The sequence below is a fragment of the Budorcas taxicolor genome, chromosome 10 (assembly GCF_023091745.1).
Source record: "Budorcas taxicolor isolate Tak-1 chromosome 10, Takin1.1, whole genome shotgun sequence".
NCBI classification, from domain to species: domain Eukaryota; kingdom Metazoa; phylum Chordata; class Mammalia; order Artiodactyla; family Bovidae; genus Budorcas; species Budorcas taxicolor.
In genome coordinates this window covers 70,666,319-70,738,407 of record NC_068919.1, presented here as the reverse complement: position 1 = coordinate 70,738,407, position 72,089 = coordinate 70,666,319, and the positions used below count along the sequence as shown (strand labels likewise).

The following is a 72,089-nucleotide window of genomic DNA, read 5'->3' as shown; positions in this document are numbered from 1 at the left end:
AACGTCTGTGTTCTGCAACAAGAGAAGCCACCGCAGCGAGAAGCCCGCGGTCTGCAACCAAGAGCAGCCCCCACTTACCACAACTAGAGAAAGCTCAAGAAGCAACAAAGATGCAGCACAGCCAAAAATAAAACAAGTAAATAAATTTTTTTAAAAATTGCAGAACCATTTGTCTTGGTTAATGGCAAATTTTAAATGGGGAGTGTAAGTGCCATTATTAATGTAGGAATCAGGGTTGATCCTCACCAGTCAGGTAACAGGAGGGAGAAGAAACAGTCTGCAAATTTTCTGTGCCCATTGTCAGGTGAGGCAGGAAGAGAAAAGGAACACTCAATCTATCATTGGAAATAAAATTGGTAATCAGCAAATGGTACTGGGAAATCTGTATCCATATGCAAAATAAAGAAGTCACACCCTTACCTATACCATATATAAAAATTAACTCCAAAAAATGGAGCAGAGACCTACATTTAAGAACTATACAACTGTTAGAATAAAATATAGGTGAAAATCTTCATGACCTTGAATTAGGCAGTGATTTCTTAGGTATTGCACCAAAAGCACAGTTATCTTTGCTGTAATCTTAGATATTATAACCAGGTGTTTCCCTGGTGGCTCAGACAGTGAAGAATCCACCTGCAATGTGGGAGACCTGGGTTCGATCCCTGGGTTGGGAAGATCCCCTGGAGAAGAGCCTGGCAATCCACTTCAGTATTCTTGTCTGAAGAATCCCCATGGACGGAGGAGCCTGGTGGGCTTCAGTGCACAGGGTCGTAAAGAGTCAGACACGACTGAGCGACGAAGCACACATGTTACACACCAAAAGCAGAGGTAATAAGGAAAAACTGAGCTTCTCCAAAATTAAAACCTGGTGTGCATGAAAGACTATCAGCAGAGTAAGAGAGCCCACAGAGAGGGAGAAAATACTTGTAAATTACCTATCTAATAAATTTTCAAAATTCAAAAGAACTACAACTCAACACATGAAAAAACCACAACACCCAATTAAAATGGGCAAATAAATATAAAAGTCTCAGAAGAAAAGACATAAAGAACTTATAAGCAGCATGTGAAAAGATGGTCAACATCTTTAGTCATCAGGGAAATGGAAATCAAAACCACCATGAGGTACCACTGCACACCCATTGGGATGGCTATTATTCAAACAAACAGAAAATAAGTGTTGGTGAGGATGTGGAGAAATTGGAACCTTCATGCATTGCGGGTGGAAATAAAAAATGGTGCAGCCACTGTGGAAAACCAGTCTGATAGTTCCTCAGTAAGCTGAATAAATAATTACAATAAGATCTAGCAATTCCACTCCTAAATGCCTAAAAGAATTGAATACAGGGACTCAAAGTTGTATGCCCATTCATAGCACTATCCAGAAGATGGAAAAAACCCAAGTGTTCCTCAGTGGATAAACAAATTGTGGTATATACGTCCCTGGAATAATATTTAACCATAAAATGAAGAAAATTCCTATAAACACTACAATATGGATGGAACTTGAAAACATTACGCTAAGTGAAATAAGCCAGACACAGAAGGACAAATAGTGTATCATTTCACTTACATAAATTATCTAGAACAGGCGAATTCCTAGAGATAGAAAGTAGAACAGAGGTTGCCAAAAGCCAAAGGGAAGGGAGAATGGGGAGCTATTGCGTAATGGGTACAGAGTTCCTGTTTGGGATGGTGAAAATGCTCTGGAAATAAATAGCGGGGACAGCTAAACAACATTGTGGATGTACTCAATGCCACCGACTATGTTAAATGCTAACTTTTGTTATGTATATTTTACAGTAAGAAATTTGTCAAAAGATAATAAAGGTGGTGCAGTCTTCTTTGATAGGTTAATCCTGGTGGCTCAGATCAACCAAAGTTTGAAAAAACACTGGTTTCTTTTCCAGCTTAAGAATTTTTTTTAATAGGTTATTTTAAATTATGGCAGGAGGTAAATCTACTATATTTTAATTAATATTCTTTAACTTATACAATAATCCATATACCTGAGACCTTCTATTTGATTTGCCTTTTCCCTGCACCACAAGAAAATGACTGGAAAGACTGTCACCAAGTCTGGAGGCTTAGTACAGTCTAACTCAAAATACAGGCCTGTGGCAAACGTGAAAGTCTCTCTGGTGGTCCTGAAAACACCTCAGAGAGATGGGCCTCCATTTCATCTCTGGTAATGATTCCTGAAGTATCTGCTTATGCCCCGGAACATGCAGTCGAGACGGCAGATGGTTCCCACGCACACTGCCTCCCGAGTCACAGGTGTGGACCTCAGCGGAGGGGCCTTTGACAGGAGCGGTTTTAGGGTATTTCAGGGTTTTGTAGGCAGGGGTTCATTTAATGTTGGGGAATAATTCTCCCCAGCAACACTGGGCAGGACAGCTGAGCAGCAGGAAGATGAAGCATCCGGTAGGTGAGCAGAGCCCATGCTGTTAGCTTTTGCTTTTGTTTTTCTTGCTTACTACTTACCTTCAGAGAATTTCTACTAAACAAATCATGTTTAATAGGAAGAAAAATGTCACTGTTTACCTTATATCTGAGCTGCAAATGGTAGAGTGACAACTGCTTTAGAATGGAATCAAGCAGAGCACCATGGGTGAAGGGAAGCTTTCTGAGAGAATAAAGCAGTATTTACATGCAAATTGTCACATTCATCATGAATTGACTTGGGTAATAGCTTTAAAAGCAGCTCAAATATATGCACATAATTATACATCTGAAGATAGTCACATCAGAGATAAGTTGCTGACAAACTGGAGGTTGTTTTATAATGTTTTTTAAATTTTATACGTTGTCCATCTTAAAAACTTGGAGAATGATAAACTGTCAGATGGTTGACTGCTTTTAACTGACTCCACATTCTCGGTGTCAATGTTACTTTGTTTTGGCTTGGAGGGAGGTGGTGGCAAAGGGCAGCAGCAGCAAAGCGAGAGCAAACAGGAAACCTCAAACAGCATTTCATGTGGTCCCGCCTCCCTGCTCCCAGTAACTCGCCTCAGAGTGCACAGTTCAAACTAGACCACAGCTCCTGGCTCATGCTGGGCGGGTAGTAGCCCGGCTACCTAAGGTTGTGAGGAACGCCTTCTACATGAATCTGAAGGGCCGCCAGATCTACTGCCAAGGCTCTCCACAGCCCATCTCTCTTCCGGAGACTCCAAAATACTCCATTTGGGTGAAAGACATAACAAGATAGATTTTTCTGACTGGACAATCAGCCAAAATTATTTAAAGACTGAGGTTCAGGGCAACATTGCCCTGAGTGGTGTATGAGGGAAGGATAATTCCATGTGTTACTGAAATGCCACTGAGTAAAGCTGATTTGAGATGAGCAATGTCGTACTCATAAGATAAATTTCATGGAAGCTCTTTTCAAGAAGCAAAGGACCCAAGAATTGGCTTTCTTAGACATCTGTCCTTCTCTAACCTCTCTTATCCCCCTTTGTCCTCTCTGGTCACCTCCTCCAGTTCAGTTCAGTTGTTCAGTCGTGTCTGACTCTTTGCGACCCCATGAACTGCAGCACGCCAGGCCTCCCTGTCCATCACCAACTCCTGGGGTTCACCCAAACCTATGTCCATTGAGTCGGTGATGCCATCCAACCATCTTATCTTCTGTCGTCCCATTCTCCTCCTGCCCTCAATCTTTCCCAGCATCAGGGTCTTTTCCAGTGAGTCAGCTCTTCACATGAGGTGGCCAAAGTATTGGAGTTTCAGCTTCAATATCAGTCCTTCCAGTGAACACCCAGGACTGATCTCCTTTAGGATGGACTGGTTGGATCACCTTGCAGTCCAAGGGACTTTCAAGAGTCTTCTCCGACACCACAGTTCAAAAGCATCAATTCTTTGGCGTTCAGCTTTCTTTATAGTCCAACTCTCACATCCATACATAACCACTGGAAAAACCATAGCCTAGACCTTTGTTGACAAAGTAATGTCTCTGCTTTTTAATATGCTATCTAGGTTGGTCATAACTTTCCTTCCAAGGAGTAAGTGTCTTTTAATTTCATGGCTGCAATCACCATCTGCAGTGATTTTGGAGCCCCAAAATAAAGTCAGCCACTGTTTCCACTGTTTCCCCATCTATTTGCCATGAAGTGATGGGACCAGATGCCATGATCTTAGTTTTCTGAATGTTGAATTTTAAGCCAACTTTTGCACTCTCCTCTTCGACTTTCATCAAGAGGCTCTTTAGTTCTTCACTTTCTGCCATAAGGGTAGTGTCATCTGCGTGACTGAGGTTATTGATATTTCTCTCAGCAATCTTGATTCTAGCTTGTGCTTCTTCCAGCCCAGTGTTTCTCATGATGTACTCTGCAGTACATCGTGCTTATTAAGTTAAGTAAGCAGGGTGACAATATACAGCCTTGATGTACTCATTTTCCTATTTGGAACCAGTCTGTTATTCCATGTCCAGTTCTAACTGTTGTTTCCTGACCTGCATATAGTTTTCTCAAGAGGCAGGTCAGGTGGTCTGGTATTCCCATCTCTTTCAGAATTTTCCACAGTTTATTGTGATCCACACAGTCAAAGGCTTTGGCATAGTCAATAAAGCAGAAATAGATGTGTTTCTGGAACTCTCTTATTTTTTCAATGATCCAATGGATGTTGGCAATTTGATCTCTGGTTCCTCTTCCTTTTCTAAATCCTGCTTGAAAATCTGGAATTTCATGGTTCACATACTGTTGAAGCCTTGCTTGGAGAATTTTGAGCATTACTTTGCTAGCGTGTGAGATGAGTGCAATTGTGTGGTAGTTTGAGCATTCTTTGGCATTGCCTTTCTTTGGGATTGGAATGAAAACTGACCTTTTCCAGTCACGTGGCCACTGCTGAGTTTTCTAAATTTGCCGACATATTGAGTGCAGCACTTTCACAGCATCATCTTTGAGGATTTGAAATAGCTCAACTGGAATTCCATCACCTCTACTAGTCCTTGGACTGCAAGGAGATCCAACCAGTCCATTCTAAAGGAGATCAGTCCTGGATGTTCTTTGGAAGGAATGATACTAAAGCTGAAACTCCAGTACTTTGGCCACCTCATGCGAAGAGTTGACTCATTGGAAAAGACTCTGATGCTGGGAGGGATTGGGGGCAGGAGGAGAAGGGGACGACAGAGGATAAGATGGCTGGATGGCATCACTGACTTGATGGACATGAGTTTGAGTGAACTCCAGGAGTTGGTGATGGACAGGGAGGCCTGGCGTGCTGCAATTCATGAGATCGCAGAGTTGGACACGACTGAGCCAATGAACTGAACTGAACTGAACTACTACCTTTGTTTGTAGTGATGCTTCCTAAGGCCCACTCCACTTCACATTCCAAGATGTCTGGCTGTTTTGGGCTTCCCTGAAAGCTCAGTTGGTAAAGAATCTGTCTGCAATGCAGGAGACCCCGGTTCAATTCCTGGGTTGGGAAGATCCCTACCCACTCCAGTATTTTTGGGCTTCCCTTGTGGCTCACCAGGTAAAGAATCTGCCTGCAGTGTGGGTGATCAGGGTTCGATCCCTGGGTTGTGAAGATCCCCTGGAGAAGGGAAAGGCTACACACTCCAGTATTCTGGCCTGGAGAATTCCATGGACTGTATAGTCTATGGGGTCGCAAAGAGTCGGACATGACTGAGGAACTTTCCCTTTCACTCTTTTCCCCCTTAGGATATGCATGGAAAGTTCCCACTAAGACCAACATTCTCACTGGCTTCAGCTACCTTTCCTGATACTTCTTTTCCTTTGCTGTTTCCTTTGCTTGGAAGGTTCTTCCTACTTAGCTTTGTGTACAGATATCTTGGGCTTCCCAGGTGGCACTAGTGGTAAAGAACTTGCCTGCCATGGGAGACTTAAAAGACCTGAGTTCAATCCCTGGGTTGGGAAGATCCCCCGGAGAAAGAAATGGCAACCCACTCTATTATTCTTGCCTGGAGAATCCTATGGACAGAGGAGTCTGGTGCCCTTCTGTCCATGGCATTGCAAAGGGTCAGACCCGACTGAAGTGACTTAGCGTGCACAGACATCCGATCTCATCCTTAACATTATGTATTCCAACTTCATCCCCAAAGGTGCAATAGCATTGACTCTTAATAATTTTGAACACTTACAATATGACACTCTATGCTAATGTGCCCCCAGCCATTCTGCTACCAGTACTCCTCTCAAAGGGCACAGTTCAGAAGAGACCACATCTCCTAGAGTGTATGTAACACCAACCTCATCTTCTGCAGGCACACACACATGTACAGGCTTATTCATCCATATTATATTGTGCCCCATGTTAGTAAGTAGGGTTGTTCATAATATTCTGGTTTGGTCCTTTTAGGTCCGCTTGAAGTTAGATGTGACTCATTTTAGTCAATGAAACAAACCAGGTAGAGGGAACAGGTTAAAAAAAACACAAGTGTCTGTAAGACCCTAGGGTTTGGATGAGACAGGCATTATCTGGACCAGCCAGGGGACCAGTATGGAAGCCGAGGGAGGGAGAGGTATGTGAGAAGCCACAGGGACCAGGTTATTTAGAGGGCTTTGTAGGGAGATCATGTAAGGCCTTTGATTCTTACTGAGTGAAATTGGAGCCACTGACTGGGGATGGAGGGCGGGGGGTGGGTGGGTAATTTTAAGTGTGAACCTTTCAACCTAACCCCTCACTGCTGAAGGATTTTTTTAAGCTTCCCAAGTAATTCTATCTTGCTGGCAGACTGCGATCCACTGCTTCAGAAAGGCTAGGAACAGATAATACTGCAGAAGAGAAACCTGCAATCCTTATCATAAACTTCCTTTTGATTGCTTTCCCAATGGAACCTACAAGTGACAGTTAACACCTGAAGTTGGTTCATTCCCTTCTCTTAATACAGGGCCTTTGGAGGGACTTAATGGAGAGCACAAAGAGACTCGACTAATTCATCAACTGTAATGCATCATTGACTACTATAAAACAAAGATGATTTATAGGGACTAAATCGATTAATTCTATTTGGAATTTCAAAACAAAATTTTAACTTAAAAAAGATACTTTACTTTAAAACGACTTCCTCTTCTTGCCTTTTGTTATCTATCTCCTTTTCTGCCCCTCCTCCACATTCTCTTCCTCCTCCCATGCCAAAAAGAAAAATGCCAACGTCATTAAATGACTGCAAGTTAATGTTTAAGAAAAATCAGATTCTAAGATTAAAAATTATAATTCTTTTTACATGAAGTATTCCAATTTTTATACCTGAACGAATGATTTCTGAACAAAAGTGTTAACTTTCAGTCCAAGAAACTAAAGTGTCAAGACAGTTCCAACAGATTTAGAGTACCAAATATGTGATCCTCAAAAACTGCTACTTCATTCTTCCTTATCTCCAATTATGGAGACTTGCCCTCTAGGAAGTTTCCTTGGAGCCCTGATCCTTCTGAGATGAAGCATTTATTGACACTGTGGTCCTGTGAGATGTCAAATCCATTTGGTGGTGAAGCAGGCAAACCTCTCTGAAGGTCAGGTTGAACCAGTAACAGTACTGATGGGCACGGTGCAGTGGACCTTGAACCAGGATATTTATACATGCATATTTAACACATTTATAATCTCACTATCATTAAATAGTCCAGTCTGTATGTTTTAAAAATCAGAACACATGATAAACCTTTATGATATCCAAGAATACAGAATTCAAAGCTTTCAGATATTTCTAAAAAATATTTACAGAAGTCCTAAAGTAGAATGCACGCTAGGAACTTAGGATATTTAAGACAAAACCAAAGGAAAAAAACAAGGCAATCATTCTGGTTTCAGACAGAAAAGGAAATATTGAGGAAGGCCATCAAGCAAGCTTCCTTTCTGTGACCTAGGCACAGAAACAGTTTCATTACCCTTGAAAAGACCTCTTTCCATTAAGGATCATTGCTGCAGAGTTTGGCAAAATAACATCAAAAAAGGCAGATAGTTATAAAAACTGAATGTCCATTAGGGAGACTTTTATTTGTCTAATGCAAAGTTTAAAAAATTACTTCCCATGTGCTTCTACTTCAATCACTAGAAAATTTTAAGTTTTTGTTAGGAATGTTCTGGAGACTTTTAGTCTTAAAAAACCATACAGTTTTGTTAGTAGGCAGTTAAAAGACCAATGGCTAAAATAATTGAGAATAACTCTGCTCTCATAATGAAAGGAAAAGTGAAATGTATTAATTGTTCAATCGTGTCCGACTCTCTGCCACCCCATAGATTGTAGCCCACCAGGCTCCTCTGTCCATGGAATTCTCCAGGCAAGAATACTGGAGTGGGTAGCCATTCCCTTCTGGGGAATCTTCCCAACTCAGAGATCTAACCAGGGTCTTCTGCATTGCAGGCAGATTCTTTACACTTCGAGCCACCAAAGAAAACAATGACAGAGAAGTAAACATTGTTTTCTTCCTTAAATAGAACCAACTATACATTCAAAATGTTAACACTGAGAATTTAAAAGACAATCCCAGAATGGCTTCAGGATGCTAATATGAGGAAAATACATAATCCCTTTGACTTAGAACAAAAACTTTTCTAGCAAACCTTTTGATCTTTAAATACTAGGCAACTTTAGCCACTTTTTTAACAAAACAAACACAAATAGCAAAAAGATCCTTAGGAAGGGCACAGCTTGACTACAACCTAAGTCAGAGTCTGATCATCACCTACAACTAAATTAGAACCTTCATCCACCTTTAACAAGGACTGAACTTAAAGAGTATGATTCTCAGAAACTTAATTGATTGTATGGATCCAACAGTCAAAGACTGAGTTGGAGCCATACATTTCAACAGCCTTAATAAAACGTTTGAAAGGAACTCTTCACTTATCTCAATTATGTAATATAATTTCCCCACTTTATCTTTTATGCTTTATTACAATTCTTCCTGAACATTTAAATTCAATTTTATTCCCTTTCTGGTTCACTGCTAGAATAACATTTCTAATACCAATGTCTATGCAGCAAGTTGGATCTATCCTAGAACAACTATAGGGGCTTTATGAAAAGTGGGAGTGACAAAGAATAAGTTAGTAATATGAATGTTATCTTATGAGCTGTCACTTAATTTCAAGGTAGAAATTATAAATTTGGTATTGTCTATATTCAACAAACTTCATATTTGCAAATGTTTTCAAAGCTATAGCTTTTCTTTAAACTTGTCATCTAGTTCTAAGGATCAATTCTAAGGAGACATGATTTAACTGAAATATAAATGAGAAATGCAGGTGATCCTTGAACACCACCAGGTTTAACTGCACAGGTCACTTGTAGGTGGATTTTTTCCACTAAATATGTGCTACAGTACTACCCAATCTGGTTGGTTGAGTCTGCCGACACAAAAACGAGGGTTTGGAAGGCCAACTGTAAGGTTATACTTGGATTTTCAACTGTACAAAGGGTCGCGACTACTAACTGCCACTTTGTTCAAGGGTCAACTATACTGACTCGCAATGTGATCATTTAGGAAGTAATTTCAGAAACTATTAAATTGAGCCAGATAAAAATGGCCATTTTGGTAGATCAAAAATGATCAAATATTGGCAATTTCACTGAATCAAGTGTCTAGAAAAACATGTGTGTAGCTATAAGGAAAACCATAGAGAAAATGATGTATCTGAAAGACCCAACCTGGTACCCAACTACAGCATAGAATGACGCACATTTAGTGTGTTTAGCTAATGCACTATTTAGGTAACAGTAACATGAAACACAGTCTTATGAAAAGCTTTGTTGATACTCTGAATAGCATTATATTAGGTATGAGAATAAATATGAGTCTCCTGTAGACAACAGGCAGCAGAACACACATCTTTCACCAGTCTCTGGTTAACTGTGTGGTTTTGAGGCAAGTAAACCAAATTCTACAGAGAGCACTCATGCCAAGGTTTTCAGGGTAGTTCATCTAAGGATGAACTTCCCTGGTGGCTCAGATGGTAAAGCGTCTGTCTGCAATGCGGGAGACCCTGGTTCAAGCCCGGGGTTGGGAAGATCCCCTGGAGAAGGAAATAGCAATCCACTCCAGTACTATTGCCTGGAAAATCCCATGGACAGAGGAGCCTGGTAGGCTAGTCTATGGGGTCACAAAGAGTGGGACACGACTGAACAACTTCACTTTCACATCTAAGAATAGACTTTTTAACTAGAATTAGAATGTCTGTGATTTGATGGGAATTTCAAGTCTGAACTATTAAGTGATAACAAAGAAAAAAAGGGGTTCCCTAGTATCAATTTCTCAGTGTGTGACCAATTAAGAGACCCAACTGAAATCAACATTTTTTACTTAAAAAACCCAAAAGACCCCACAAAAACCTAGGTTCAACATTCAAAAGAATAACTACAAAAAACAAAAAAACTACAGAACACACTTTGACAAGTGAATGGGTACTAGTTATGCATAAACCAAACTAATCCTTATCTACTTCAGTTTTACTTAGCTATAAGACTTGCTGCCTTTGGTTATGATGTCTCATTATTGTGTTTTCATTACAAATTGCAAATGTACAAAATGAGCTCTTGCAGTTCATAGAACTTCACTTACATCATCAATTCAATGTACTCTAAAATCCCTCTATTTATGCAAGCTTATAAAATAAGTCACACTTTCAGACATGAATGAACACAGGGCAGAGGTAGTACAACCAATTTTCAGAATGAGCAGAGGAAGCAAGCACCCTAAACACGTGTGTCTACTAAGAAGGCACTACACCAGGGGTACTAGCGAGGTGGAGAAGTCCTTTTCCAGGCCACTCCCCATGCAGTCTCAACTCTTTAAGGGAGTAAGAAATATACATTTATAACATGACAAATGAGAAGTTCTTGCCAAGAGGAACAACTTACGGCTTTTTAAAAAAATTTCTGGGATGTTTTCATGAAAACAACCATCAATCTGAACTTCCTAGCTTTCAGTCATCTTCCTAAAATCAGGGAGGGACAATTCTAGTTCAAATCATTAACTATCAGATCTATCTTCTTTTAAGCAAATTAACCAAGTTCAATTGAACAAAAATTTTCTTAAGGTCTCCTAATGAATAAATTCAACATTTCCAGGTTCTAGGCAAAACAAAAATGCTGCTTGCAGTATCAAACAATCATAGATACACACACATTATGCAATTGCCTGTTTATTTGGTGGCACCAGTTTTGCAAGCTAGAATTATTTCTACTTTCCATTTCATACAATCTGTAACCACTCACAAGTTGAATGTGATTTCTTCAATGGACTTGAAAACAAAAAGTACATTCTTAAAAGTTAGAACTGAATTTACATACTTTCTTTGGACCAGGAAATGTACAAAATACAACATATACATTAATGGAATTTCTTTAAGAGTTTGGATCACATAAACTACAAACAGTAGGTGAATTACTGTGGAGAATTTTGTTATACATTGTGTTTAGGAAATAATTCTGTATTAGTTTTACATGTATGGATTTTGAAAAATATATAATGCAACATGCTTTTAACATGGTCTCTCCACTCATAACATTTATACAAATTAATTGAAATAATTTCAAGAGTGAAACCAACCAGTATTCGGGCATATTACTATAAATAAGCTATTCTGCTGCAGACACGCTGTTGACTTAGGTAAGGGCTAAGCAGGTAAGACAACAGTCTCTATGTTTCAAAATTCCCACAAATGGGAATTACATATACTGTAACCAAACATCTGATTTTGGCAACAAATGCAACAAACTAATCCATTTTTTCATGGTAGTTATGTTTAAAAGAAATCTCATAATCCTGTACATTGGTGGCTATATGTTAGATCCTATTTTAACATTCTGTATCAGTAAATACTTAATTCCTCAGAATTTGAAGTGAATTAAATACTTAATAAACTAAACCTGAGTGAGATCTGATAGTCAAATGTGCTGTTTGTGAATATATTAAATCTATACAACACAGGTCAGAAATGTTCCATCAGCATTTCTGTTTTACCTCTTGTCTGCTGAGATTCAAAAGTGGCAAATTTAGAAATGATGTTATCCTCCAAAACTAGCCTGGATACTAATCATTCTCTTTCCAGCCCTCAAGATACAAATTTTTAAAATATGTTAATACTGATATTAACATAATTAATATCAGTTAATTAATTCTAGCCTAGACCCGTCTACCTCCTCTACCTTTTAAATATGGAAACTATTCTTTAAAATAGACTCAAATTATTTTGACATCCTTGATGTATTTATGGGTTTTGAAGGAAAAAGGCTGATGTGCCCTGTTGTATTGTAGTATAGGGTCTCAACGAGGAGCCCATGAACCACTACAATCCTGGAAACTTTGAGGAGTTATCTGCATTCTATGCATTTTCCTGGGCGACAAATTCCTAGGATTATTCAGTCTCAAAGGGCCTGTGACCCTAAAAGGTTTAGAAGCACTGCGACAATTTGTGCCATTCATTATACCTAATTAAAATAATACTAATCTTGTTCTGCAGCTACCCAATTTGTTACACAAATCTAACTTCAGATAGTACCATACAAATATGAATGTTACTAAAAGTTCTTTACTGGATGAAGAGGACTATGTTAAAAAAAAATTTTTTTTAAACCATTTTTCTAAACATTCAGTTCAGTGAGAAAGCTATTATAGAACACTGGCTTTTGGAACAATGAAAAGAACTGAAAGACTTTTTTTTCTCAGTTGTTTCTACGCTGGAGAAGCAGTATTTTTTTTTTTAATCATCTGACTGGCTAGAAAAATCAAACAATCTGCAAAACCAAAGTTGGTTCTTGCTGGTTTATGTGATGCAACAGTTCTTATCAATATACAGCTAGGTCCAAGGGAGACTTTTCTATGGCTTTTTAAATAATTAAGAGTAATCTTCCTCTGTCCTCTTCACTGGCCTCTTCCCACTCCTTCTCCCACACTTTCCTATTTTCAGCCCACGTTTACAGTTATTAATTGGCTTGGTGAGGTAATGCACTAAGCTTTCTTGCTCAAGAAAATGGAACTGGCCTGTTTGGGTTTGAAAAAAAAAAAAAAAAAAAAAGAAGCCACCAAGAGGGTAGTAGAGGAAACGAAGCAACATTTCCTCCAGGAGAGGGGAGAAAAAAATGTCACTCTGTTGTTATACCAAGTTAAACAACCTCTTCCCCCACTTTTATAAAAGTGTAAGCTGTCAACTACAATGTCAGTTTTAATAAGAGTATTTCTAACTGGCATTCTCCTACCTGCTGGTAATATAATTAGGAAAATACGAGAGCAGAGGACACTAAATATATAAAACAGGGAAAAGGGAAAGAATCTGTGTCAAAGGGAACAAAAGTGGAGCCAAATGCCTTCCATCATCTCTGTATAGCATTCTATTGGTAGTAACACGTAACTGAGACTTACTGTTCTGACCCAATGAAAAAATACAGTATTATTCTCACAATATTTAGAAAATGTATTCTTAAATCTTTCAAGCATATTCTGAAGTATTGTATATAAAAATTAAATACAACTCGAAACTCATACCACATTATAGAAAGAAGTAAAATTAAGCTTCTTAAATTTTAAACTATAAAGTCTTTCTAATGCCTAAAAGAAAAACTTAATTAGAAGACTAGATCACTTAATTTAAAAATGGTCATCTCACCAGCAGTATTTGAAAGCAAAAGTATATGCAACTCTGAAAGTTTCCTTTGAAGAAAAATCTCAAATGAGAAACATTTATATATGGAAATATTTACATAATATTTTCTAATTCCAAATCCTAACATAATATTGTACAAATGGCAATCAAGACATTAAAGGTTTAAACCTCTCAAACTTTGTGAATTAGAAGTATACAACACCATGAAATTCAAAATTAAAAAAAACCCTGTAACCAGTTTCATCAGTTCCTTCAGAAACTACAAATAGAATTTCTATATGAATTTGTTCTGTAAAGATGGTCAGTAAAATTATTAAAAAAAATTAAAACACAGTAATCACTTCGCTAAAATTGGATATTAACACTGGCAGTGTTTTTTCAAGAAAATAGAGACTTTTGGTAAAATAAGGTTAGAGAGATGTGTTTTTACTTTTTATTTAAAAAATTTTTTTGTCTGCACCATGTAGCATGTGGCATCTAAGTTCCCTGACCAGGGACTGAACACACGCACCCTGCATTGGAAGCCTGGAGTTTAACTACTGGACCACCAGGGAAGTCCTAGATGTATGTTTTCAAATGCCTTAAACTCCTATTACCAGGGTTGGATACTTCTAAGAAATACATTAACCTTATTTCTATGATTTGCTGCTGTCAGCAGGAAGTCTAAGCCATTTGTGAAAGGCAGTCAAGCACACTGAAGAGACATGATCCTCATCAATCCAATTTTATTCCTATACAAAGTAAAATTTTCTTTTGAAAAAGGTTTTTAACTCTGAGGAGAATAAAACAAAAGGGTTTTCAAGTGACTAAGGAACTGCAAATAAGCTCTTCGGGCAGACCCACCTTGTTCAGGAAAATATCTGGCAGAGAGCAGGTGGGCAGTAGCTATTTTCTGGATGAGTGATCCAGTTATGACATTAACATACATTCGATTATAAATTCTATTCAAATGTAAACTCCTTTAGAGGAAGGACCTATTCATTTCTTGATAGTTCCAAGGTGCTTATCCTAGAAGAGCATGTTGCAATTAACACTTAATTTTGTACAAAAGGTGAGTGGATGGATGATCACTGAAAGTACTGCTATAATTCACATTATTTGAATTACATAGTTGATTTGTTCTTTAACCCAAATTTCTTAATTTTATGAAGTTAGTAAAAAAAAAATTAAGTATTTGAGCAGTACACTATTTGCACAGAACTCGAATAACAAATTAATGCATCATAATTAAAAATGAGTTTGAAACAGTTCTAAAGCTGAGTAATAAAAATACCACTTAGATTTTTAAAATTAATGCTAACATTGAGAACTGCTTCTGTTATCTGTAAAAGTATACTCCCTAAGAAAATGGAAATTAAGAGAGCCTACCTTGCTAAAATATAGCAAGAGATCAGTGAAATTATTAATGTTAGGGTAGCAAGAATCTGCTATACAAAATGAACGTCCTATTAAAAGCAGCAAAGTTAAAACATTTAAATGAAAGTACATTTGAATAGTATGTTATCATCACACAAAAACTTTTTCCCTTCAAAGAAAATATCAAACATATCAAAAAATAGAGACATTGCCCTGAGTCGCTAATTAGCACACAAAAGGGGACAGGAGGTCAAAAATTTAAGTGGTACAAAAGTGAAATGCACAACAGAGGTGCAAAAGTGCCTTTAAAAAGTGTGCTGGTTCCCCACACACCATGAGCCCTAGGAATAAAGAACACACACACTCTGCCGTTATAATGCATACTTCCTTCCTGTACTTTTATAATGAAAAATTCTATCTAGTATGGCAATGTTGACTCACGTGGAAAAGATTTAGTCTTCTTAGATCATACTTAATACAGTTTTCTCTCACTTCAAGGCCTAACTTCAGTACTAATAATTCTAACAGAGGAATTTTTAACCTCCTCTTTTTAAAAGACTCTCAAATTAAGAAGTCACTAAATATACTACAATGGTTTGAAATATAGCTTTCCATCACATATTTCAGTTATGATTTAAGATTTTGCATCTCAAAATCCTGTTCAAGTTTTTGAAATTTCCATAACTAAAAACTTGAGTCTACTTAAAAAATTAAGGAATTATAATAGGAATTTAGTTTTCAGTACTTGTAATCTATACTAGAAGCACTGGTGTTCATTAAATGTACATTAGGATGCTTACAAAATTGTAACTTAGAACATTATCTTACTTTGTACCTTACCACAGATTTAGACATTAAGCATTTATGTGTAAGTAAAGTACAGAATTGTTTCTGTAATTTCAACTGTTACGGATTTCAAAATATAAATAATACTTGTTTTTCTTCATGCTGGCTTAAGACATAAATTAAATACAATTAAGTTACATTTAATCACCTCACAAATAAGATGGATAATGGAAAGATTTTGCTGGTATGTAACTACTTAAGTCTGAGACATTTCACATTATTGTTTCCAACACTTCTCTAACCTTACATTAGTTTTAAGGTTATATATACAAATATGTATATTTCCAAGTTAGGAAAAAAAAACAAATATAACAAAATTATACTACTTTTTATATACAGTTTTGATTTTATATTTGGTGTTGTATTTAAATCTTATATTTTAAGAGGTTTGTAGTGGGGAACCTGGGAAAGATTGAGGGCAGGAGGAGAAGGGGACGGCAGAGGATGAAATGGTTGGATGGCATCACCGACTCAATGGACATGGGTTTGGGTAGACTCCGGCAGTTGGTGATGGATAGGGAGGCCTGGCGTGCTGCGGTTCATGGGGTCGCAAAGAGTCAGACACGACTGAGCGACTGAACTGAACTGAGTGGGCAATCTGCTTACTGAATGATTAAATTAAATGATGAGTAAATACAATATTCAACCCAAAGAGACAAAAATACAGAAGGGCACAGAACAGTAGTAGTCTTTTCAATGTGACAGATTTTAAAACTTACTTTCACATGCTTAATCAGAGGAATTGAAACCTAAATTAGGTTATTTTTGTATCTACAACTCTTTGAGCTGTTGGAACTTATTTTTAAAGGCCAACTGCTAAATATTATCAACATGCTGTATTTCAAATCACTAAATACATCTTAACTACCTGGATTCTAAAGACATGGGCCACTTAAAGTCACAGGCGCGCATGCGTGCATATACACACACATAAACGCACACGCCCCCACCTCTGTTAGATCGTCCGGCTTTGACAATTACTTTAACTATACAGTAGGCAAATTCAAGCTGATACACATCTTAATGAAAAAATAAGTAGCCAGAAAGAAACCCACTTAAAAATAGATCAAGGAACAACACAGACTTAAATCTTTTATAGTCTTTCTAATAGAACCAGTTCCATCTATGCCTTGAGTAACAGTATTTTCCAGTTAAGAGACTAACATCTTTCCCCATGAGAAACTTCTCATTTACAATGGTATGGTGTTTTAAAATAAGGGTGGAGTAAAGGAGGAATTACACATACATGATTAAATTTCTTGTTTGTTAAATCAAGCTTTATTGATAAAATGGAATTCAGAATATCTTACTAGGAACAGCAGCAGGCCCAGCCAATCATGATAGCAAAAATGTGGCAGTCTCCTACTATTTGTAGGAAGCTGCTGCTTATCAATTAGTAATTAAATGTAAGGACTTGTAAAAGAGGTGCAAAGAATCAAGGCATTTTAGCCCCAAGATTGATATTCTTATGAATATATTCTATTACCTGCAATACTCATGGCAACAAGGAGAGAACCTAAAAGACAGTTAAATGAAGGGATCAACTTTATCAACAATTCCAATCCCACTGCCAAGAACATTAAAAGAGTTTTCAATTAACTCCCTGGATATTCAGCTTTGTAGTAATATTTTGGAATAATTCTCCATAATCAGGTGCACATGTGAGTGTCTAGCTGACACGGCTGCTGCTCTTCCTGTCCCAACCCCAAGTCCAAACACAACATGACTTGAAAGGGCTATATATCTGTTGCATCACACAATAAGCCAAATATTTCTTATAACTTCGATAGTGATTTAAAGCAGTTCATAATTAAATATGAGCATTTTGTACAAGGACAATTACACTTTACAAAAAACAAAATCATACAACAAAAATTGCTGGAGTCTGATTTACAACATATGAATTATGGTTTGAAATCACGTTTACATAAGTCTCAAATTTACAACAACAACAAAAAATCAGTTCTGGGCTAGCTGTTGTACTGCTGAAGTTCTCTGGTGTCATCACTCTCACCCATGTCATATATGCCCTTCTTTAAAGTTGAGGATGTATGTTTAAAAGGTTCAATGAAGTTGAGCTGCACTCTCCTTTGGAGGTGAAGGTAAACTCCGTGGCTAGATGAGCAGTTTTACCACATATCATCAGTTGATGTAGAGTCCTTTATAGAAGGAAACAAATCAAAACAATGAACTAAATTAAAACTTAAAGATGCATTATTTTCTGGGTAATGCAGAAAGACACGGTTTTGTAAGGTTGATCTTTAGGATATAAATGTTCTCTATAGTATATATGTATATGTGTTTATGAAATATCAATATAATCTGTTCCAAGAATTGTTACAAGGCAAAAGAATCAGACACAACTTAGAGACTAAACAACAAGAACCTTTCGGTTTGGTTTTGGAGTAAAATACTTAATATAAGATTTTACGATGAGGTTGACCAAATGTATTTCTAAACCAATGAATTACCAGAATGAATTTTATTTTTCTCTTCAATAAACCCAATTTATTTTTAGAATATTATCTTTATAAATTTTCATTGCATAAAAACCTCAAGAGATTTGAGGATGCTTCATAATGCAGTATATAAAATATTTCAGAGCCAGGCCGAAATGATTTTAAGTTACCAGTTTTTTGTAATCACAACAGTACAATCGAATTGTAATAGAAAACTTAACTGAAGAATGTTGCTGTTGTTAGTCACTTAGTCGTGTCTGGCTCTTTTGCAACCCCATGGACTACAGCCCATCAGGCTCCTCTGTCCATGGGATTTCCCAGGCAAGAATGCTGGAGTGGGTTGCCATTTCCTTCTCCAATAGATCTTCCCAACCTAGGGATCAAACCTGCATCTCCTGCATTGGCAGGCGGATTCTTTACTGCTGAGCCACCAGGGAAGCCCTAATTGGAGAATACAACATTCTATACATCTTTATATACACAGAATTCTCTACTTTAGTATTTAAATAATATGTGTAGGGTTCCTGGCAAAGAATGGGTATTAATGGAGATGGAGATGGGCATTCTGAGGTCTGTTGCAGCTGCTTACAAAACTCAGAATTAATTCAAGAAACTGAGCAGAGATACTCCCAACTTCAAAAAAATATTTAGTGGGAAAAAACTTCTGAAGTTGATTGCTTGAAGAGACTTAAAAAAATAATTAAAAGGGACTTTCCTCCTGTTTGAGTTAAATGGCCACTCATCATGATTAATGTCCTCAAGCACTAGAACTGTGATGCAGGCAGAGTTCAGAGCAATCCATCAAGGGTGTGTGTAAGAGAATGGGTGCAACAAGCAGCTCTGCAAAAACAGGTAGGAAGGATCTGCATTCAGAGTGGAAGGGAAGGGAAAGCAGAGGAGCTAAAATGGTACTTACGGTGTCATCATTTTTATATGGATTCAGTCTATTGTAAACAGCTTCAATTACATTCCGCCTAAATTTAGAGAAAAAAAAATACAGAAAGTTAATTCTTCAGAGCACAAGACTGCTTAGTAACTCACAGCCAGGTGTTCATTAAAATGTCAAGGATAATCATTCACAAATTATTTTATTTATATTCCTTACTGTCAATAACTGAGCTTTATCTTAAGATATTTGGGCCCCATTGTTAAAGTAGAGGTGAATTTATTCTAAAATGTACCATTCTACTAATACAATTAATAGAAGAAAAAAGTCATGGCTTGGCGGGGGGGGGGGTGGGGGGGGGGAAATGGTCTATGTCTATTTGAACTGGCATTTAGTTTTTATAAGTCAAAAATGATGATACATTTCTTAAGAAATATTGTTAATATATTCTGGTTAAGACTTGAATGTTTTGAAGTAGATATAACTTCAACATCTGTTATGGTAAAATAATTTAGATATTTCACATATAGGTTTCTGCTTTTCATAATGCCCCTTTAAAAAAGCTCTATTAAAACTAAAATGTCAAATATGACATTTCCCTGGCAAGTCTAGTAATTACTTTTTGAATAATATTTTATTAAAAATAAGAATCGGTAGTGGTGCTTTTGAGTTATAGCCTCCCTACTTACAAAACTGACTTGAAGCAATTTTATATTCAATCATTTCACAGAATATCTTATCGGAAGAAACAATTTCCAAGACATAAATGCTTCAAACAGGAAGTTTTGAACAATTACATGAAATTTTTAAAAACATGGCTACACTCACAGAACAAGTAGAGAAACAAGGAAATTTGTCAATATATTTTTGTAGATCAATTACATGGACGTCTGAGGTAAAAATGTCTTAAGCGTTGAACTGTAAAACTGCGTAAAGTCTCCACTGCAGTTTACAAAGATGTAAGGTTAATATTTAACACAGATTAAGTCCAATTCTATGAACTAAAGTGCAAAGAGAAAAAAACAAGAAATGCATCTACCTATCTTCCTTCACATCAAAACCCGAGCAACCAGCATCAACAACCAAAAACAGGAAAACCAGAGATACAGAGAAATGGTCCAGGTGGAGGAAGAGACAGATGCTCATCCATGGGGTATTCAGTTCTCCAGAGATTAACAAAATCAAATTGTAGTAGGAATAATACTGACACCTGGAATTTTATAGTACTATGTAATTTAGTTTAAAATTTTGTTTTACTGTATTATCTCATTTACACTATATGAGATAATCAGTGTAATCTAAGCCTCCACTGAAGACAGCCTTCAGTATAATTAGTTACAATGATATTCTGATACCTACTCCAGATAAGCACCATATATCATTAACACTGAAAAGCAATGAACCACAAGTTAAACATTCTGAAGTCACTTTAGAAATTATGTAAGTACGCATCTGACCTACTGACGCCAAACATTTTAATGTACTGAGACAAATGCTGAGTGTTCAAAATGTAACTTACTTGCTTGCCAGTTCACCCCCTGGTGGGAGGCTGGGTATGTTCTCACTCGCTAATGTGCGCATCACATGGACTAAGTCAGGGACGCCTTCCCCCTGCTTCTTTATGATTTCTGGGAATCAGAAGTACTTTTTTTGTAAGTGTTATTCAAACTTAATAATAATAATAATAATAAAATGAAACAAAGATAACTTAGGTTTTTAAAGACGGCATATACCACATCTGAGATTTTCTAAACTAGTACAAGGAAAAAAAAAAATCAAATTGAACTTTGAAAATTGATGACAAAAGGATGTACAAAATGATACAAGAGATACAATACTTTCCAGATTAACTTCAAAGACCAAATATAAACAAGATAAAAATGTGAAAAAAATTCGTATTAAAATCAATATATTACATAATCAGGGATACATGTGTACACATGAGGATATTCCTCTTAAGATGCCAGCTAGTTACTTCTGAGGAGATTAACTCCTCTAATTAGACTGGAAACATGTTTCCTGAATTTTGCCCTGAAAATACAATACACAGATTTAAAGGAAAATAAACAATTGCAAGATCTTAAAAAAGAAAAAAGAAACCCTATAAGTATGTGGGATTTACTGATGATACACTAACACAAATCATATTTACATGTTTATATTTACAAAATGATACTTAAGTAGCATGGGCAGAATAGGGCATACACTTGACACTACTCCCAGCTTAACTTCTATCTGAAGTATCTTTAAGCAATAAACAGACGAATACCATTTCCTGTCTGAACAAAGCCTACAGAACAGAAAAAAGTCTAAATTTCGTAAGTTTTTTTAAAAAGAAAAAATTTGATAAACCATACAACTGTATTTAAAATTGTTAATTTTTTTTAAAACTGTTATTAAATAGGAGAGTGATATGATCTACAGTATTGCCACGCAGATGCATATTGTCATTCATACCACAGAATACCAACCCATTAATGCACAAACAACTTAAAAGAGTGCTCAAATTATTCACTTTAAGTCCAATAAGTCTTTACCTGGAGTTTTAGCATATTTATTCTAAACATAAGATCATGCCCAGAGTATTTGTGGTTATATGCTCAATTTTTTGTTTTCCATTATTTACACTAAGAAATTTTCTTTGTTATCACCGGATATCATTCTAGTTCTCAATCTGTAAATACCATTGAAAATAACAATGCATGTAAAGATCTTTCATCCTTCAATTAAGTTTCAAAATATTAATTCATCATTAAAGGCACATATTAAAAGACAGACGCTGCTACCCATACTTCTTTAAATGGCTCAAATTGTCCTTTTTAGGATTAAGGCCAAATTTTACCATCTCTTTTTTAAACCAGTCTTAAATCTGAACAAAAAGCAAGGATCTCAGATTTGGTTTGCCAAGTTCCTTTATTGTATAATCTTTAACATCTAGTATATTTATTCTACATGATTCTAATGCTGGAAATTTGCTGTACAAAAATAAAGGAATTTGATGTTTACCTAAACTGCACAATTTCACAATCTAAAGCTGTAATACACTTAACATACAGTCTCTGCTAAGCCAGTACAATTATTGGACAGATAACTAGATACAATATAAATGAACACTGATGATAAATTCAATTGATGCTTTCAGGTCTAAAAACATTACCTTGAATCATCTATATTTGCTGTATTATATACCTTCTTTGTTAAAATATAAAAATTAGGATATTTTAATTGTGAAGAAAATTACAGGAAGACAAATTCTTTAAAAAAATAAGACTTTAAAAACAGTCATATCTCCTGTTCCACATGGGACAATACATTTAAACTATCTGAGCATTTAACACTATACTAGCCTTGCTTCTTTCTGCTTTAAAAAATAAAGAAAAAGAAATTTTAAGAAATATTCCTTTAACTGTTCTTGGACCATACATTTCAATTAGAATTGTAAAAAGACTGAATGCTTTTATTAAAGAATATATGTGTATAGAAGACCTACATTTCACATGCTCACATATGCTGCTCCTCCCCACTTCCCTCTGCTAAGTCTGAGAAATTCTAATAGTTATCTCCAAATTAGCAACTTTAAAGCTTGTGCAGTCAGTAGCAAATAAAAATATATAAACGACACAGATATCATCTTAAATTGCCTTAGAAGGACCACAGCCTTAAGTGGTATGGTTTAAATTATGAGCTCCATCTTTTCACAACCCTAGAGAGTCAAGTATTTCATAGATCATAGGAGGACAGCTAAAAAGCCTTTGTCCTTTTCTGTGGTGTGGACAGAGAAGCCAAAAGTATTCAGTGCAAATAAAATGAGGTTTAGTAGGTCACAGCAATTTAGTGAAGGCATGTATTTAAAGAAAGAAAAATAGAAAAAGGTATTCAGTGCCTGTTTTAAAAGCTGACTGCAGTATTTATTACTTTTTAAGACACATAACAATTTTTACAATGCAAATAGCTACATTCTTTCTATGTTTTTAAATATAATAGTGATTTTAATTAATATAATATTTAGATGCAGTCTCATCAAATCTACCTTGGTAAAGAATAGTGTATTTCTGACATAATAATCTCCAATTGAATAGCACAAGTATAACAAAACTTCAGCATACCCAAAATATTGAGTATTAATGTAAAGTTTGTTCAGATGGCAATTCTTGCTTGGTAATAGGCAATACAAAACTTAACATTATAACATAAAATTACCTATCTAAAGCAATTATTTATAATTGCCTCAAAAACTTAAGAGTGCACACTAAAGAGAAAAAGCAGCAATTCATTTCTAAAATTTGACTTCATTTCTTAGTAAATAAAACTAAACTCGGTATTTCTTTAAATCAATAAGAAAACATGTACACTCAAGTTAAAGTGCCAATAAATTAAATATTAACATATTTCAATATATATTCCTCTTCAGATTTTGTATTTTTCCAAGAACAAGCAGTGTGAACCAATGTCCTGTAACTTGGTAGCATTCTAAATATTTTCTTACTGTATTATGTATAAATAACTCATACTGAAATGAATTGTTTAAAACAAAGAATTTCCCAGACCCTTGGTAATGAGGAAACTAACTCATTGAATAGTATGCTCAGTAAGTGAAATACTAAGTACTACTACGTATATACTTTTAATAGATATATCACTATCAAGTAGGGGAGAGAAGTAAAAAACAAAATAGCAACTCTAAGACAGTACTGGAAATCAAAACCAATCACCATTCTAACACCAGACTAATTATAACTGGTATCAAACAGTAAAAAGAGAGAAAACAAAATTAAAGTGCATATTAATTTTAATAATGCAGGCACAACAGGATTTAAGTATATAGTGTATCAATGTTTACATGGTATTAAAGGTCTTTAATAGTGTATCAATGTTTACATGCTATTAAAGGTCTTTAACGTGCAAAGTAATAACATTAGGAGACCCCCTTAAAAATGCGCTTTAACACTATCATAGGCATGTCAAGTTTTTCCTGCTTAAAGAAACTATATAATCTACATGCTTATTGCATAAATGCAATAAACTGTAATTCTCTGGGGATACTTAATATTTATACCAAATAGCAGCTGCATCAATAATTACTTTAACATTCTTCAAATGTTTGAAGGCATCACACTTGAGAGTTACAAATGCCTTTCTAATTGTCTCAAAGCAATCTGCAGAATTACGATAAATACACTTCCGTAATTTCCAACTTAATTTCTTGAATTTATTCAGCGTTTACATTTCTGCCAGGTAGAGACCTAGTATGTCTTCTATTCAGGTTTATGTTGTCTCGGTGAGGCAGTTTATGGCTTAGGCAAGAAGCTTTGAAATAGTTTAAAATAAATTTTTAAAAGCTGTGACACGTGAAAGGTATTAATAGCCAGGCTATAATCTTCAAGTTCTTATTTTAAAATTCCCAAAGATGTTAAATTCATAAACACAGCTTTACACAAAAGATGGCATTCAAATTATCACCATCATAAATAATCTATTTTTAATAAACCATAAATCAGACTTTCCTGGCATAAAATTATTCATGCCAGTGAATTAATCAAGAATTTGAAAGCATACAAACACTTTACCAAGTATCCTGAACAGAATGTACTGGGCCATACTTGTTATTTCTAATATAACTGTAATAGGACAGTAACAAATACCTCAACAGCTACTACAGAAATGCCCTTTCCCACTTGTGTACACTAAACACCAAACGTTGAAGTCATGTACGTAAAGATCTAAAAGTTAACATGTTATAAAAGTTTGATTATGCTGAGGTTTTTCTTTAATAAAGCTACTTATTTTTTGTTAAGTGATCCACCTTCTACTCTGCTTTCCAGGTATTTGTCCAACTCTTCCTCCTTCTTCACTGCTTCTGGTGATACTTTGGGTGCATTTGGAAAACAGATCAATATCACACTCATGTTGTCTCGACTTCCCTGGGAAGAAAAAAGTTTGAGAAAACATTTTGTTTCCTTTTTGCTCTTCAAAGCCTTGAGAACCTTTACAGCCATGTCAATTATACTTGTTCTAGTGAAAATATATATTGTTTATAAGGAGAGAAAACTATATATGCCTATGTGGAAGGGCACCCCCCAAATACATATAGAGTACCTATGGTATACAGAATAATCAACACTCCAAAAGACAGGAAAGAAACACTACAGGTTAAACTCTACTGCAACAATAATTTTTTAAAGTTCTTTAAATAAATATTTCTGAACATTTACTGGTGGCCTACTTAACATGAAGTGATACCTAACACAAATACACATACACTGAATTCAACAAGGTAGAAAATTCTAGTGATATTCTTTACAACATGATTTCATCTGTAGTTACACATGTCCCTGACAAACTTACATTTAAAATAAATTGTGGGACTAATTGATTTGCTTCATAATAAGTAGAAATATAGAATTAGAAATAAAACTATATATATAAAGTTTATAAACCAACTTTTAACTTTCATAATTTAAAAAAAAAGGTTTAACTTTTAGGAAGTACATTCATTTAAAGACACCTACATATTCAAAATACTATAATTACAATACTTGAATCAATTTTGGCCTCCCCACAAATCAGACTTTTCCTATTATTAATAATAACTGGGAGTTACCTTCTATAGAGCATAATGCAGAACAGATAAAGTGGAATCTGAGTCATAATTTACTAATATCCGAATCTGGTAAGTCTCTTAAGAAAATAGCTTTTAATTTAGTTAACAAAGTATTTAATTCTCAAGTGCAAACGGATAAACCTAACAAATGAATGCTACTTTGTCCCTTTTTTATACTAAAAGGGACAAAGAACATAAGCATCATTGTATTGTTCCTCCTAAATTCAGAAATTAACAGTGTGCACTATCAAGTTGTTGTTCTATTGATTTTTTTAAACATATTTGTTAGATGTTACATAAACTTGATTTGTGTTGGATGTTACATAAACCTGAATTTTAGTTAAGATTTTAAGTATAGCTGGCAGTTGTGCATATAAAGCTACACACAGTATTCTGTTGACTTACTGTTTCTGAGTTTTAAAAGAAAATCAAATACACAGCCTCCGAAGTTTTATAAAATCAGCATTTTTAAAACAAACAAAAGAAAACCCGCAAGAATTAGTAAGCATTATTGACAAAATACAAACGTGTGGTAGAAAGAACACTGCACCCAAGTCAAGGGCTTGGATTCTAGTGTCATTGCTGCAACTGAAGGAGTAAGTTGTGTAACATTTTAAACTTCTTCAAAAGGGAGCAGCATATTTATATGTATACATTAGCTCATTAATTTCATTCCCCAGTCTTATGAGTTAGATACTATTTTCTCCATTCAAATAGCTGAGAGAGGCTGAACAATTTGTTCAAGACTGTACAGTACAAAAGTAACAGAGGTAAGATTTGATTCCACGTCTGACTCTTAAGGGGCTTCCCTGATGGCTCAGAGGGTAAAGCGTCTGCCTGCAATGCAGCAGACCCAGGCTCGATCCCTGGGTCGAGAAGATCCCCTGGAGAAGGAAATGGCAACCCACTCCAGTATTCTTGCCTGGAGAATCCCATGGACAGAGAAGCCTGATGGGCTACAGTCCACTAGGTCGCAAAGAGTCGGACACGACTGAGCGACTTCACTTTCTGACTCTTAAGTCTGCAGAACCTTCTGTTGCTCATCTACACAATCCCATTTGATTATCCAGACAACCCCATAAGACAGGGTAATAGTATCTCTCTCGAACAATTAAACAAACGGATTTTCCAGATAGTTTAAAGAGCTTACCTGAAGTCATACACAGTCTCATACCAAGTTCTTCTGACTCCATGTCCAAGGCTATTTCTATTACATAACACCAGATCATCACTAAATCCCCTCTGTTGGTGCTATGGATTCATTAGACCAGTCTCAAAGTACTTCCATAAACATACTGAGATATCACATGGTAAAATATTAAAATTCTAAAATGCCTTTCATTTATAGACAATGAGGCTTAAACTCTCCCCATTCCCCTTTTGAAAACATTCACTTTGATACAGTCTTTTTACCTTTGATAATATTCCATAATATCAAAAAACTCAAGTAATTATGGTTACTAAAAAAGACTAAACATCCAGATTATAACTCTTGCATTTATGGTAACTGGATAATTTATTTCTAAGAAGTATTCCTATATTATTTTTGTAATTGATGAAAAGTATCCTGCAACTGTACCAAAAACTTATTTCTGAGCTATAGGCTCTAAGATGATTTTATACTAGAGTAGTAATTAAGATACCATAAAATCGTTTTGTCTTAAAAAGAAAAAGTCTAGCTACCTTATACAAACAGGTGTCGACTACTTCATTGCAAACTTTCTCAAGGTCATCAGTGACTTCAAGTCTGGATCTTACAAAATCACAGAGCTCTTCATTTCCCATGACATCCCAAATACCATCACATGCAAGAATAATGAATTGATCATCTTCTTCAGATCTTTCAATATCATGGACTTCAGGCTCTGGTGAAACAAGCTGCTCTGTAGGACCTTTTCCATGGACACATTTGTAATCAAAGTCCCCAAGGGCCCTCGACACAGCCAGAGAGCCATTCACACGCTGAATCATTACAGAACCACCTGCATTCTGAATTCGTTCTTTTTCCAGCGGATTACTTGGTTTGTGATCTTGTGTGAAGAAGTAAACTTTCCTGTTCCTACACAGTAACCCTCTTGAGTCTCCACAGTTAATGAAGTAGGTGTGTTGAGGAGAAATGAGGACACCCACAGCTGTTGACCCACTTCTGTCAGCACCGTGTTTCTTCTCCGACATAACTCTCATATGTTCATCAATCTCCAGGAAACCTGTTCTGATTCCATTCTTCACATTTTCCACAGAAGGTGCTCCTGCAGACCCTTTAAAATCCTGGTTATTGGTGATGTGATCTAACAAATGCTCACAGCAGTATTTGGCAACCTGAGAACCAGCATGCCCATCATACACAGCAAAGAACGACCATGTTTCAAGTCCACTTGGCAAACCGATCACAGCAGTATGTGCATCCTCCATTTCAACTCGCCAGCCTTGCATGCTGCTTAGCCCATATCGCAACCCATTACCCTGCCCCTGGGCATTATGTTTTTCCATCTTTGGTTTGTCTAAAAATGCTCCCATTGTGTCTTGATTCTCTAGGTCTGCAAAGGAAGAGAAACAAAAAAGTTAATAACTATCTTATAAACAAACTATCAATATGTATCCAACAACCTTTTTTTTAAGAGTGAAGGAAATACAAAGAAAGCTTAAATATTTTAGTTGAGTATTCAGGATTTTCCAAAGTTTGGTTCCAAATATCTAGTTTTATTCTTATTACACAAACCCTCTGAAAACAAATAAAAAAAACAGATCTACTTACAATGATCCAAATTTGCATGCTCCTTCCCTTAAGCCTTTCCTCATGTCAGTGCTCTTAACTGGGATTTCCCACCTTTCCTCCTTCCTTATATAAGTACGTATACCAGTCCTTTATATTCTAGCTCAAATTCTATGTTTCCCATAGGTTTTTCCGTCTTTGATAAGCCAATAAGTTATTAAATTACTGTAAGTCATTCAGCCTCAATTTTCAAGCTGCAAAGCCATTATACACATATAACAAAATTTATCTACTATAACCTAACCTAGTGGTAATAACATGTATCATTATTATAGCACTTTACAATCACTCGGTATAAACAAAAGGTCTAGGACAGCATTGTGGGCAAGTCTGAAAGTTTGGCTAACCTTTTCCAACAATCAAAAACGAAAACCCCTGACTTGGAATGGGCTTACAAGGCAGGAAGACAGTGTTCAGGATTTAGGTTGGCCTTTACTTGAGTAATAGCCTAGGAATGTAGAGACTTGGGGTCCAAGTCATCAAATGAGTCACAATTGAATGCAATCTGAAAGAAGGATAGAATGAGATTTAATGAAGGTGAAGAGAGATGGGTAGGAGTGGGGAAAGTACCTAGGTAAATTAGGATGAACTTAGGAAATTGGGAATTTGTGATACTATGATGCTAAGCTCTGAAAAGAAGATGGGAAGAGAAACAGGAAGAAGAAAAACAACGCAGGAACATTTCCCGGCAACCTCTCCCTCCTCCTTTATCCTACTAAAGCCAAACTAATACACAGCAGAGAAGTCTGGCTGATTGGTATGATAAAATCATCTCCTGCCTACTTGTCCACTTCCATTACAGTTCCACTAATGGAAGTTAAATAATGAAAACTAGCCATTATTCCTTTCTTAAGGTGGTATTCATCAAATGGATACACAATATGGCAAGGGTGAGTGCTTTGATGGGACAAAAGATAAAACAGTAATGACATCTTAATAGCAGACATTGTACAAGATGAACTCTAAATCATTCCAAGTTTTGCAAGCGTTACTTCAAATTATTCTCAACAAAACTCTGAGGTAGGTTATAATATTATGTTCAGTTTATATTAGGTTGATGAAAAAGTAATTGTGGTTTCAAACCTTGAATTTTAAATCACTGTAACCAGGTTCAAACACATCTTTATTAATCAAAATAGGAACCATTACAATCGAACATTTTTGCCAACAAGAAATAAGTTTGTGTATTCTTGTAGTGCAAAAATCCATGCTTGGGGGCTTCCCTGGTGGCTCAGTGGTAAAGAATCTGCCTGCCAATGCAAGAGACATGAGTTCAATCCCTGCTCCGGTAAGATCCCACACGCCTCAGAGCAACTAAGCCACAACTACTGAGCTTGTGCTCTAGAGCCCAGGAACTGCAACTACTTAGCCCATGTGACCCAACTACTGAAGCCTGTGCATCCTAGAGCCTGTGCTCCACAACAAGAGAAGCCCCCACAATGAGAAGCCCCCACATGGCAACTAGAAAGTAGCCCTTGCTCTCGGCAACTGGAGAAAAGCCCACACATCAATGAAAACCCAGCATGGTCAAAAATAAATTAATAAATAATAATGAAAAATCCATGCTTGGGGATTCAATCAACTCTCGGAAAGCATTTTCTGCCTCCTGCTGATTGTGGAAGCTATTTTCCCTGCAAAAAGTTGTCAAGATGCTTGAAGAAGTGGTGGTTGGTGAGAGGTCAACTGAATGTGGCGGATGAGGCCCAATTTATTCAACTTCTGAAGTACTGGTTGTGCAACGTGCAGTCAGGCATTGTGGAGAAGACTGGGCCCTTTCTGTTGACCAGTGCCAGTCAGCTGCAGGCACTGCAGTTTTCGGTGCATCTCATAAATCTGCTGAGCATACTTCTCAGATGTACTGGTTTTACTGCACTCAGAAAGCTGTAGTGGATCAGATGGGCAGCAGACCACCAAACAGTGACTCTGACTTTTTTTGGGTGCAAGTTTGGCTTTGGGAAGTGCTTTGGAGCTGCTTCTTGGTCCAACCACTGAGCTGGTCATCACTGGTTGCATATAAAATCCTTTTCGTTGTGTGTCACAATCCAGTGGAGAAATGGTTCACTGTTGTTGCATAGAATAAGAGAAGACAACACTTCAAAATGATGATTTTTTTTTGGTTTTCAGTCAGTTCATGAGGTACCCACTTATTGAGCTTTTTCACTGTTTCAATTTCAAATGCTGAATGACTATAGAATGGTCAATGTTGGGTTCTTGAGCAACTTATCATGTGTTTTAAGAGGATCAGCTTTGACAATGTCTCTCAATTGGTCACTGTCAACTTCCAGTGGCTGGCCAATACCATCCTCGTTTTTAAGGTTCTTGTCTCCTTTGCAAAGCTTCTTGAACAACCATTGTATGTTTTGTCAGCAGCTCCTGAACCAAATGAGTTGTTGTGAGCTGTCTCCACTGGTTTATGACCCATTTGAACTCAAATTAAAAAATTGCTTGAGTTTTCTTTTTGTCTAACATCATTTCTATAGTCAAAAATAAACAGCAAGTAATAAGTCATTAGCAAAAAAACAAAGTGAGAAATGTGCATTAAAACGATGTGTAACATAACTACATTTATTTAAGAATGTATTCCAATATCCAATGGCAAAGTTCAACAATGCAAAATTGCACTTACTTTTGCACCAACCTAATAGATGAACTTTATTGAGACTAAAAAACTTGGCCGACATCACTTATCAGAAAAATTTAGGGGAATTAGGACTCAAATTCAAGTATGCCTCACTCTAAGGCACCATTTACTAAGGCAATGGTCTCAGTCATGGTTGTACAAAAGAACTTATCTGTAGACCTTTAGAAAAAATCAAAATTAAAAAAAAAACCAGAATTTCCACAGTCGGATTGCAACCTAGGCATCTGTGTACCGCTGGTAAAAATTAGAGAGATGGAAAGTCTAGATAGGAAGATAGAAGATGATAGAGCTGTGGTGAGGTTAAGTCATCTGCTGAAGGTCAACAGCAAGTTGCCTCATCTCTGTACCTCAATTCTTTTAGCGAGGCTAAAGGGGAGGTAGGAGGGGTTACAGCCAGCCCTCAGTATCTTTAGGTTTCACATCCGTGAATATGGAGGGCTCACCATATTCACTGCACTACCCTTACAGAAAGGACTTGAGCATCCACACATTTGGCATCCACGAGGGCTCCTGGAATCACTCCCTGTGGATAATGTTGGACAACTGTATACTTAAGACACTCGTATCACTAACCTAGCATTCTTTCTTCATCTGTAAAGTGGGCATATGAACACTTACCTCTGCATGTTGCTGCCAAAGTTTAAACGAGGTAATGGGTGCAAAGTAGTTACACTGAGTACAGCAAAAATGAGGAACTCTGCAAATGGAAACTATTTAATTATTGCTACATTCTCACATGCACAGCCAATCTAGATTCTGTTATTACCTAATAGGGACTTTACACTTTTATAGAAAAGTCCAGTAGTTATTTTCTAAATATACACATGAAGCTACCAAACAAATAATTCTTTGAAACTTTTGAAAAAATATATATTAGGAATGTAAAAATGTAACAAACCAAGTCAATCATATGACAAAATTTTAGGTCCAGCTCTACTGTAAATGCAAAAAATGCAAATTAATAATTGTTATTATTAAACATTAATAATAATTATTAACAAATTAATAATTTTGTGTTTGGAGTTTCACAGACTGAAAAAAAGCCATTTAGAAATCTTACCTCCTTGAATTCTGAATAATTTGCAGAAGCCTGGTGAAGCAGTTATATAAAAATAATACTTATCAGAAATTATATATAAGTAAGTAACTTCATAACTGTCATAGTACTTTGTATTGAAATGTTCAGACTGGCTAATAATGCTAGTGTTGTGACGCAACCTAGCATGTGCTCAGAGTTGACTAAATAAAATTAGTAGGCTAAAATGTAGGCTTTAAAAAACAACATAAAAGGCAGATAGGCATGGAAGATAGTCACCAAAGAAAGCAGAAACTTCTTTCAGTGTCATTTTTTCCTGTGCCTACTCTATATAATTTGTTTTCTAAATTTCTAAACTACCAAGGGTAAGTGACCAAAAAAAGAGGAGAGAAGAGGTAAAGAAAAAGAGAAAATAAAGGGAGAAAAGCAAGAAATCTCAACTTTTAACTTTTATTTTTGGGACTAACAGCAAACAACAGTGCACTAATTGCAGTTTCTGGCAATGCCAATCTCAAATACTCAAGCTAAATAAAATATATTAATAAGCAAAGAACAATAAGAAGATGTATTTTTAAAGATTCAGAAGTTAAAGGTGGGAATGGGCAGGAGGGGAGGGTGGTGAACTCAGTATCCATTAGCTCCAAACTACAAAACACCCATCAATTTATGAGACGACACTGAATGAGTAAAACAATTGCAGGCTGTCAACCAAAGCAAAAAGAAACAAACCACTCTGAAAGTAGGTCCATGGAAACGAAAAACAATTAGTGAACTAAAATTTTCAATAGAGACAATGAATAGCTAGATACCACAGTTAAACAATAAACAGAAAACCAATAAATGAGATCACTTCAAGGAATTCTTTTAGAACTCAGAAGTTCTTTCCTCATCTTGATTCCAAACATACAAACCCACCCACGTATGTACCCATCCTCCCTCAGACCTTTCTCTTATATTAGAGTACTCCATCCTCTCACTTAAGTTAAATCCTTCTATTATAGTGTTAGAGGCTAGGCTTCAAAAGAATCTTATACAACTTATATGTCTTCCCAGGAACCCAACACTATTATTCTCTTTGACTCCTTTTATTCCTTTATGTTCAACCTCTCCCTTCCTACTGCAGTACAACTTTTAAAGACATTCAAATGTTACCCATTAGAAGTTAAGTATTTAGGTGACTCACTCCCTTTAGCTACCTCCTGCTTCTTTCTCTACAGTTGAGACTCTTTTTAAAAGTGCTGAAGCTCCAAACTGTTGTCTGGCCATTCCATCAAAACAAGTTCCTCCAAACTTAATCCAATGGACATCTGGCTGGCTGATCACAGCAGTGATCAACACAATACTCCCTCTTCAAACACTGTTCCCACTGGCTTTTCAAGATGCTACCCACTCTGAGCTTTCCTCCTACTCCTAGCTCTTCCATCCATGTCTCCCTTGCAGGACCATCTTCATCTCTCAAGCCGTTAAACATAAGCATTCAAGGCTTAGATCTAGGTTCTCTTCTCACTCTATGCTGGCTCCTGAGGTGCCTTTATGCATCCTTTCACAGCTTTTGCCAGTGAATGTCACCATCATTCATCAAAATGAATAGAAACCAAGGACATATCTTTGATATCTCTTTCTACTTCATCTCCCATCAGTCCATCATCAAGTTCCATGGATTGTACTACTTATATTATTTTAAATATGTTAGATATTTTACATAGACTTTCAAATCTGCCCAGTGTTTTCTCTAACACTGTAGTCTTCAAGCTATCATTACCTCTCAATGCGTGATTCTTCGAGGTAGTGTGTGCTCAGTTGTGTCTGACTCTTTGTGATCCCATGGATTGTAGCCCGCCAGGCTCCACTGTCCATGGAATTTTCCAGGCAAGAATACTGTAGTGGGTTGCCATTTCCTTCTCCAAGGGATCTTCCCAATCCAGGGATTGAACCTGGGTCTCCTGCCCTACAGGCAGATTCTTTACCATCTTCAGTTCAGTTGCTCAGTCGTGTCTGACTCCAGGCCTCCCTGTCCATCACCAACTCCAGGAGTTCACTCAGACTCTCGTCCATCGAGTCAGTGATGCCATCCAGCCATCTCATCCTCTGTGTCCCCTTCTCCTCCTGCCCCCAATCCCTCCCAGCATCAGGGTCTTTTCCAATGAGTCAACTCTTCGCAAGAAGTGGCCAGAGTACTGGAGTTTCAGCTTTAGCATCATTCCTTCCAAGGAAATCCCAGAGCTGATCTTCTTCAGGATGGACTGATTGGATCTCCTTGCAGTCCAAGGGACTCTCAAGAGTCTTCTCCAACACCACAGTTCAAAAGCAGCAGTTCTTTGGTGCTCAACCTTCTTTATAGTTCTACTCTCACATCCATACATGACTACTGGAAAAACCATAGCTTTGACTAGATGGACCTTTGTTGGCAAAGTAATATCTCTGCTTTTTAATGTTCTGTCTAGGTTGGTCATAGCTTTTTTTCCAAGGAGCAAGAGTCTTTTAATTTCATGGCTGCAGTCACCATCTGCAATGATTTTGAAGCCCCCCAAAATAAAGTCTCTTGCCATTTCCACTGTTTCCCCATCTATTTTCCATGAGGTGATGGGACCAGATGCCATGATCTTAGTTTTCTGAATGTTGAGCTTTAAGCCAACTTTTTCACTCTCCTCTTTCACTTTCATCAAGAGGCTTTTTAGTTCCTCTTCACTTTCTTTACCATCTGAGCCACCACAAAAGTCCAACATAGTGTTATAAGTCAAAACAATAGAAATAAGACAAAATACCCCAAAACAAAAAAAACAAGCTCATAAAAAAATATCATATTTGTGGTCACTAGGAGTGGTAAGAAAGGGAATTGGATGAAGGCAGTTGAATGATACAATCTTAACAGTTACAAGATAAATAAGTACTAGGGATGTAAGGTACAACATGATTAATATAATGAATGCTGCTGTGTGTTTTATGCATATATATATATATATATATATATATATATATACATGTTGTTAAGATAGTAAATCCTAAAAGTTCTTATCACAAAAAATTTTTTTTGTTTTTTTGAATGTAGCAAGGAGATCCAGCCAGTCCATCCTAAAGGAAATCAGTCCTGAATCTTCATTGGAAGGACTGATGCTGAAGCTGCAACTCCAGTCAATACTTTGGCCACCTGATGCAAAGAACTGAGTCATTTGAAAAGTCCCTGATGCCTGGAAAGATTGAAGGTGGGAGGAGAAGGGGGATGACAGAGGGTGAGATGGTTGGATGGTATCATTGACTCAATGGACATGAGTTTGAGTAAACTCCGGGAGTTGGTGATGGACAGGGAGGCCTCGCGTGCTGCAGTTCATGGGGTTGCAGAGTCAGCTATGACTGAGCAACTGAGCTGAACTGAGATGACAGATGTTCAGCTAAACATGATGACTGTGGTAATCATTTCATGATGTATGTAGGTCAAATCATTATGGTGTACACCTTAAACTTACATGGTACTGTATGTCAATTATATATGAATAAGAGTGGAAGAAAAAGATAATACACGTTTCACCATATCATTCTGTATTAAAAGTTATTCAATGACTATCCTCTCTTTAGGGGGGTATAATGAACTGCTTACTATGGCTCACATGAAATCCCTGAGTTGTCAGGAGCTCATCAACCTTTTCCAGACTTACCTTGCTTCATAATCCTCCCCACTCCATAACCACTCCACCCCAACAACATTCTCTACTCCAACCAGATGGCTTTCAAGTACCTGGCACTTCTCACCGGTTCCTTCCTCCAAAATAACAAATAAATGCCACTCCCTCTACTTAAAAAGCCAATCCTTCCCTCTTACTCATTCTTAGATCTTAACTCAAGTATTAGGTCTTCAGGAAAGACTCCTTCAAATACCCTGGATCAGCTCCTTCAGCATGGAACACACAGCAGACCTTCAACAAACACAATAAAAGAACTCCAAGGAAAAAGCAGACGCAAATAATAAAAGTCTGCTAATAGAAACAGTACACCCACGGAATAAATATAAACATAAAAAGTAAGGCTTTCTGATGGAGAAAAGAGAGAGGCTACCTACTGTTTTGTTGTATTAAAGTCAAATAATATGGTATCATTTGTTTCTTTTTCTTTTTAGTCCCCAGGGTGAGGTGTGTAGGAGGATGTTAGTAAAGCTATATAGCTTTTGTTTTTCAATATATAACCCAATAAATGCTTGAGTTTAATGTTTCAAGTGCGGTTGAATATAAAATATAGTTTTGGTTTAAGCATATAGGATTTCCGATAACTTTTCTGTCATTATCTGGCATAACAATAATTATAGCACATAAATAGGTGTAAATTATCATTTTAGACAACACCTTCACAAATTAAAAAAGATGCTCATTTTATTTTATTCCTTATGCTTGCCTTTGTCTGATATTAAAATTTCAACCTTTGACTTCTTTTTTATTTACTTAGTATATTTTGCTTACTACAAAGTTCTACATACTGGGACATATCCAATGAGTTTCTTGTTTTGATTAATCTCCTGATAGCACTAACCTACCTTTAAACAGATTTTATAGGAATGGTACATGTATAATACCCCTTTTCAGTGCTGGTATATTTGAGAATATCTTTCAATTATCTTGGATTACTGTGATATTGAATGGTTTGCCTTGGAAATGAACAAAGATCATTCTGTCATTTTTGAGACTGCATCCAAGTACTGCATTTTGGACTCTTCTGTTGACCATGATGGTTACTCCACTTCTTCTGAGGGATTTCTGCCTGCAGTAGTAGACATAATGGTCATCTTTGAGTTAAATTCACCCATTCCAGTCCACTGTAGTTCGCTGATTTCTAGAATGTCGATGTTCACTCTTGCCATCTCCTGTTTGACCACTTCCAATTTGCCTTGATTCATGGACCTGACATTCCAGGTTCCTATGCAATATTGCTCTTTACAGCATCAGACCTTGCTTCTATCACCAGTCACATCCATAACTGGGTATTGTTTTTGCTTTGGCTCCATCCCTTCATTCTTTCTGGAGCTATTTCTCCACTGATCTCCAGTAGCATATTGTGCACCTACTGGCCTGGGGAGTTCCTCTTTCAGTATCCTATCATTTTGCCTTTTCATACTGTTCATGGGGTTCACAAGGCAAGAATACTGAAGTGGTTTGCCATTCCCTTCTCCAGTAGACCACATTCTGTCAGACCTCTCCACCATGACCCGCCCGTCTTGGGTTGCCCCGTGGGCATGGCTTAGTTTTATTGAGTAAGACAAGGCTGTGGTCCTAGTGTGATTAGATTGACTAGCTTTCTGTGAGTATGGTTTCAGTGTGTCTGCCTTCTGATGCCCTCTTGCAACACCTACCATCTTACATTCAATATCACAGTAATCCAAGTCTATGCCCCAACCAGTAATGCTGAAGAAGCTGAATTTGAATGGTTCTATGAAGACCTACAAGACCTTTTAGAACTAACACCCAAAAAAGATGTCCTTTTCATTATAGGAGCTGCTGCTGCTGCTGCTAAGTCGCTTCAGTCATGTCTGACTCTGCGCGACCCCATAGATGGCAGCCTGCCAGGCTCCCTCGTCCCTGGGATTCTCCGGGCAAGAATACTGGAGTGGGTTGCCATTTCCTTCTCCAACGCATGAAAGTGAAAAGTGAAAGTGAAGTCACTCAGTCGTGTCCGACTTTTAGCGACCCCATAGACTGCAGCCCACCAGGCTCCTCCATCCATGTGATTTTCCAGGCAAGAGTACTGGAGTGGGTGCCACTGCCCTCTCCTCATTCTAGAGGACTGGAATGCAAAAGTAGGAAGTCAAGAAACACCTGGAGTAACAGGCAAATTTGGCCTTGGAATGCAGAATGAAGCAGGGCAAAGACTAATAGAGTTTGCCAAGGAAATGCACTGGTCATAGCAAATACCCTCTTCCAACAAAACAAGAGAAGACTCTACACATGGACATCACCAGATGGTCAACACCAAAATCAGACTGATTATATTCTTTGCAGCCAAAGATGGAGAAGCTCTATACAGTCAACAAAAACAAGACCAGGAGCGGACTGTGGCTCAGATCATGAACTCCTTATTACCAAATTCAGACTTAAATTGAAGAAAGTAGGGAAAACCACTAGACCATTCAGGTATGACCTAAATCAAATCCCTTATGATTATACAGTGGAAGTGAGAAATAGATTTAAGGGCCTAGATCTGATAGATAGAGGGCCTGATGAACTATGGAATGAGGTTCGTAACATGTACAGGAGACAGGGATCAAGACCATCCCTATAAAAAAGAAATGCTAAAAAGTAAAATGACCGTCTGGGGAGGCCTTACAAATAGCTGTGAAAAGAAGTGAAAGGCAAGGGAGAAAAGGAAAGATATAAGCATCTGAATGCAGAGTTCCAAAGAATAGCAAGAAGAGATAAGAAAGCCTTCCTCAGCGATCAATACAAAGAAATAGAGGAAAAGAACAGAATGGGAAAGACTAGAGATCTCCTCAAGAAAATTAGAGATACCAAGGGAACATTTCATGCAAAGATGGGCTCAATAAAGGACAGAAATGGTATGGACCTAACAGAAGCAGAAGATATTAAGAAGAGGTGGCAAGAATACACAGAAGAACTGTACAAAAAAGATCTTCACGACCCAGATAATCACGATGGTGTGATCACTCATCTACAGCCAGACATCCTGGAATGTGAAGCCAAGTGGGCCTTAGGAAGCATCACTATGAACAAAGCTAGTGGAGGTGATGGAATTCTAGTTGAGCTATCTCAAATCCTGAAAGATGATGCTGTGAAAGTGCTGCACTCAATATGCCAGCAAATTTGGAAAACTCAGCAGTGGCCACAGGACTGGAAAAGGTCAGTGTTCATTCCAATCCCAAAGAAAGGCAATGCCAAAGAATGTTCAAACTACTGCACAATTGCACTCATCTCACAGGCTAGTAAAGCAATGCTCAAAATTCTCCAAGCCAGGCTTCAGCAATATGTGAACCGTGAACTTCCTGATGTCCAAGCTGGTTTTAGAAAAGGCAGAGGAACCAGAGATCAAATTGCCAACAACTGCTGGATCATGGAAAAAGCAAGAGAGTTCCAGAAAAACATCTATTTCTGCTTTATCGACTATGTCAAAGCCTTTGACTGTGTGGATCACAATAAGCTGTGGAAAATTCTGAAAGAGATGGGAATACCAGACCACCTGACCTGCCTCTTGAGAAACAGATATGCAGGTCAGGAGGCAAGAGTTAGAACTTGACATGGAACAACAGACAGGTTCCAAATAGGAAAAGGAGTACATCAAGGCTGTATATTGTCACCCTGCTTATTTTACTTTTATACAGAGTACATCATGAGAAATGCTGGGCTGGATGAAGCACAGGCTGGAATCAAGATTGCTGGGAGAAATATCAATCACCTCAGATATGCAGATGACACCACCCTTATGGCAGAAAGTGAAGAGGAGCTAAAAAGCCTCTTGATGAAAGTGAAAGAGGAAAGCGAAAAAGTTGGCTTAAAGCTCAACATTTAGAAAACGAAGATCATGGCATCCGGTCCCATCACTTCAAGGGAAATAGATGGGGAAACAGTGGAAACAGTGTCAGACTTTATTTTGGGGGGCTCCAAAATCACTGCAGATGTTGACTGCAGCCATGAAATTAAAAGACGCTTACTCCTTGGAAGAAAAGTTATGACCAACCTAGACAGCATATTCAAAAGCAGAGACATTACTTTGCCGACTAAGGTCCGTCTAGTCAAGGCTATGGTTTTTCCTGTGGTCATGTATGGATGTGAGAGTTGGACTGTGAGGAAGGCTGAGCGCCGAAGAATTGATGTGTTTGAACTGTGGTGTTGGAGAAGACTCTTGAGAGTCCCTTGGACTGCAAGGAGATCCAACCAGTCCATTCTGAAGGAGATCAACCCTGGGATTTCTTTGGAAGGAATGATGCTAAACCTGAAACTCCAGTACTTTGGCCACCTCATGCGAAGAGTTGACTCATTGGAAAAGACTCTGATGCTGGGAGGGATTGGGTGCAGGAGGAGAAGGGGACGACAGAAGATGTGATGGCTGGATGGCATCACTGACTCGATGGATATGAGTCTGAGTGAACTCCGGGAGTTGGTGATGGACAGGGAGGCCTGGCGTGCTGTGATTCATGGGGTTGCAAAGAGTAGGACATGGCTGAGCGACTGAGCTGAACTTCAATTATCTTCATAATAAATGCCAACTTTTCAGGGTCTAGATTTCTTTATCCTCAGCATTTACAGGTATTACTTCATTATTGCCTATCATCTGACATTGAAAAGAAGTTTGAGGCCAGCCGCATTTATTTCTGTTTTTATTTTTGGCATGTTTTGTCTAAATTTTCATTTTCCTTTTTAAAAAATATTTTAACTTTATTGGAGTATAGTTGATTTATGGCTTCCCAGGTGGCTCAGACAGTAAAGAATCCGCCTGCAATGTGAAAGGCCTGCATTTGATCCCTGGGTCAGGAAGATCACTGGAGAAGGGAATGGCCACCCACTCCAATATTCTTGCCTGGAGAATTCCATGGACAGAGTAGCCTGCTGGGCTATAGTCCACAAGGTCACAAATAGTCAGTCATGACTGAGTGACTAAGACAAGCACACACATACAGAATTGATTTACAATGTTGTGGTAGCTTCAGGTGTACAGCAAGGTGAATCAGTTAAACATAATACATACATACATTCATTCATTCTTTTTCAGATTCTTGTCTCATACGGGTTATCACAGAATATTGAGTAGAGTTTACAATAGGTCCTTGTTGGTTATCTCTCTTACATATAGCAGTGTGTGTGCCCTGAATCTACTGAAGCACCTAGAGCCTATGCTGTGCAATGAAAAGCCACTGCAACGCCAAGTCCACACCCTGCAACTAGAGCAGCCTCTGCTCTGCAACTAGAGAAAAGGCTGCACGCAGCAATGAAAGCCCCAGTACAACCAAATACTAGTAATTAAATAAAAATAGATGCAAATATTTTAAAAAGGAACAAGAACAAATTACATGGACAATGAAATTCATGAAATAATGCAAGTGGCCAATAAATATATGGAGCAATGATAAATCTAACTAGCCATTAAAAATAAATTTGCTTTTCACACATTGCTTTAATAAAGATCAAAAATTCATAACTATTGGCAAAGGAGAAAAATATATACTTCTCATAGGTAGGAGAGCAAACTGGTACTTTTTTGAAAGACATGCACCATATACATTAATTTTAAATGATGACTTCCATTAAAATCATTTTGTATATTCATCCTTTGAAGTGTTCCTGTGTTCCAGTTGTGTTTTTAAATACATTACTATAAAACAGAAAATTAAGAAGACCAAGCCACCTGCTAAAGATAAATTCTTATAATACAAAGCACCTGAGGAAGCTGAAACTGAGTCTCCCAGGCTCAAGTAATAGAGATGCACAGAAGGCTACATCCCATAAGGACAGTAACAGAAACTGCAAATGGCCCCGTGCAAGGCTGGGGCAGAAACCAGGCTCACTGAAATAAATGCCTGCTGTGGAGGGGCTCCTTGCCTATAAAAGGAGCAGGGGAAAGCTACTTACTAACCATTGCATGGAAATTTAGTTTAAATGTAGTTACATGCTCCTTCAACAGAAGAAAAGACCTTCTTTTGGTTTGTATTTCTTGGAGAGATAAGCCTGATCCTGATGTTATCAAGAATCAGGGGAACCAACCCTCTAATATAAGACAGGGTTTCAGGCTGGAACATGCAAAACAGACTAGATAAGGATGAAAAGAAAGAAAACAAACAAACAAACAAATCCCACTTAATATGAAACCAAAACACACCAGGACAACTAAACTAAGATGGACAGCCAACAAACACCAACAATTGTAGGAATTCAACCTAGAAGAAAAAGTAGCAATCAGAAAATAACTTAAAATGTGCATGTTTTGTATCCTTCCAAAGCTAAAATACAAACAAAAACAATAGACATGAAGAGGGAAAAAAGCTAAAAAAACAGCCAGAAACCAAACCAGAATAGGTGGCAGTGAGTGTGAGCAAGCGAGAACCTGAACATGAAAAAGTATTCACTGAGAAATAAAAACAACCAAGGTCACATAAATTGGCTGAGCAAAGTCAAAGCGTAATTAGTAAATTGGAAAATGTACCTAGGAATTGCCTAGAAAATAACACAGAAATTAAGAAGAATTAGGAAAAAGCAGTATGTGAAGATATAAAGGCTAATAAATTTTCTAGAACTGAAGAAAGATGAGTCATCAGATCAATAACTTATTTAAAAGAATGCCTACAGATAACACTACATACACACACCTAGGCATATTATGGGAATGTGTTCAGAATATCAAGTATGGTAAAACAGCAAATACTAACATCTACACCATACTCGAAATATGCAGGGCTCTAAATACTTTCTATTAACGTAATCATGACAGTCTCTATGATAGATACTACTTCATTACCTCTGTTGAGAACTTGCCCAAGGTCACCGAGTAAACAGTGGTGACAGGATATGGAAAAGGAATATTTTTTAAAATTACCAGAGGAAAACATTACATACAAAGGCATAACAATTAGGTAGAGACCAGACTTTCAGAGTTCCAAGTCTGCCAAGTTTCATAATACAATGAAATAATATCTTGAGGGTGCTGATAGCAAGAGGGGAAAAACTATTAATCAAGAATTTTTATTTGAAAAAAAAAATACCGTGTAAAATATACTTTCATACAAAAACTAAGGACATTTACAAGCCATACTCTGTTGCTAAAAAAATTACTAAAGGATACACTTCAGCAAGAAGAAAGGCAAATCCTTTAAATACAAGGAACAGTAAGTACAAAATCTGGTAAAATACACCCCATAGATTGTAGCTTGCCAGGCTTCTCTGTCCCTGGAATTCTCCAGGCCAGAATTCTGGAGTGGGTAGCTGTTCCCTTCTCCAGGGGATCTTCCCAACTCAGGGATCAAACCCAGGTCTCCCGCATTGCAGGTGAATTCTTTTACAGTCCAAGCCACCAAGGAAGCCCTATAAATAAGGAAATGAAATTTATGCTACAAAAGGGGAAATAAAATTGTAGGCAATTATATACATGATGGAGTGAATGTTTGGTGTTTTATCAAATATAAGCTCATAAAAAAGTCAAACATACAAGGAAACAAATTGTCATGAATAGGAATTAACATAACATATATAACTCCCTTAGTGTTGTAGGAAAATGGGGTGTGAGAGGATAGTCATATTCTAGGTCTCGAGTGACTCCATGGGACAGGCCGCCAAGTGAAGGGTCCTTGCCTTCTCACTGTAAAGAATTCAAGAATGAGCCTGAAGTTAGGTTTATTTAGAAAGATATACACTCCACACACAGAGTACGGGCTGTCCCTGAGGGTGAGAGAGGCAGCCCCAAGGTATGGGGTCCTCTAAGAAAGTGAGAGTTGCTCTGGGAGATACACATTCCACAGACAGAATGTGGTCAGTCTGAAAAGGTGAGAACTGCCTGCCTCGAGGTGTGGGGATGGCCACTTTTTACCGGCTGGGTAATTTCATCGGCTAAGAAGTGGAAGGAATATTCTAACTATCTTTGAGAAGCGGCAGATATTTCTAGGAACTGGGGTACTATCCACTGTTTGGCTTTTAAGGTCACCCTCAGAACTACCACTGTGCCTGGGATGTGTCATTTAGCACATGCTAATGTATTACAACGAGTGTATAATGAGGCTCGAGGTCTCTCGAAGTTGAACCTTCTACCTACCCTCTTGGGCCTACCAGGTTCCAACCAATGTTTGTGGTGTCCGGTTCTTCAGGGTTCCGTCATTCTTTTAATGGTTGTGCCCTACCCGCTTCCTTCCTGTCTCGTAAGGACTTCACATATTAATAATAGAATTAGTGAATTTAAGATACAAAATAACTATATATGAAATGTTTAATAAGATTTTTAAAAAAACAGAAAGTGAAAAATAAGAAATTTAAAAATTACCAACCAAATTGGTAAAGAATTAAATGCCACTGTTAGAAGTTATGAAGATTGTTTTTTAATCTGTTGGGTATGTAAATTTGGTGCAGCCACTATGGAAAACAGTATGAAGGTTCCTCAAAAAACTCAAAATAAGAGCTGCCATATGATCTAGCAATCTCAGTCTTGGGCATATGCTCAGACAAAACTATAATCTGAAAAGATACATGCACCCCTATGTTCACGAAAGTGAAAGTGTTAGTCACTCAGTCGTGTCCAACTCTTTGCAACCCCATGGACTATAGCCTGCCAGGCTTCTCTGTCCATGGAACTCTCCAGGCAAGAATATTGGAGTGGGTTGCCATTTCCTTCTCCAGGGGGGTCTTCCAGATCCAGACAACAAACCTGGGTCTCCTGCATTGCAGGCAGACTCTTTACCATCTGAGCCACCAGGGAGCACTATTTACAACAGCAAAGTCAGGGAAACAACCTAAGAGTCCATCAACAGATGAATGGATAAAGAAGATGTGGAATATACATATATGACTGTATGAAATGGTATATTACTCAGCCATTAAAAAGAATGAAATAATGCCTTTTGCAGCAACATGGATTGACCCAGAGATTATCACACTAAGTGAAATAACTCAGAAAGACAAATACCATATGATATCACTTACACATGGAATCTAAAATATGACACAAACCTATCTACAAAACAGAAACTCACTCACAGACACAGAGAACAGATTTGTGGTTGCCAAGGGGCAGATGGAATAGGGGAGGGAAGGATTGGGAGATTATAAATCAACTTCAATAAAATTTTAAAAAGAAATAAAATTTAAAAATTTCAAAACCAAAAAAAATTGTTGATATTAAAAACTCAAAGGATGATTTAAAAAACAGATTATAAAGAAATGCAGTAAATTAGCTCATTGAGTTGAGGAAATGTGAAAAATTACATTCACTTCAAGAAACCTACAACCAATGGATGAGAGAAAAGAAGAAGGTGAAAAAGAAAACCAAATTCTCCAACAACAATAAGTAGTATAAATAAAAATAGTCCTTTAAGAATTGGAGCACTGGATATTGCAGTGCTCCTGGAAACTCAGGAACTATTAACTAATCTCTCTGTTCATATCAACTGCCTGTAACATAGGAGTTGTAGAGTTCCCTAGACCCTATTATCAACATTTATTCCACTGAGAGGATCAGAAGACATCAGCAAAATAATGGTACCTTATACTATACAGTGGGCTTCCCTTGCAGCTAAGTCGGTAAAGAATCTGCTTGCAGTGCAGGAGACCCGGGTGGATCCCTGGGTTGGGAAGATCCCCTGGAGAAGGAAATGGCAACCCACTCCAGTATCCTTGCCTGGAAAATCTCATGGACAGAGGAGCCTGGTGGGCTGCTGTCCATGGGGTCGCAAAGAGTCGGGCACGACTGAGAGACTAACGCACACATACTACACAGTAAGGCTTAATGAGTAAGGCTCATTCAACAAATGCTCTTCTGGTATCCCATATTTTCTAAATATACTTAAATCATAGCAATCTAAATTTTCACATCTTTCTTTAAAGACTGAAGTTTCGTACATGGTACATCAGTTTGCAGTTCCCAGGTCAAGGTCTTCAGAATATTACTCCAATCTTGCTCAAGACTAAAAGTATTTTCACAGGTTTCTCTGGTTAAATATTCTTATAATGAAGCTCAATTTATAGACTAGTAGTTAAATCAACAAGTACTCTTAAGTTTCTCCTTCTACAGTATAAATAATCTATAAAACAGTCATATATTATATATACAGTAATTCTTTGTAAATAAAAGAGTACTTGCTATTAAAGCAAATTATACACATAGTCATTTTGTAAACTTGGTTTCCAATATTAAAATTATTCATGTAAATCAGATAACACATTTTATCTGTTAAATAAGAAATCTCAACTGTTATAAAGAAAACGTATTTAACTTATATGCAGAGTACATCATGAGAAATGCTGGGCTGGAAGAAGCACAAGCTGGCATCAAGATTGCGGGGAGAAATATCAATCACCTCAGATATGCAGATGACACCACCCTTATGGCAGAAAGTGAAGAGGAGCTAAAAAGCCTCTTGATGAAAGTGAAAGAGGAGAGTGAGAAAGTTGGCTTAAAGCTCAACATTCAGAAAACGAAGATCATGGCATCTGGTCTCATCACTTCATGGGAAATAGATGGGGAAACAGTGGAAACAGTGTCATATTTTATTTTTGGGGGCTCCAAAATCACTGCAGATGGTGACTGCAGCCATGAAATTAAAAGACACTTACTCCTTGGAAGAAAAGTTATGACCAACCTAGACAGCATATTCAAATGCAGAGACATTACTTTGCCAACAAAAGTCCATCTAGTCAAGGCTATGGCTTTTCCTGTGGTCATGTATGGATGTGAGAGTTGGACTGTGAAGAAAGCTGAGCGCCGAAGATGATGCTTTTGAACTGTGGTGTTGGAGAAGACTCTTGAGAGTCCCTTGGACTGCAAGGAGATCCAACCAGTCCATCCTAAAGGAGATCAGTCCTGGGTGTTCTTTGGAAGGACTGATGCTGAGGCTGAAACTCCAATACTTTGGCCACCTGATATGAAGAGCTGACTCACTGGAAAAGGCCCTGATGCTGGGAGGGATTGAGGGCAGGAGGAGAAGGGGATGACAGAGGATGAGATGGCTGGATGGCATCACCGACTTGATGGACATGAGTCTGAGTGAACTCCGGGAGTTGGTGATGGACAGGGAGGCCTGGCATGCTGGGTTCATGGGGTCGCAAAGAGTCGGACACAACTGAGCAACTGAACTGAACTGACTGAACCTATCTTCATCAGCTGTTTCTTAAAAAAGGTATATATAAAACAATATAAGCATATTTCTGATAAGGATTTATATGCTTTATCGTAAGCATGTTTCTGATATAGGATTTTAAATATATCAGCCAAGTGGTCAAATACAGGTACTAACAGTTCCTATTAGTGCTCCCTTCCCCCCAAAATCTCCTGCTTCATTACAGGATTTTACTGACTTTAAAGCTATATGTGGGAGTCCAGATCTTTGGGGGGGACTGAGTACCCCTAAAATCTTATTAACAATTCTAATTCAACCAGAAGGTCTGCTCTATCAAGTAAGATTTTCTTTGGCAGCAGCAATTGCTCAAATTAGTACCATTCTCTGGCTAATTCTAAACCTCTGTAGCAGCCCTATAGGGGAGCACTCACAACAGAATTCTGCTCCTTCAATCCAGAGAGCCGAGGGGCACAGTGAGATTTTTATTCTCTGTGGGACTTCTCTAAAGAATAATTCCAAGGTGACAGGAATTTCCCAGTCTGCACAGGTTCAAACTTGAGTATCTTCGAACAACCCAAAAGAAACCTATGACTATGGTTCAAGTTCAACATTTCTACAAAGTTGTGGAAAGAAAATAAGGGCATTATACTTCATCAAAAAATGGATTCATCATTTATGCTTCACAGACATAGGACTAAAATTCAAAACTTAGAACTGAAAATTTCCTATACTTTTAACTTTTCTTATCTTTTAATATAACATTTTTGCCTTCTGTTTCTTCCCTCTAGGTCTTACTCTCTTCTAAGCAACCTCCAATTTTTTTATTCTTCTGCCCACAAATTCAATCTCCTTGAAAATTTTATACCATTTCTAGTCTTGCTCTTTGTCCCTCCCAAGCCTGAGCATCTATCTGTTTTCCCTTTCTTGCTTTTAATTCGTCCTCATTCTTGTGTTTATGAGAGTAAGAAGGCAGGGTACAGGCAAGCCAGCTGTAAAGGAAAATATTTCAATGAATTCATGCAAGTTTGAGTTCATGAGGTAAGAGAGAAATGGCTATTAGATCAACATATTAGGGAAGCTAAGGGGCTACGGAGCAACCCACAGTGAAAAGCACTACTGGAGGTGAAGACTATGTATTTATCCCCTGAAGTTACTAGTGAAGAGCCTGATTTTTGGTTTACATTTGGATAGTATTTACAATTACTGAATAATTTGTCCTGGTCATAGAAGGGGGGAACAGTCATTATTTAAGCTATAAAAGGAGGTTAAATTATTTCTAGCTGGCTAGCTCATGAGATATACAAGATGTTTATCAAGGCTAGAAATCACTGATCAAAAAGTTATCTGGATCCCATTTATATAAAATACCCAAACCTACAGGGACAGAAGTGGGATGAGTGGTTGATAAGGGCTGGGGGAGAAGAGGATGGGGGGTGACTCTTAACAAAAACCAAGGTTTCTTTTGGGTGTGATGAAAATGTTCTAAAATTAAACTGTGGTAATGGTTGCACAATTCTGTCAATACACTGAAAACTACAGAGTGATAAACTTCATATGGGTGAGTTTTATGTTATTTTAGTTACATCTTAATAAAGCCATTAAAAAAGATTACTATGATTTTTTACCATCCGATCAAGAGATGCAGAAAAAACTTTTGACAAAACTCAACACCCATTTATGATAAAAACTCTTCAGCAAGTAGGCATAGAGGGGACATACCTCAACAGAATAAAGGCCATATATGACAAGCCCACAATAAACACCATTCTAAATTGTGAAAAACTGAACGCATTCCTCTAAGATCAGGAACAACACAAGGACATCCACTCCCGCCATTATTATTCAACATGGCTTTGGAAGTCCTAGCCGTGGCAATCAGAGAGAAGAAATGAAAGGAATTCAAATCGCAAAAGTAGTAGTAAAACTGTCACTGTTTGCACATGGTATGACACTATACACAGAAAATCCTAAAGATGCCACCAGGAAACCACTAGAGCTCATTAGTGAATCTGGTAAAGTTGCAGCACACAAAGTTAACCCACAGAACTCTTTTGCATTCCTATATATACTAACAATGAAGATTAGGAAGAGAAATCTCGTGACTTCCCTGGTAGTATACTGGCTAAGAATCTGCCTGCCAAAGCAGAGGACATGGGTTCGACCCTCGTCCAGGAAGATTCCACATGATGTGGATCAACTAAGCCTGTGTGCCCCAAGTACTGAGCTTGCACTCTAGAACCCGTGAGTCGTAACTACTGAACCGCGAACCATAGCTACTGAGCCTGTGTGCCGCAACTACTGAAGGCCACGTGCCTAGAGCCCATGTCCCACAACTAAAGAAGCTTTCACAACGAGAAACCCGCACACTGCAACTAGAGAAAGCCTGTGAGCTGCAACAAAGACCCAGCTCAACCAAAAACCAAATAAATACATTAAAAAAGATTTTAAAAAAGAAAAATTAAGGAAACAATCCATTTATCACTATAACAAAAAGAATAAAATACCAAGGAATAAACCTACATAAGAAGGCAAAAGTCCTAGAAAACTATAAGATACTGATGAATGAAATAAAAAACACAAACAGATGAAGAAATATACCATGTTCTTGGACTAAAAGACTCAATACTGTGAAACTGACTATACTACCCAAAGCAAACTACAGATTCAGTGCAACCTCTATCAAATCATTGACGGCATTTTTCACAGAATTAGAACAAAAAATTTTACAGTTTATATGGAAACACAAAAGCCCTGAATAGCCAAAGTAATCTTGAGAAAGAAAAACAGAGCTGGAGGAATCAGGTTCCCTGATTTCAGACTATACTACAAAGCTACAGTAATCAAGACAGTATGGTATTGGCAGAAAAACAGAAATATAGCTCAATCGAACAGGGTAGAAAGCCCAGAGATAAACCCACATGCATATGGTTACCCAATCTATGCAAAGGAGGCAAAAATATACATTGAAGAAAAGACAGTCTCTTCAATAAATGAAGCAACTGACAAAAGATTAATCCCCATAACATATAAACAGCTCATGCAGCTCAATTAAAAAGAAAAAACTGAATTAAAAAAAAATAGGTGGAAAACCTAAATAGGTATTTGTCCAAAGAAGACATATAGATGGCCAACATCACTAAGCACTGTTGTTGTTCAGTCACCCAGGAAAACTGGACAGATACATATAAAAGAAGGAAATTAGAACATTCCTTATCACCATACACAAAAATAAATTCAAAACAAATGAAAGACCAAATATAAGGCTATAAACTATAAAACTCTTAGAGGAAAACATAGAACACTTTGACATAATCACAGCCAGATCTTTTTTGACTCACCTCCTACAGTAATGAAAATACAAAAATAAACAAATGGGACCTAATTAAACAAATGCTTTTGGACAGCAAAAAGAATCATAAACAAGATGAAAAGACAACCCTCAGAATGGGATAAAATATTTGCAAATGAAGCAACCGACAAAAGATTAATTTCCAGAATATACAAACAGCTCATGTAGCTCAATATCAAAAAAGCAAACAGTCCAAAAAACTGGGTGGAAGATCTGTATAGACATTTCTCCACAGATGACACACAGATGGCCCACAAACACATGAAAAGATGCTCAACATCACTAACTATCGTTGTTTAGTTGCCCAGTCATGTCCAACTCTTTGTGACCCCAAGGACTGCAGCGCATTAGGCCTCCCTGTCCCTCACCATCTCCTGAAGTTTGCCCAAGTTCATGTCCATTTTCATCAGTGATGCCATCCAGTCATCTCATCCTCTGATCCCCACTTCTCCTTCTCCTCTTCACTAAATATCAGAGCAAAACAAATCAAAACAACAAATGAGGTACCACTTCACACTGGTCAGAATGGTCATCATTAAAAAGTCCACAAACAATAAACCCTGGAGAGGGTGTGGAGAGAAAGGAAACTCCTACACAGCTGGTAGGAATGTAAATTGGTACAACCGCTATGGAGAACAGAATGGAGGTTTCTCTAAAACTAAAACTAGAACTACCATATGACCTCGCAATCCCACTCCTGGGCATATACCGGAAGAAAACTGTAATTCAGAAAGTTACGCGCACACCAGTGTTCACTGCAGCACTATTTACAATAGCCAGGACATAGAAGCAACCTAAAAATCTCTCAACAGAGGAATGGATAAAGACATAGCGGGGTGGGAGATTGGGCCTGACATACATACACTACTGTGTATAAGACAGGTAACTAATGAGAACCTACTGTATAGCACAGTGCTCTGTGGTGATAAGTGGAAAGGAAATCCAAAAAAGAGGGGATATATGCATACATATAGCTGATTCACTTTGCTGTACAGCAGAAACTAAACATAGCATTGTAAAGCAACTACACTATTGTAAAGTAATTAGCCTCCAATTAAAATAAATAAATTTTAAAAATTAAAGAGAAAAATATAATTATAAAAAATTAAAAAGAATTACTATGATTTTATATGACTTTCTGTATATTTTATTTTGTATAAAAAGGTTTTAAAAGATGACATTATTTGTAGCAACATGAAAAAGACTGTATTAAATTTTTTTCAGATTAAAAAAGTTATCTGAAAGTTTCTCAGCTGTTCAGTATCTCTTCATCTTACAGCTTCAATATTTACTTCACTCTTTCAACTAAATAATGACTTAACCTCTGTCAACAAACTAAATTTCACCCAAATGAATTCTAATACAAAATACTGTTGAGTTAAACATACCCTAATTTAAAAGTCCAAATTAAAATCTTAAAAATTAAATTTCAAAAAGCAAATCAAAGTTGACTAATCAAACCAATGAAAATGAGTCAGATAAAGCTCTTACGCTAAATAGTATTTCCATAAAACTCATGACACAAGTCATTTAGCACCCAAACTACAGTCAGTTTACACAGATATTAGCAGCAGTTTCAATTTCACAAAGTGTGAGACAGAGCTTGCCACTTTTGATGTTTCCTTCATGTTTCGTGATTTTTTAATTTATCACCATCTTCTAGACATGCTATGATGTGAATCACACTCTCCATAAGGTACTCTTCTTAAACTTCTACAAAGCTATGTAGAAATTACTACACAATTTTTTAAAGTAAACTTTAGAAGTACACAACTGCCTGAAGAATACCTAAGCTTAATTTAATCTTTGTGACTTAGAGGATTTAGTGACTATAAAATTAGATACTGAGCTATTTCTACTAAACATTATAGTATAGGCAAAATATTAAATGATTTAGATGGCATAGAGCTATTTAGTTTTTAAAGTTTCCTAAGACTGTTCTGGTATTCACAATCTCAATTTGCCTCATCTGTTAACCATTTCAAATTTCTCAGTTCTGGATAACTTGTCTATATATTCAGAAGTGGATTCAATTTCCAGTTTGCTGTTTTTTAATCCTTGCATCTTTGAAGATTCACACACTGGCCCAGAAAACACAATAGCTGACTTCCTCAACCAGTTCATTACTTTTTCAAAGGAAACATGTCTCTTTTGTTCATAGGTATCAATATTTAGCATTACATAGTGACATCTGATTAATATATGACATCATCATCATGACTTCTCCCTTGTCAACGGCACTAGGAACCGCTTCCTACCAAGGAAAAGGTGTTCTCATAGAAGGAGACCGACAAACAAATTGTATCCTACCATTTCCACTGTTATTCTACAGAATACATAGTTCTAATTTACCAGTCAGAAACTTGATTTCAGGTTACTGTTCACTGACTTCCCTCGTGGCTCAGACGGTAAAGCGTCTCTCTACAATGCGAGAGACCCGGGTTCGATCCCTGGGTCAGGAAGATCCCCTGGAGAAGGAAATGGCAATCCACTCCAGTACTATTGCCTGGAAAATCCCATGGACAGAGCAGCTTGGTAGGCTACAGTCCATGGGGTCGCAAAGAGTCGGACACAACTGAGCGACTTCACTTCACTAATGACTTTTAAAAGTTTCTCAACATCATTAGATACACATTCATTACTAAAAATGCCACATGAGATATGCTGAAGGAGATAAGAGAAAAGATGTAGTTTTGACTAGAAGCTACAGCCTATACATTTTCTTTCCCTGGGTTATTATTCATTTGCTCATTCAACATTCATGAATGGGTACATTTTTAAAGAAGACTTTTCTATGTGAGAAGCAAAGTATAAGGAAATTTAAACTCAAAGGATTAATTTCTGGGAGCCAAGTGTGATTTCAGACAAAAATATCTTGAATTTAGTCTGGGAGTTTTACAGTATAAAATGAACAATCCCATTTGCATTTAAAGAGATCCTTATTCTACTGACTGTAGTACACCAGCACAAGATCACTCTAGATGGCTGACTGGCTGTTAAAGTACTTGCTAACAGTATCAGGAAGTATTTATACAGAGAGAGAAAGTGAAGATGACAGATATGGAGTAACAGAATTAAATTATGGGTTGACCACAAAACAAAAGCTGCCACTTCTAAGATCTGCTCCTTGATGTCCAAAACAGCCTTAAAGACTCTTGGCAAAGATAATAATACTGCTTTATGAAAAATGAAAATTCTGTTTACTATCTATTTATATTCTGAAGCATGACAGAATACTGCAAAAACATTTTCCAACAGTCTGGTTAAGTTTTGCAATTCTGTTTGTAAAACAAAACACACAAAAACATATATACATAGCCACTCCATGCTCATTGTTAATATTTTCATTACTAAATTTTGTTAACAAAATAAGCAAGCTGCATCTCAAATAGCTGTTGTTGTTGAGTCACTAAGTCATGTCTGACTCTTCTGTGACCCCATGGACTGCAGCCTGCCAGGCTCCTCTGTCCATGCAACTTCCCTGGCAAGAATACCGGAGTGGGTTGCCATTTCCTTCTCTAGGGGATCTTCCTGACCCAGGGACTGAACCCACATTTCCTGCTTGGCAGGTGGATTCTTCACTACTGAGCTACCTGGGAAACCTGCATCTCAAATAGACATGCCAAATATGACACAATTTTCTACCACTCATAATTAAAGACAAGGAGCAATGCTAAGCCAACACATTCAAAGTTGGTAATGAACCATGGTCTTATTCTCAGAGGCAGTACAACAGTTCCTAAATAGCATATTTTAAAATAAAATAATTAAGCCACATACAGCATGACTCAAAGCAAAACAAACAAAAAACCTATTTATCTATATCCCTGCCTGACAAGAGTATTATCACAGATGAACACAAAGCACCAGCCTAAATTTAAACTGGATTATCTGTGACCTATACTGTCTCATAGTCTGCTATATTTCTGGCTCATATTCAATTTTCTTTGTCCTGTGGGTAGGCATGGCAACCCACTCCAGTATTCTTGCCTGGAGAATCCCATGGACAGAGCAGCCTGGCAGGCTACAGTTCACAGGGTCGCAAAGACACGACTGCAGCGACTTAGCACGCACGCACATGTTCATCAGAAAACGAGCAGGGAGACTACAAAGAATAAATAATCATATATTGAGCACATATTTAAAACAAATGAAACCTGGTCCCTGTTTTCAAGGAATTTACCTTTAATAAACCTTCTTATGAAATGTTCTATTTATAGTATAATCTCTATTATGAGACCTTGTGTTTAAGACTATCTTCTTAAACTAAGAATTTAATTTGAAATGGCTGATGAAATCATTTATGTCAGTGGGTGTCACAGAAGTGAACATGAATTAAATAAGCCATAAGGCAAAATTATGTATGACTTGCAGTACTAGTTGTATTATAGCTTTAACTTATAAGTGCTTTTTATATAAAAAATTTAATGGTTGTTTTTGATGCAAAGTTCTAAAGGGAGCTGACATGACATGTGATACTGTAGTTGTCAACTCTGGTTTATACTTACACTTCAGATTGCAACTCAATCACAAGATTTACTCTCTAGGTACAAAGGAACTGTAGTCACAACCTTCATATACAAAGATTTCTCACCCATCACAATTGCCTAAAGTTATTTTCACCAGTAGCACGACTCTTTGCGACCCCATGGACTGTAGCCCACCAGGCTCCTCCGTCCATGGGATTCTCCAGGCAAGAATACTGGAGCAGGTTGCCATTTCCTTCTCCAAATGAAACTGCAGTGACACACATACATAATTACTTGAAAAGTCCAAGGAAATGTATTTGGCTTCTGTTATTAGCTGTGAAAATTAACCTCTGTCTTAACTTCCTCATCTGTTGATACAAGTAGTAATAGTACAATATCTATCTCATACAGACAGTTATAAAAGATTTAATGAGCTAGTACTTCAAAATGTCTATGATAATAACTGGCATAAAAGTGGTCAGTAATGTTAGCTCTCATTGTTACAAGCTAATGTCAAGGCCAGAAAAAGTTAAGAGGCATACAAAGAATCAAATTTGTGATTCTGGTCTCATTAGCATCATGCTCCAATAAATGGATCTAAGCAATCACAGACTCCTTATATAAAATTACCCACTCAAAAAATTCAATAAAGAAAAGTTTACTGTCTATTTTCTAAATTCTAGAAACAGTTAATAATTTGATAAAGCTTAAGATTAGCTTAGAGATTTATATGAACACAGACTATTCATATATTAGTCATTTGTATAAAAGTCAAAGTAAAAGTTGATAGTTATTTCCTTTTTTACTTATTTAAAAAATATTTTATTTAATTAAAAACATTTCTGCTGCACTGGGTCTTCGTTGCTGCCCACGGGCTTTTCCTAGTTCCTTTCTGCACTGTGCGGGCTTCGTTCACTGCAGTGGCTTGTCACGAAGCACAAGCTCTGGGCGTTCAGGCTCAGCAGCTGCAGCATGTGAACTCAGTAGTTGCAGCCCATGGGCTCTACCGCTTGGGCTCAGTAACCATGGCACATGAGCTTAGTTGCCTGGCAGCATGTGGGATCTTCCTGAACCCATGTCTCCGGCACTGGTAGGAGGAGTCTTAACTACTGGACCACCAAGAAGTTCCTGTCTCCCTTTTTAAACTGATAACATTGTCTCATTACTGTGATTCCACAATTCCTTTCTGTTTGAAAGAATGCCTGGTTATAATAATTTCAAATATAACTCTGGAAAGGGATGAATGGGATGGCTATGAGTTCTTTTTAAACCTCAAAGCCAAAACACAGGAAGGTAAGATGAAATCCTTAGATTTAGAATCAACATAATTTTCTACACCAACGTAACAACTCTGACACCGTTCAGATTTGCACAATCTTCATGCACTTAAAAATGTAGGTTTCGGGGTGTTCCCTGGTGGTCCAGTGGTTACAACTCATCTTTTTCACTGCCAGGGCCCAGGTTTAATCCCTGGCTGGGGAACTAATATCCTGAAAGCCAAGTAATGTGGCAGGAAAAAAAAAATACAAGTTAAACCAAAATAATATTTAAAAAGAGAGTGAGAAGAGAGTCAGAAATATCTGCCACCAGAAAGCCTTTAACTTCTTTTACTTCTGCTACAGCAATCACACCTACCTCCAGGTAGATTTTGCCTAATAAAAAATACCTGAATGTCCACTATCCACAGGCCCTGTGCCAGGCTTTGGATACAGTAAAGATACTGTATTTTCCCCTTCTGAATTTTATAATTAAATTGAGCACAAAGTTATAATTAAAACACAAATACTTCACAGTAAAGTATATGATTAAAGCTGCACAAATAATAGATGATACTATGGAAGTACAAAGAGAGGAGAAATGAAAGTTTGTGGGGGAGAAAAAACTAGAAATGAGCTTTGATAAAGAAGAAAACAAAAGCTGGTGAAGGAGGGGTAAGAATTCTGAACTATCAATTAGCATGAGCAAAGATCCACTGAGAGGGAGAAAGTGCAGGGTGTGGTCCAGAGATGGCAAGGGTACCAGTTTGGTTGAAATAGATCAGTCCTGAGGTCCAACTATGGGAAGTGTCAAAGCCAAACCAAGAAGTCTAAACTTAATTCTAGAGGCAAAAGGAAGTTACTAAATATATTGAACAGAGAAATAATGTGATGAAAATAGTATTTTAGGAAGAATTTCATGATGTTTTAATGAATGGAGAAGAGAGATGCAGTATAAGATGCTAATAGGAAAGACAAGTTTTGGAGTATTAAACATGGTTTGGGTATGAATTAGTAAGACCTGAGCTGTTCCAATACAATTTTTCAATCCTAAATAACCCAGGACCCACATACAAAGCCCAAGTGCCTTTTATGAAGACTATTTCTTTTGTTTCATAAGAAGAACTGAGTTACTTAGAAGAATTTCTGTTATGTCTCCTACTCTCTTTTGCATCTTTTCTGTAGTAACAATCCTCTTGCCCGTTTCTAATCATGAACTGTCTCCTATTTAAAACTCAAACCCATGTCCTCCTTCATTTACTGATTATTCTTGTCCGAACATTCACCTTTGCTTTATTACTTATTCTTTATTCTCTATTTAACCATCAACTCCCACCTAATCATTAACCTAATTTATCTCCAGCTTCATATAGTCAAATAAATCTACTCATGCGCAACTTTCTTTTCTATTACCTCTTAATTTTTAGTGTACTCATTTACAAGGTTTATACACCCACAACCTTTACAATCTCTTCTAAAGCCTCCACTCAGTCTCCTAGTTTGTCTTCCAGGCTCACTGCTAAAGCTATGCTCAAAGACCACCCTTCTCATACTCCCACTCCCTCATATGTACACCCACTCATACTGTTTCTATTCCCCTAAGAATCTCTAGATTTCATATACTCAATAATAGCAGCTACCATTTATTTCTTCACAGTAGAAAACGTGTCATGTGCTTTACATGATCATCTCATTTAATCTTCGAGAGCACCTAATGACAGAGCTTCCCTGGTAGTCCAGTGGTTAAGAATCTTCCTGACAATGCAGGCGACATGGATTCAGTTCCTGGTCTGGGAAGATCACACGTGCTGCAGACACACCACTAAGTCGTGCGCCACAACTACTGAGTCACCATGCACTGCAATTACTGAAGCCCATGTGCCTAAAGCCCACGCTCAGCAACACCGAAGCCACCACAAAGAGAAGCTGGAGCACAGAAAAGAGAGTAGCCCCCGCTCACCACAACTACAGAGTGCCAGAGGACAACAATGAAGACTCAGCGCAGTGAAAGAAAGATTGCCTAATGAGAAAGGTTTTCCATCTGACTTTGACAGATGAAGAAAACTGAGGCTTAGAAAAATTAAGTAGCTTGCTGAAGATCACCCCACTAGTAAGTTTCACCACGTTCTCTGGAGCCTTCAATATAGGTCCACTGACTGTATACCCTCAGAAACATTTCCCCAAGTCCTTCATTACAGGTATCAACTATTTGACAATTAATATTGATTCCATTTCTTAGTCTGAACAATGATAGTTGAACACATAAAATTGTTTATCTCTGTTGACTTTTGAAACTTGAGATGATCTTAACTTCTTAAATTTCTATGGAATGTTTTAAAAGGGACTCTTGCACTGGAAGACTTATACTACATAAATTTATAAGGTCCCTTTTAATTCTAAGAATCTGTATCAGAAGCATAACATTCAGCTTTTCAAATTTTGATTCCTAGGAAGAACAAGGCTAATCTAACTGGGAAAAGCCTGCTCAGGAGTTTTGTATTTACAGATCTGATTCTGGCACATTACTTACACTCTCTAATCCTACATTTCTTCATCTGCAACACAGAGATAACATCATATGCTTTAGACGGTTGTGGTGAAAATTAAAGCCTCACGCAAATAAATGGTCAATAAATTACAGATTTTATTATTCCTTTCCTATGTATCTAGAAGTAGTTTGGTTTCATAGGATTTTAATTCAAATCATATCAGCCATGAAAAAAGTCTAGTGACTTTCAATCCATATCCTAAATATGAATACTACATAAACTAAGAAAACGGAGTCCAGATAAACATATTAAGAAATATAAAAACTGAAACTCCCTTATCACATTTACTCAACGGATGTTTAAAACATCTCTTAATTTATATTATAAACACACATGTATTATAAACAATCCATGAACACACATTAACATTCATTATCTTTCCCTCAGTTTTCTACAAAAATTCTAAAAACTCTTATCACCTTTTAGATAAAGGTATACAGAAGCTCACCTCTCTTAATTACTTTCTCTAGCTCCTTCTACCTACCTCAGCAAAAGAAAAGTTAGGTAAAGATACACAGATAGCTAGGACATCCAAAAGTCAAAATCAGCAAGAAATATATTCTAGAGATTCATAATAAAATATAAAATTATTACCTGTGCATAAGAGTAAATTAGGCATTGGAAAGAACAAAAGAAAGAATATAGGTAATCAAACTTTTGATTTTGATATTCAGTTCAGTTCAGCTGCTAAGTCATGTCCAACTGTTTGCAACCCCATGGACTGCAGCACACCAGGCTACCCTGTCTGTCACCAACTCCTGGAGCTTGCTCAAACTCATGTCCATTGAGTCACTGATGCCATCCAACCATCTCATCGTCTATTGTCCCCTTCTCCTTCTGATACAGTTTAACCCAAATTACTTTCATATAACACTAGTTAATAATCCCAAGTCAGAAAATTTCCTCGCTAACAATGAAATAGAAAAGGAAGCAACTCAATCTTTAAAAGTTTGTCACCAACATATGAGATGGAAGACAGAACATATTCTGGAATAAAGTTACTAACCAAGGTACAGGAAGGCACAAACTTTTACCTAGTTGCTTCACAATACCTTTTCCTTACCCTAAGGTCCATTTATTTCACAGGGCCACACCTTGTTTTATCTTCTATTTGACTCTTACAGGACTTCACTTGCACAGATTTTCTTAAAGGGATGCCTCCTTCCTCTGCTTGGGTAAGGATGGAAAGTAGTCAAGAGTACCATTCAGAGTCAGGTGCCCAAGTGTCATTCAGGGGATCATCAAAATATCACCTTACAATTAGTTATTTAATTGTAACTACATGATCATCAACTCACATCTTAAGAGATTAATCCAGCACTCAGGCATGAGCATTTCAGGGATAACAAGCTCCCTATGGACATATGTCAGTCTTTAGTTTTAAATTTTCAAACAAATAAGCATTTGCAGTTAAACCAGAATCAGCTACACATGCTATCAGCCATTCTAATAAAGTCTAAGTGTTACGTGAAGAAATTCAAAGACTGTAGGTTTTTTACTAACTGCTTAGCAATATTTACCATGTGACAATACAGTGTACTATAAATTTCTTTGAAAAAACTGCATATTAGAGAACAAATTTTCAAATGAAGGTTTATTAACGAGTCAAGATAAACAAGACCCAGCTTGAACTGACAGGAAAACCTGCACAATGTGTTCTTAAAATGCCCTTCACATCAAATTACCAAGGGTCCTGTGCTTGTTCAAACCTGTAGGCTCAATCACCCTTTGTCTCTTGCGGAATCTCCATCTGCCTTCCTCCCAAGAGCTTTTCTAGACTTCTCACTCCCAACAGAAAAATCAGTAAAGGCTACCCATAGGAATATCTTTCCTAAATAACAATCACTGACTTAAAATTCTTTCAAGAAAGACACAACCCTGAAAGAAAATCAGCGCCAGAATGCTGAAACATCTAAGTGCCTGGCACATAACAGCTATTGAGTCAAAGCCTATTAAACACACAATGTTGAGAATAAGAAACATTTGATAATCTACCCCTTTGGCTTTGCTGATGTTTGGAACACAACCACGACCAAACAATTCTTGACTCCTAGTGCAGTGTTGCTTTCAACAGTTTATACTGTACTTATAGGCATCAATTTTGTTCTTCAAACTAAAATATAAACCACCTTTATATGTTAACACACACACATCACATAAAAAGAAATTCTGATGACTCAAGCATTCGACCATCTTATTTCTCAAATATATACTGAGGTACCTAGCCAAAGTTTACCAGTCTTAATATACCTCTTCCATAAAATAATTACTTCACTGATGTGAAAAATATCTAGTGATATCTAATCAAAAATGTCTTAACTTCTATGTGCAGTTCATTAGTTTCCAAAATGTAGTATAGCTGTACCTTGCAGGTTAAAAGTAATCACTTTATGATTGAAAGTTTAAACAGATACATGTGAGTTACACATAAGAACAGACCTAAACATCAAACAAGAAATGTTACTTTGTGCTTCAAATTGTCAAAAGAAACAAAATCAATCAATAAAATCAAAAGAAACAAAATACACTTACAAAACAGGGAGTGGGGTGGGTCCCGATTGCCCTAGTCAGTTTCCTACTCTCCAAGGAGTTACAGAACCACAGACTTTGGAAAAGGCCCAATATGTAAAAAGATAAAAACGTTAAAGTGAAATTGCTCGAGTTAAAGAGCAGGTAGGGAGCAATCCCTGCTGAACTCCTGAGGGTTCTGGAACTGCTAAAGCTCAGAAGAGCACTGCTAAAAATCTCTGACTCTGTTCAGAGTTCTTTGCACCTAAAAAGTGGTTGTGTTTAAAACCCCAACGTGCAAGTTTGAAAAGATTAAACCTTTTCCTAGGAACAACTTTTTAAAATTTCTAATTTCCTTTAGTAATGTCAAAATCATCTACTCCGGGAAAACAAGAACCACCTCCCATAGGTTTTTACATCTCCCATACGCTTCCAGTCACTTCTTAAGATGCATTCGGCTTATTACTCCAATCAGAAGAAAATTTAGAGTTGGGAGTTGGGGGCGGGGGGCGAATAGACTTCTTGGCTTGCACAGCTGAAGTATGACCTTTGTGGATTTTTAAGAACCGCGGTACTTGGTACTTGGGGAGGGGGCGGCGGGGAACTCAGGTGATGAGATTTTCAAAACATATCTAAAACTGCGGTTGGCAGAGGCTCTCCACAGCCAGCTGTCCTTCAAGAAAATACTTAACATGTACAAGCAAAGCAGAACCACACCTCAATAAACTCTAGCATCAGGAACTTTTATACGGTTAAAAAGAGAAATCAGTTCGATTTACTTCAATGGATTTGTTCGATGCCTAAATAATGAATGAACTGGAGGCATCACTACTTGAGTTCTGAAGGAACCTCACTCTCAGCACGGTCTCCATAAAAACCTGAAGCAAATTCCCCCAAATTTAGTGTTTCGAGGCCAAGTCCGGTCCGAAGGAAGCCTGCCCCCGCTTCTATCTCTCGGCTTCGCTCCAAGGGTGGGAGCCCAGGCGGGTGGGGGCGCCGGACGCCCCCTCCCCGCTCGGGAAAAGTTCCGCCGGCTGCTCTCGGGACAGGCCGGGCCGCGGGCCTCGTCCGCGTCGCCGCTACTAACATCGAGCCGGGCCTGGGCGGCCGGAGGGGCGCGACCCTCCCCCGGCCGCCGCCACAAACACCCCGCCCCCGCCTCCCCGCCGCCGCCCTCGAGGAGCGTTAACCCCTCGCCGCCCGCCGCCGGGCTCCGGGGAGGAGGCCGGGCCAGGGGGTGGAGTTGTCGCGTCTCCTCCCGGGAGCGCCCGGGCAGACGCCCGGCTTGTTTACAGGCCCCAGGCCCCAGGCCTGGCCACCGCCGCGCAGGCCCACGCCGCCCGCCCTCCCGCCCGCCGTCGGCCCGAGCGTCGCGCTTACCCGGAGCAGCCGCGGACGGGCAAGTCCCTGGTCCGCCGAGGCGGCGGCGGCGGCGACGGCGGCCGGGGAGGGGGCGGGAGGGGGGTCACCGCGGCGGCGGCCGGCCAGGTCAGGCCGGGGAGGGGGCGGAGGAGGGGAGGAGCCGGGCTGCGTCCGGGCCCCCGGCTCTCGGCGCCCTCGCGGCTCAGATCATCCGGGCGTTGGAGCGGGAGGCGGAGAGCGGGTCCGGGAGGAGGAAGAGCCGAAGAGTCATAGCTTTCGCGCCCCACCTGCCTGGCGCCCCCCACCCCCCCTCCCCAACCACCGGTTCCCGAGCTGCAGCCGCCGGAGCACCCGAAGCTGCAAGCCGGGCGGGCGCCGAGACCACAGCTCCCTCCCTCCCGCGCGCGCTCCCGCCCCTAGAGCCGCCACCGCCGCCGCCGCCGCCGCCGCCTCGAGCGCGTCCCCGCGCAGGCGCGCTCTCGACGGCGCCGTGCTGCCCCTCCCCCACGCCTCCGACTGCCCCGCCCCGCCCCACCCCTCCCCGTCGGCTCAGCCCTCGCTACAGCTGCGGCGAGGTGGAGCAGCTGGAGAGACCCGGATGTCGTTGGGCAGGAACCGCAGCGCCGGCCGGCAAGCGGGGGACGGGGGGAGGGGGGAAGGGGAGGGGGCGGGCGCAGATGACGTCACTGCCCTACCCGGTATCTTTCGCCGCAGTCGGCTTGCTACCCCGGCCTCAGACCGAGGCTTAAGGGAGCATCGCGAATCCCGGATCGGAACTGGGACCGGGGCCTTCATCTCCCGGCGTTGGGTTGGACGGAGTGTGTGGTTGTTATGAGCCCCAAGAATCGAGATGCCCTCCAAGCCTGGCAGTCTGCCGACGGGAACTCAGACGCTCCCCCGTGGCATCCCGGCCTCCCGGCGCGGCGCTACCATCTGTCTGCAAATACACAAACCGCTCCCTGCTTAGGCGCAGTCCACAGAAGCTGAAGGACAACCCCGTGCTTTCGACTTCTCTCGGGCACGGTCGCGGCCTGGTCGAGGCCTGGCTGCTGCGGCTCAAAAGTTAACTCGGTGTCAGGCCGCCGCCAGACCCCCTCCTCCAAGGCTCCACACCTCCAGAGCCACCCTAGCCCCAGGGACCCTTGGAGACACACGCAGGTACCCCAGCTACACACCTCGCATCTCGAAGGGCAACTACCCGTACACCGTACTGCCACCCACACACATGCGAGTGCAACTGATACACACACGAGGCACATGCTCTGAGATTGGCCGGTTTCCAGTCTGTAGCTCGTGAGGTTCCACATTGTATTTATTTGCACTTGTTAGACAGTCACGTGATTCTGTCACTGAGGACTTCCAACGACCTCCAGTGAGGTTAAAGAAACGAAAGATTTTTCAAATTCCAGAAGACAATAAAAACGTAACAGCTGCTTATATTAAGAGTTGCTGCTGCTGCTGCTGCTGCTAAGTCGCTTCAGTCGTGTCCGACTCTGTGCTACCCCATAGACGGCAGCCCACCAGGCTCCCCCGTCCCTGGGATTCTCCAGGCAAGAACACTAGAGTGGGTTGCCATTTCCTTCTCCAATGCATGAAAGTGAAAAGTGAAAGTGAAGTCGCTCAGTCGTGTCTGATTCTTAGCGACCCCATGGACTGCAGCCTACCAGGCTCCCCCATCCATGGGATTTTCCAGGCAAGAGTACAGGAGTGGGGTGCCATTGCCTTCTCCAATATTAAGAGTTGGAGATCCTCTAAACCTAGTTGAAACTGAGCGTTCAGGTGACCATAATCCAGCTTAGCTAGCTAGACCTCGGAGGACCCACGCTGTTTGCAGACGCGGGGGATAGAATGACAAACCCTAGGCGGCCAATGAATCAGAACTGAGGCGCAGTAAGTACATCACCAGCAGGGTCTCCTATTGGCTGGGGTGTCCTTCCTTTCTCTCGTCAGAGACTTAACCTGTTCAGAGATTTGACCTACACCACATTTGCAGGAACAGAAGTTTAAAGATCTGAGATTTAAAAAATTTTTAAGATTTGAGATTTAAAAAAAGATAGATTTGAGATCTGAGATTTAAAAAGATGCTCTGGTAAATACAAAGAAAAACCAAACACTTCATTATTAGAGGCAGGTACTTTAAAAAGAACAACTGAAAATATTATTCAAATAGTGTTCTGGCGGATAAGAAGGTTAATTTGTGATGGGGCCTCTCTATTTTATCCCAGGAGCTTGTATCCTACTTTGTATCTCCTAAAATACAAGTGCTTAGTTTGTATCTCCTAAAACCACTTTGTTGCTCCAACTCTTAGATCAAAAGCAACCCATTTATTCTGTCCCTGTCATTTAGCTTGGGCTTCCCTGGTGGCTCAGCTTGGTTTGATCCCTGAGTTGGGAAGATCCCCTGGAGAAAGGAATGGATACCCACTCCAGTATTCTGGCCTGAAGAATTCCATGGACTTAACAGTCGCAAAGAGTCAGACACGATTGAGCGACTTTCACATGAAGTGAAGTGAAATCGCTCAGTGGTGCCCAACTCTTTGCGACCCCATGGACAGTAGCCTGCACCAATCTCCTCGGTCCATGGGATCTTCTAGGCAAGAGTACTGGAATGGGTTGCTGTTGTGGCTCAGCTGGTAAAGAATCCGCCTGCAATACGGGAGACCTGGGTTCCATCACTGGGTTGGGAAGGTCCCCTGGAGAAGGGAAAGGCTACCCACTCCAGTATTCTGGCCTGGAGAATTCCATGGGCTGTATAAGTCCATGGGGTTGCAGAGAGTCAGACATGACTGAGTGACTTTCACATAGCTGCTTTTAAAGCTGTAAAAGCCGTCTGGAGTTTTTCCAACATTTTTGGGAAGATTCTGTTCCTTTCACTTTCAGGTCTGGGACCTAATAACAGTATCAAACAATATCACCTAATGATCACTGGCAGGCCACTTCTTCAAGGAACTTCAGTGTTATTCTACCCAGTATCTTTGTGGTTAGGATTTCTTAGAGTAAGATGAAGATAGGATCCTTTCCAGGTATACAAAGTAAAAATAAAGTTCACTTATACATTTGGTCCCAGTATTATCTGAGGACATATTTCCTAATTAATTCTCCCCACATTTACTAAAAGAAAAAAGAAGGAAATTAGATCAAATGTCTTTGAAATTCTACCTAATTGGAATCCATAATGCTTCAGACATGGATTGCTAACATCCATGCTAACATCTACATGCTAGCAGCATGATTAGCATGCTAGTGGACTCATTACCATTCTGAAATGGAAAAGCCCATGTGACTGCCCCTATTTGGAGCACCCTTAGAAAACAAATTTTCTTATTCATAAGACAGAACCTGGGTCACCAGTGGACTATAAAGAGCTCGAAGGTCTTGCCTGTCATTCTGCTTCCTTCCTTTAGGCTACCACATCTTTCTTCTCTCTGTTCTACACTTACAGAAGAATCTGAGTCAATTATAATGGAAGAGGTAGAAAAATAGGAAATATGAGCATAAAGAAATTTTTAAGGTGTCTGTAGTGTACCATAGACTGCCAGTTAAGCTGTACCTTCCCACTATGAATACAGTTTGCAGGAACATTCAGGTATTGCAGGTATTCATGAGGAAACTCATAGGTTGTAAGATTAACAGTTTAAGATTTGGAAGAAAGATATCTTAATATTATCCAAATAAATGTTTAGATGTGCTTGATGTTAAATGTGCTTGATATAATAGCCTCTTCCTTATCATTAACATTATACTACATTTTATATTCCCTAAATATTGTACTAAATAGTCCCTAAATATTATGTTAAGGGCAAACAATTAAACTACTAGAAGAGGGGAAAGTGACATTGAAAAAAGAAGGTTAAATTTTCTTCTCTTTTCAACTACAAGGCTTTGCTTGGGCCTCCTACACACATTTGGGATGTTCATAGTCAGTTTTGGCAAAACATCAGTGAGAATATATTGCCATAACTGTACTTCAGTAATTTTTACAGGTATATTGTAAAACTGTTCTACTCTGCTTCAGAAATCTGTTTGTATTTCAGTTACCAGAGAGGAAGGAGGTTTTCTGAAAGGTTAGTTTTCAAGTCCTGGATTTACCTGTGTGCCATTAGACTAGAAACTGAGAGGCTTGGGGATGAGGACAGGCAGTGATGAATTGGAAGCTTACCCTGGTCCGCAGTACTCCCGTCTTTTCCTCCACAATCAAGATTTTTTCTTAAGGTCTACATTTTTTGTAAACCCAAATTACTATTGTGAATCCATCCAAGATAGTCACCTAAGACAGCCTGGCTTGGGCTTCTCGAAATAATCTCAGTGATGTAAGTAGCCCCTCAGGTGAGACCTGTGAACCCCTCAGCTGAATCATCCATCCGTTCACACTGAGGCCAGTCACTACCCAAGAGCCGCAAAGCCAAGCAGACACTCAACACCCTTCCTCCTCCTCCTCCACTACCTGTTGCACGTATTTTTCTCACAGATATCCTCTTCTTATGTCCTCCTCTTTTCTCTTTTCTCCTTCTTATTCTCTCTTTCTTCTGTTCTCTTCTTGTCTCCTTTGCTCTTTTTTTTTTCATTTTCCTTTTCTCACTTTTCCTGAGCCTAGTAGAAATTACAGTTTCTGCTACCCACTTTCTCCTGAAGAAATACATATGAGCTGCTAGGCCCCTACACTAATTTTGTTGGGAGGGGTAAACCCCCCTCACCTGACCTTCCTTGCTCCATCCTCTCTGACCATAGCAGGTCATGAAAATCAGCTGTTTAAAGGACAGTCACAGAATGAACAGGATTAGAGAATCTTGTCCTGTATGACATCACTGAGGTGGCCCCACTGGGGTGGGGCAGACAGGAGCCAGCAGGTTGGAGCTGCCATTGTGGCTACTCCTGGACCCTAGAGAAATGTAGCCACTGGGAGTGTCACAGGTGAAGCCCTGGCTAATCTTTAGGGTAGGATATTGCTTCAAGAGACTGTAGGTGGCCCCAGCCCCACATCATCGATGTAGACCTTGTTAGACAAGTTCATCTGTTCAAAAGCTGCCTATTATGTGCCAGGCACTGTGCTGGATACTAGGGGTAGTTTATGACATCAATGAGCAAAAATCTCAGCCCCAAGCAGCTAATGTTATAATGAGGGATACGGACAAAGAAGTAAACAAATGAACAAGGAAATTACAGGTTGTGATCAGTGCTGTGAAGGAAATAAGGAAATAAACTGGGGAGAGGACTTGAAACAAGTATACAGGGAAGACCTTTCTAAGAAGGCAGCATTCGAGCTGAAGGATAAGAAGTCAGCTTTGTAATCAACCAGGGAAGAGCTTTACAGGCAGAAGGATTGCCAGAAACCAAGGGCCTGATGTGGGAAAGGGCTTGAGAGAATAGTTGTCTGCAGACCAAAGAGAAGTTCAGCATGCTCAGGCAAATATTTTATAAAGTTGCTCAAGTTTAGAATTATAACTTAAAATATTTGAGATACTTAATCCAGTTTACAGCTAAGAAATCACATTGAGCAGAGGGACACAATTCATACAAAAATAACTTGCTGAATTGATCTAGCCCCAAAAGGCAAAGCAGCTTTGAGAATCAAAATTAAAACTCAAAGGACTTTTATTCAGCTATTGAAATTAAGAAGCATTCTGCAATACCATAAAGAGGTCCCTTCAAACTGTCCAACAGGAGCTAGAAATGAGTAAACTAAAGTTTAGAAAAAAATGTTTTTCTCCCAGTTTAGATAGTTATTCTTAATAAGACTTAACAAAAATTTAAACTTCTTGAGAACAATTTTTCCAGGAGTTTACTGTCTGTTGTGGGCATTACAGAAGATCTCACACTAAAGCATACTTTTGAAAGCTGCAACATATTTCTGAGGAGAAGGGGATGACAGAGGATGAGATAGTTGGATGGCATCACTGACTCAATGGAAATGAGTTTGAGCAAGCTCCAGGAGTTGGTGATGGAAAGGGAAGCCTGGCATGCTGCAGTCTATGGGTTTGCAAAGAGTTGGACACGACTGAGCAACTGAACTGAACTGAACAATGGATGCCTGGTTGAAAACTAGTGATGAAATGACCGTCATATGTATATATTTTTTTCTGTATCTGACTCTACAGTTTACAAAGCCTTGTCACTTAGACCAGCCAATTTTATCATCAAAATAACCCTTGGGCAAGGCAAGAACTGCTCTCATCCTTTACAGAAGAGAAAACCGAGGATCAGAGAGCTAGGTAGCAATTGCCCAAGGTCATCCAAAGCCATGACTGGTACTCAGGTTTTCCCTTGTATCCTATCAGTTCAGTTCAGTTCAGTCACTCAGTTGTGTCTGACTCTGCGACCCCATGAATCGTAGCACGCCAGGCCTCCCTGTCCATCACTAACTCCCAGAGTTCACTCAGACTCCCGTCCATCGAGTTGGTGATGCCATCCAGCCGTCCCATCCTCTGTCGTCCCCTTCTCCTTCTGCCCCCAATCCCTCCCAGCATCAGAGTCTTTTCCAATGAGTCAACTCTTCTCATGAGGTGGCCAAAGTACTGGAGTTTCAGCTTTAGCATCATTCCTTCCAAAGAACACCCAGGGCTGATCTCCTTTAGAATGGACTGGTTGTATCTCCTTGCAGTCCAAGGGACTCTCAAGAGTCTTCTCCAACAGCACAGTTCAAAAACATCAATTCTTCGGTGCTCAGCTTTCTTCACAGTCCAACTCTCACATCCATACGTGACCACTGGAAAAACCATAGCCTTGACTAGATGGACCTTTGTTGGCAAAGTAACGTCTCTGCTTTTCTGTAGACCAACCCTAGCTTTTACATGTAGTAATAAAAGTAGTCAGGAGAGTCAGGGGTAGAAAGAGCATGGACTTAAAGTCAATGATGGTGTTCAAAACTGGTTTATACTATCTCCTGACAGCAGACTGTTAAATTTCTAGGAATTTTGCCAGTTTGTTAAACACAGCCACTGTTAAAAATTATATAAACCTCCAATTATATTTTAAACAATGATGATATATAGTATTGAAACAAACTCACAGATATAGAAAACAAACTTATGGTTACCAAGGGGGGAAGGGGATAGAGGGATAAATTAGGAGTTTGGGATAAACATACACACACCACTATATATAAAAATAGATAACCAACAAGGACCTATTGTATAGAACAGAGAACTATATTCAGTATCTTATAATCTAGAATGAACAAAAATCTGAAAAAATGTATATACATGTGTATGTTTATACGTATGTATAACTGAATTACTTTGCTGTACACATGAAATGAACACATTGTAAATCAACTTATTTCATATCTAAAATAAGAAAAAAGATAATATATATTAAAACATATATACTTGCTACTATTAAATCATGCTACTATTATCTCTGCTCTTGAGGTACTTACATGTATTGTGCCTGAATGGTAGAAATACTCTATGGTGTGTTACTGCACATATCTTCCCAATGCCACATTCAGTGACTTCACTTTGGGAGCTTGAAACTGGCCGTGGAAGGAGCATTTACATGATGGCAATCGGCAAATGCCACAAATCAAGAACTGACATTATTTTGTTGATGGTCTAGATAGAAGAAAGTGACAGAGGAACTGTTAATAATGCAAATTAAATGTAAAAAGCATGTTGCTAGAGCTGTTAGGTGGTAGATGGCACAAGAACATTCAACTCAGCAAAGAAGTCTTATTGTTGCTGAGTAAGTTCCCATATATGTCTTTATTGGGTCACTTTTATCTTAGATGAAAATATTAAGAGGACGACAGAGGATGAGATGGTTGGATGGCATCACCTACTTGATGGACTTGTGTTTGAGCAAGCTCCAGGAGTTGGTAATGGACAGGGAAGCCTGGCGTGCTGCAGTCCATGGAGTTGCAAAGAGTCAGACACAACTGAGAGACTGAACTGAACTGACTGATGTCTGAACTACATTTGGGCGGTCTACAGGATACAAGGGAGAGCTGGTTGTTAAACATTTACCAGCATACCACTGGGTCTGCTGCACTATGCCAGCTGGGCCACTTATAGATTTGGTGACCTTAAGCTTGTCACTTACACTATTAGCCTTGGTTTCATTCTCACAGAATACTTCCTCTCCGGATGTAATGTGATATTTAAAACAGATGAGGTGCTCTTGACCCCCACACCCTTCTTCCTCCTCCTTGGCAGACCCTTCTCTCACTAGAGTTTGTATATAGATGCATTCGTTCTTAGTCTCCCTTGCAGCCTAGGGCAGCACCCCAGCCTCTCTGTCAGCGCACACTGCTATATTTCAAATAGGTTACAGATGTGACAAGGTATTGATCCCTTAAGCCTTCAGAACATTTGAGTGAGGCTCAGCTGCTGAAACCTGAGATGGTCCCATCTGGCTAAAAGCAATTCTACTCAGGCATGCTCTCTGTCATAAAAACATTGCTTTATTTATTTCTGTCACTGTAAAAAGTGTTGGGTAGCGCTGGCTTAAGGCAGGGATGTGTGATGCAATTCTGACCAATGGAACCTGAGGAAAAGTCTTGGGGGGATGGATCTCAGACTGATTTTCCTCCATAATAAAAAGAGTCACACAAGAGAAGGTACCCCTAAGTGTGTTGTTATCTCTGTAGGTGAGTCTGAAAACCTCTGGGCTGTCTTGCAAAGGACCAACTGATGAGGAGACGGGGAATGATGGCAAAAGTCTGGATGCGACTACCTTGCTGAGCCGTTGAGCCATTACAGTAGTTGCATACTATAAACTTACACTTAAGGGGAATATTAATTTTCCTCCTTGTTTAAGCCACTTTTCTTTTTGTATTTGGGGTTTCCTCAGTGGCTTGTAGCTAAAGGGCTTTCCACGTGGTGCTAGTGGTAAAGAACCTGCCTGTCAATGAAGGAGATGCAAGAGACGCAGGTTCGATCTCTGGGTTGGGAAGATCCCTTGGAGGAGCGCATGGCAACCCACTCCAGTATTCTTGCCTGGAGAATCCCATGGACAGAGGAACCTGGCAGGCTACAGTCCTTGGGTTGCAAAGAGTTGGACACGACTGAGGCAACTTAGCACGCATGCATCGTAGCTAAAACCACAAGCACCCAAATACTCTAGAACAGGTGGTATGTCCCCAACACACAGTGAGTGTTCAGTAAGGTTGTCTAATAACCAGATTGAATCGTTAGCCTATAGAAAAACTGCATGGTCAGCTGTAAACTTATTCTCTAAATGTTTGAGGGATTTGTTCACTACTTACAGTTCACCTTTAAAGTTTATCTTGATTCTTGCTTAAACATGAATTAAGTTGGGTACTAAAAGCAGTAATTGAAAAATGAAGTCATTTAAAGCTTGAGAGCAACTGGACACAGAGATTTTGATATGAATTTTCTTTTCTTGAAGGATCTTGGAAACTAGAGCTCGGTTGCCTGAAAGATGACATAATCCTTTCATGTTCTGCAGAGCAGTCCTAGAATCAGTGCTTGGGAATTACAGAGAAGACAATTTTAGCTCAGTATTAGGGGAATAAATTTGGCTTCATTGTTGTTGTTCAGTCGCTCAGTCGTGCCCAGTTCTTTGGGACCCCATGGACTGCAGCACGCAGGCTCCTCGGTCCTCCATTATCTCTCAGAATTTGCTCAAATTCATGTACACTGAATCGGTGATGCCATCCAACCATCTTATCCTCTGTCATCCCCTTCTCCTTTTGCCTTCAATCTTTCCCAGCATCAGGGTCTTTTCCAAAG

The 72,089-nt window shown here is 38.7% G+C and overlaps 1 protein-coding gene across 3 annotated transcripts; it reads right to left on the bottom strand.

Moving 5' to 3' along the window:
* Positions 1-17,023: 17,023 nt before the first annotated feature.
* Positions 17,024-62,496, bottom strand: PPM1A (protein phosphatase, Mg2+/Mn2+ dependent 1A). Of its 3 annotated transcripts, none has more exons than XM_052646200.1 (6): positions 62,419-62,496; positions 27,398-28,251; positions 24,917-25,034; positions 20,633-20,741; positions 19,144-19,201; positions 17,024-17,927 (listed from the first exon to the last, which is right to left on the bottom strand). In XM_052646200.1, the coding sequence occupies exons 2-6, from the start codon at positions 28,229-28,231 to the stop codon at positions 17,898-17,900; spliced, it is 1,149 nt and encodes a 382-aa protein (XP_052502160.1). In that variant the 5' UTR covers positions 28,232-28,251; positions 62,419-62,496; the 3' UTR covers positions 17,024-17,897. The 3 variants fall into 3 exon arrangements, with proteins under 3 accessions (XP_052502160.1, XP_052502161.1, XP_052502162.1); XM_052646201.1 differs by lacking the exon at positions 62,419-62,496 and adding an exon at positions 32,189-32,217; XM_052646202.1 differs by lacking the exon at positions 62,419-62,496 and adding an exon at positions 28,835-28,946.
* Between the last annotated feature and the right edge of the window lie 9,593 nt (positions 62,497-72,089).

Bases quoted from the DNA above. Each gene is read 5' to 3' on its own strand.
- PPM1A (XM_052646200.1), bottom strand. From the start codon at position 28,231: ATGGGAGCATTTTTAGACAAACCAAAGATGGAAAAACATAATGCCCAG. The intron at 19,202-20,632 runs GTAAGTTACATT...CTCTAAATTTAG, and splicing joins GGGGGTGAACTGGCAAGCAA to GCGGAATGTAATTGAAGCTG. The intron at 17,928-19,143 runs GTAAGTACCATT...CCTTCTATAAAG, and splicing joins CATATAAAAATGATGACACC to GACTCTACATCAACTGATGA.